The 71,151-nt window shown below is 49.7% G+C and overlaps 1 protein-coding gene and 1 pseudogene across 4 annotated transcripts; both read right to left on the minus strand.

Moving 5' to 3' along the window:
* Positions 1-46,556: 46,556 nt before the first annotated feature.
* Positions 46,557-46,734, minus strand: LOC136315766 (small nucleolar RNA U3; annotated as a pseudogene).
* A 1,355-nt stretch (positions 46,735-48,089) lies between these two features.
* RWDD3 (RWD domain containing 3) lies at positions 48,090-59,730 on the minus strand. Of its 4 annotated transcripts, none has more exons than XM_066247211.1 (4): positions 59,379-59,730; positions 51,217-51,660; positions 49,337-49,452; positions 48,090-49,227 (listed from the first exon to the last, which is right to left on the minus strand). In XM_066247211.1, exons 1-4 carry the CDS (start codon positions 59,461-59,463, stop codon positions 49,168-49,170), a joined length of 705 nt encoding a protein of 234 aa, XP_066103308.1. In that variant the 5' UTR covers positions 59,464-59,730; the 3' UTR covers positions 48,090-49,167. The 4 variants fall into 4 exon arrangements, with proteins under 4 accessions (XP_066103308.1, XP_066103306.1, XP_066103305.1 ...); XM_066247209.1 differs by having other exon boundaries at positions 51,212-51,660; XM_066247208.1 differs by having other exon boundaries at positions 51,170-51,660; positions 59,379-59,728.
* Between the last annotated feature and the right edge of the window lie 11,421 nt (positions 59,731-71,151).

Raw genomic sequence — 71,151 nt, forward strand, 5'->3', positions numbered from 1 at the left:
CATCCCAACCAGAGAAGCAGGAACTGAGCCTTTATGAAAAGGGCTGAGTCTAGCCTGACCAGACGATGGCACAGTGGATAGAGCGTCGGACTGGGACGCGGAGGACCCAGGTTCGAAACCCCGAGGTCACGGGCTTGAGCATGGGCTCATCTGGCTTGAGCCCAAGGTCGCTGGCTTGAGCAAGGGGTCACTCAGTCTGCTGTAGCCCCCCGATCAAGGAACATATGAGAAAGCAATCAATGAACAACCTCCTGTGTTATTACCTCCTGTGTGCCGCAACGAAGAATTAATTGATGCTTCTCATCTCTCTCCCTTCCTGTCTGTCCGTCCCGATCTGTCCCTCTCTCTGTCTCTTCACACACACAGAAAAGGGTTGAGTCTGGGGCCACATCCCGCCCAGTGATGGTACCAGACTGGGACCAGGGCTGCTCACCAGGGTGATGGACAGTTGTAAGCAGCTTTATTCAGCTGTGAAGAGACTGTCCCTTCTCCCCCACCCCATTCACAGCCCTCACTCTGCAGGAGAGAGTTCACTCAAAACAGATGTCTACTCAATAAAAAAACACCTGAGGAACTCCAGCATTTTTCTTATTCCATTTCACTAAGGGGCAAACCAAGATAGAGAGAAAAACGATCGGTTAAAAAAAAAAAAAGACTCACACACACAAAAACAAAAGGTAAGTCTGTGGTCAGTTAGATAACTCTAAGAAATATTAAGGTGATGAAAACTGTACAAAGCAAAAGTCAATGTTTTCCAAAATTTTAATATAATAACCTTCTCCTCATGGTTATTACCTCCTGTGTGCATCAACTCAGGGCAACGTGAAAAAACACCACAACAATTAGAGTTCATCTTCTCTGGAGTACCAGATTTGCTTTGGTGTTTGGGGATAAAAAAGTAAACAAACTAATTTAACCAGTTATTTTAAATATCTATATTCATATACGAATGGAAACATTTCAGGGTAGAATGTCAACTCTTAGGACATTTAAAGAGAAACATGGACATCCAAGGGTAAGCTTCCTGCCTGCAGGGGGCAGCGCTGAGCAAAGCCCCGTGGCCCTCCGTCCATCCATCCTCCTTCCTGCTGCAGAGGAGGGACATTTGACAGGAGCTCTGAGTGGCCCTGCCCAGCGCTGAGCCCTGTGCCGAAAGGAAGCAAGGAGAGAAAAAAAAAAACGTGGGGATCAAACATGATTACCGAGTCAAATATATTTTACTATCTTATTATTTTCACACTCGGAGAAACCATCCGATAATGTGATTGTTTTGTAAAAGAGTAAAACCCTTCAGATAAGACCAAAGATTTTCTAGCTATCGCACAGATTTAATAAGCAAAAGATTTGCTGGCATGAACTCAGTTCAAGCCAAACCGCTGTACGATTTAATTCAACACAGCTTCCCTCTGTTTAAAGTGCATGTAATTGCCAATTTATATAGTTACCAAGACCAAAGGTTTGTTAAATAGAGTTCTGCAAACAAAAACAGTACAGAGAGCTTTATCCCCAAGCACCATACAGGGAGAATGAATGAAACTAATCATTAATCAAGCATGTATCTAATTCATTCCGAGGGCTTCTTGCAACTGTAGAATCTTATCGATGAATAAAATTGAACCCACCTATGCTAGTATTTCTCTAGATCTTATCAACGCAGAGTTTGCAAAAATCCTTACACACTCAAGAAGACGTGTAAAATGGAACTGACATTATCTTAAGCAGCCTGAGGTCATTATTCTCACCTCTATTACAAAGATTTTCTTTATGGAGAGTTATTCTTAAAGAGTACTGATTCTTTCTGAAACTTTCGCCAAGGGCTCTCTTCTCCTTAGAGAACTTTTTTTTTTTAATGGATGAACAATAAGTCGCACTGCCTGGTGGATATGTATTTCCACTGAAGACATGATACTCTAAGTATGTATTCTGCAACTGTAAGAATGCATTCTGCAACTTTCTTGAGATGCACGTTGCTACGCAGAGATAGATTTATTTCTACCGAGGAAGAAAACATACCTGAAATGGATTTTCCTGGGGAACTGGGGAGGGGATGGAGGAGGGGATGACAGACAAAATGCAGGTGAACTTTGTAACGTTTTGTTTAGTGTATTAAATACTAAAGTAAATCTGACAAAATGCTAACAAGTGTTCATTGTATGTGGGGGGGGGGGTGCGTCTGGGTGGTCTCCCTGAGCATTTCTGCAATTTCTAAATTTCTCGAAATTAAATAAATATATTAAGGGCTAGAAAATATCATTTTATTTTCTCACTTAAGTAAATAAACAAAGACACAGTTTTCTCTTTTTGAGGGGTTTACGGAATGGCAGAGCCCGTGACTCCACTGCCTCCTTTTCTCCCTTCCTTCAAGGGCTAGTTTGGGGGGGGGGGGGGGGGAGGAGTCATAGGCGCTGTCCCAGGTGCTGAGGATATAGCAGAGGAAATATACAAAGATCCATCCTCAGAATCTGCAGTCTTACTAGGAAGTGGTTAGGCCGACAGTGAACAAATTAAGTAAGTATTGTAGTTACCTGATATATTCCAAAGTGATCAACACTGTGGAAACTAACAGAGACCTCTGTATCTAGGGGTGGACGTGATCGAGATAGTGTTCCTGCCAAGGTGACATCAGAGAGGGTTGAAGGAAGACATAGGAACCAGGTGGCTCTCTAAGGATAAAAACATTCCAGACAGAAGGAACAGAATGTGCAAAGGCCCTGAGGTGAGATTGTGCACTGAGTGTGTTAAAAGCCACGAGGAGGCTGGTATAGCCAGAATGGAGTAAGCACGATGTGCGGGCAGGAAGTGGGCCGAGGGGGAGGCTGAGGATGGGGGTGTGGCTGGAGGGAAGCCCCACCGCTCAGGAAACTGTGCAGTGTCCGTGACCTGCTCAACGAGCAGTCTGTGGACCAGCAGGGCTAGCGTCCCCTGGACTTTGTTAGAGATGTAGATTTTCCGACGTCGCTGCAGCCCTGCTGAGTCAGGATCTCTGGGCGTCTCTGAACTCTCCGTGTGACTCTTATTGATGTCAGACTTGGAGAAACACTCGAAAACAAGAAGAACACCCCAACCCCCAATTTCAACTTCAAAATCCCCGAGCTGAAACTCCAGTCCCGTCCCTTCTGGACAGTCTGACGTGGGGGCTATCACGCAATCTATGTGGCCCTCACCCGGAGACTGGGCAACTCCTGTCTGCCCCCCTTTTAACCAACGGGATGACTTTAAAAAATATATATTAATGCCTGACCTGTGGTGGCGCAGTGGATAAAGCGTCGACCTGGAAATGCTGAGGTCGCCAGTTCGAAATCCTGGGCTTGCCTGGTCAAGGCACATATGGGAGTTGATGCTTCCAGCTCCTCCCCCCTTCTCTCTCTGTCTCTCCTCTCTCTCTTTCTCTCTCTCTCTCTCTGTCTCTCCCTTTCCTCTCTAAAAATGAATAAATAAAATAAATAAATAAATTTAAAAAAGAAATCAGTGTTTAGCAACATATGTCAAGGCACAAATTAAAAAAAAAATATATATATATATATATTAAGTCAAATTGGAGGGTAAAGATTAAAGAAAGGTGATGATGGGATATCTCTTGACAAATGTAAGTTTTTATTGTTATGGACGTGAGCCCCAATCCACTCCCCCTCAGGGGGTGTTGTTCCCTGTGGGACCCCCACACACACACACACACCCAGTGCTAGGGAGCTGGTTAGAGACTCCACATGAAAGGTTCACAGCGAGCCTTGTCTGGTTCTGTTACATTTGGCCCAAGGCCTGGCATTTCGAGACGACAGCTGCTGTGGTGTGGCCGTGATCCATGGAGCACCCATTCTCACTTTGGCGGGCGGGACCCTCTCTGTCACGCACTCCTGACTCCGATAAGGGGCCCACAGAGGTGCCGTGCCGTGGGACACATCCATCACTCTTTCTACCCCCAGGTATTCGTGAGGTTTTGTTTTTTTTCTCACAAACAGCCCTCGTTCGCTGTGATTTGATATACACAGCGGGGATTTGGGGACACTGGATTTGGAGTCAGACGAGAAGGGCTCCCACCCCCAGGTGTCCCCTGTCCATGGATGACCAGAGGGCCCCCAGCCAGCCCCGCCCGCCCGCCCACCCCCGGGGTGGAGGGAGGTGAAGCAGCTGATGTTCAGGAAGGCTGTCTGTGGAAATGGAACCGCGTCCGAGAAGACAGGACAAGGTAATCACACAGTCAGTCAGTGAGCGGTCGACGGCGCGCAGTGAGTCCACAGCCCGCCTGGCTCTGCGCGAGGCTCTGGGACACAGCCACGAGTGAGAGCGTCACACCTTGTGTCACAGGGCGACTTCACCTCCCATCGGACGCGTTCTGCTTCTGCTGCGCTGTGCGTCAGAGGGAGTCAAGTGGGTGCAGACACGTGGGCCCCACGGGTGTCACCCTGCACATGGGCTGGCGACAAGCGGACTCCCTCGGTACTCCAGCCATGCCATCCACGCTCCAGCGCGCTCCCTCGATGGACGGGCGCCGTGACCCCGATTCTGGAGGAGTGCGTCCAGGCTTTGGCCGTGAGAGACTTCCTCAAGGGAAGAGGAGAAGCTGCTGGTAGCAACGGGGCAGCCCCCCGACCCCCACCCCACTGAGGCCAGCTGAGTCACTCTTAGCCACCAAATAAAAGCACCAGATCTTACAGAAACTAATGGCTACTCTTCTCAGAGAACATCTGTTCTTGTTCGTGGAAGCGTCCTCATCTAACATTTGTACACACACACTAAGGAAGTCAGTGGGAGGAGGAGAAAAATAGATGTTTGTGTGTTTGTTTCCCCCGCAGAACTGTTGCTGACCATCGACACATTCCTCCGCTGTGGTCGTGAGCCCCAAGCTCCTCCCACGCCATGGGGGCACTTTGCGCGCGGATTGCTTTTCCTTCAGTTCCAGTTGACGGAGAGGTCCGATCCCCTCCTCCGACCGTTCTCCGCGGGAGCTGCCTCGTGGAAAACGCAGGTAGCCCTGGGGAGGCTGACAGAGTTCCTGTCCCCACGGCCACCTTCTGTCATCGCACAGAGCCCTACGGGAAAGTCAGTCTCTTCCCCAAAGTTCCAAAGATGATCTCAGGGTTCCGTTGCCGCGACAGCTGGACGGCGTGCCCCCAGGCAGCTGACGGGGGAGGTCGGAGACGGAACCGCACACACCGTGAACTGCGCAGAAACGCTCCCAGATGAAATCAAGCTGTTGTGAGCGGAAGAGTATGAACTGGAGATGAACACAGGAGGACAATCTGCCCCCCGACAGACACGCGCTCATGTCCAGCTGGCCCTAGCCTGTCTCCAGTGCCCACGCCCAGTGCTTTAGAGCTGTGGTCCCCAACCTTTTTTGGGCCATGGACCAGTTGAATGTCAGAAAATATTTTCACAGACCGGCCTTTAGGGTGGGACGGATAAATGTATCATGTGACCGAGACAAGCGTCAAGAGTGAGTCTTAGATGGATATAACAGAGGGAATCTGGTCATTTTTTAAAAATAAAACATCGTGGCCCTGGCCAGTTGGCTCAGTGGTAGAGCATCGGCCTGGCATGCAGGAGTCCCGGGTTCGATTCCCAGCCAGGGCACACAGGAGAAGCACCCATCTGCTTCTCCACCCCTCCCCCTCTCCTTCCTCTCTGTCTCTCTCTTCCCCACCCGCAGCCAAGGCTCCATTGGAGCAAAGTTTGCCCGGGTGCTGAGGATGGCTCTATGGCCTCTGCCTCAGGTGCTAGAATGGCCCCGGCCACAGCGAGCAATGCCCCAGATGGGCAGAGCATCGCCCCCTGATGGGCATGCCGGGTGGATCCCGGTCAGGCGCATGCAGGAGTCTGTCTCTCTGCCTCCCCGCTTCTCACTTCAGAAAAATACAAAAACAAACAAACAAAAGCAACATGTCACAGGGACCTGTCATGGGTCCTGGGAAGATCTCACCAGGTCCTAATGTAAGCAGTAGAGAAACGGAACAGCAGGGGTGTTCTGTGAAAACCGCACGCACACACACATACACAGAGTTTCAAATCCCACATCTGAACAGCACGGCCGAGCCAGGTGTGCTCACAATGCCACACGCTGACAGCCTGACCCTTGTCCACAGGGCACTCGCCTGGGGACCACCTGCCCACAATACGCTGCTGGTTTCCTCAAAACTCCACTCCCTCCCCGGGCGAGCCCGGAAGGCTCCATCCACACTGGCCTGGACCCCAAATCCGATCAGCTGGGCCCTTCTCTCTCCTGCCTTCCACTTCTTCATCCCCTTGGCCTTCCCTTCCACCTGGAAATGCAACCCTGAGGCTGGGCGGCAACCCACACTTTTCACCTCCGGAGGGATCACAACAATCCGTCCGTGGGCCCCTCCCTGGGTTAGCCTTCTCCCCAAAACAATAGACTTTTTTTCCCACAGTTCTGAAGTCCGGAAAGTCAGCCAGCCAGGTCAGTTCCCGGTGAGGACCCCTGTCCTGCTCTGCAGATGTCCACTTCCTCACCACGTCCTCACGTGGAGGAGGACAAGCTCTGGTCTCCTCCTCTCCTTCGGCGGAGGGCGCTCATCCCATGACGATGGCCCCACCCTCATGACCTCCTCTATCCCCGATTACGTTCCACGGGCCCCCACCTCCAAACACCATCACACCAGAGGTTAGGGCTGCAACCACTGCATGACGGGGACACAGCACGGGTCACGCAGCCGCACCTCCTGTGCTGGGTGTACGTCCTCGTGGGGGTCTGCGCTTCTTTAACACGTTCTTGTCACCTCCCCTCTCTTAAACGGCACACAAAGCCAAACAACTGCCCTGGTCATAGCTGCGTTTGTCTCAGAACATCAGAACTAGTGCTCCTGTAGGAAAGGACAGAAAAACCAAAGCTGACATATTAAAAAGCCCGCATTGCAGGCCCCTTTCATGACCCCAAAAGCCCCGTTCACACCGCTCCTGAAGTTCTAAAACTTCTCCTCTAGTTAGAACTGTTTTTCCCAACATCGAGCAATTCTTATAATTACCTATTGTTTTCTTTTTCAGTCTTCCTCTCTTTAGTCACATTTGCTATTTTCGTGACGTGTTTCTCTGTACTTTTTGGTGTGCTGCGTTAATAAACGCGAACTAGCCTGACCTGTGGTGGCGCAGTGGATAAAGTGTCGACCTGGAAATGCTGAGGTTGCCGGTTCAAAACCCTGGGCTTGCCTGGTCAAGGCACATATGGGAGTTGATGCTTCCAGCTCCTCCCCCTTCTCTCTCTCTTTCTCTCTCTCTCTCTCTGTCTTTCCCTGTCCTCTCTAAAATGAATAAATAAAAAAATAAATAAATAAATAAACGTGAACTGTTTCAGGTGCGTTAAGGATGAGGAGACTTGTTTAGGAAAGTACGGCCATCCTATTCCTCTGTGAACGGTTCTTTTCTGAGTTTTAAGTAAGTTGTTTCTTTACAGGAAAAAACAGCCTGTGAGTTGGGGACTGACCAGTGGGCACATCACACTTGCTATTGCATACGATATGAGGCGATACAATTACACTTAGAAAACATATTTTCAAATTTAATAAAAGAAAGACTTCTGCAAGACCAGACGACAGCTTTTCTATGAAAGCGGAAACCTTTGTGGTAATACCAGGGTTTCCAAGCACGGATTGAAGAATGAATGGGTTCCACTTTTGGAAGAGTTGAAATTAATTAAATAAGGCTAGTTGTCAGACACTTAGTTGCTCAGTTTGTGATGCCTTCTTTCAACTCCAACCATGAGACTTATTCAAAGAAACTTTTTAAAGGGTGTCCCTAAGAACAGACACTGTTCCTGTCGCGTTTATGACCGAGAAAGACCATCGACCAAAACAAAGCCATAAGGAAACAACCGGAGAGATCTGGAGGTGACCATCATTTCCAGAGAAGATGTGGTTTGTTTGAAGACCCTCCGCTCTGACCCTGACACTGTAGTGCAGTTCTCAGGATGCCCACTCCCTCACAGACCCAGACCCGGAGCAGACCTCCCCCTGCCCGGAGCTGGCCCAGGGTGGCATGGACCCACCTGACACAAACACTGAAGGACGCATCAGGTCCTGCTGAAGACGATGTCCCAATCCCACCTTCTGGTTCCAAAACACCGCTAAGCAGAGCTACAGGCATCTTGGCGGGGGGGGGGGGGGGGGGGGGGGGCGGAGATCCAGTACTGGCCAACACCTGCTGCGTGACCATGACCCATCATCCGCTGTTTCTGCAAATGTCACCTCCGACCCCTGGAGAGAGGCAAGCACCAGGGTGAGGGTCCCAGGAACCGAGACCTTCCAGGACCAGGATGGATATTGTTTCTGCCGGGTTGAACTCATCTTGCCCCAGAGCCTCCTGTGGGTACTCCACAAACTCACTGCTCTGGGAGGGAGGGCAGTTGAGAGGACAAGCCCAAGATGCTCCGTGGAGGTCCCTCTGGGCTGGCTACACTCCTCCCGTTCCTGGGCATTTAACTGTGGTAGACGGCAAGTGGCAAAAAGCCTTTGTAGATTCGAGGCTTAGCAAAAGGCTAAGTTCGCCCTGGCCAGATGGCTCAGTGGTAGAGCGTCGGCCTGGCGTGCGGAAGTCCCAGGTTCGATTCCCGGCCAGGGCACACAGGAGAGGCGCCCATCTGCTTCTCCACCCCTCCCCTTTCCTTCCTCTCTGTCTCTCTCTTCCCCTCCCACAGCCGAGGCTCCATTGGAGCAAAAGATGGCCCGGGCGCTGGGGATGGCTCCTTGGCCTCTGCCCCAGGCGCTAGAGTGGCTCTGATGGCGACAGAGCGACGCCCCGGAGGGGCAGAGCATCGCCCCCTGGTGGATGTGCTGGGTGGATCCCGGTTGGGCACACGCGGGAGTCTGTCTGACTGCCTCCCGGTTTCCAGCTTCAGAAAAATACAAAAAATTAAAATTAAAAAAAAAGGCTAAGTTCTCCCCCCTCCACCTTTATATTGGCTGTGATGCTGAGTATTTGCACCCACTTCACTTGCTTCCTTAAGTTGCTGGAAGCAATTTACATACCCTTCCTCTCACCCTTCCTTTGTTCAGATGTTGGTTGATTTCGCTTATGCATGGTGGAGGGATTCCTGGTTATGCCTTGGGAGAGTCCCTGTTTTAGCTGCAGATGTGTAACTTTGTATCAAGGACTTCCTTGATTTGCATATGGCTATATAATAAAGCAAACTGGGGCTGTGGGGCACTGGGATACTGCCATCAGTATTGAAGAGGCCTCCTGATCCCATCCCTTTATTCTTAATGAGTCTGTTTTCTTAATTCCACGCTGCTCTCACTCAAGACCCAGAATTACGAGCTGTGCTGGTCCGCAGCATTTGACCATTCTTTAAGAGGGTGAGAACCGCTGAGCAGGGGGTCAGCAGGCCCGTGACACTAGGAGAGATTCTTTCGCCACTTGAGTCTGACGCCTTCCAGGATGCTACTGCAACAAGTCATAGGATTGTCCAGTTTTTAAGTCATTGACTGTATCCACTTTGTGGATTTTGGTTTTTGTTGTTGTTCTGTTTTGTTTTGTTTAATTCAAAGGTGAGCTATAATGCTACGCACTAAAAATAGACCCTACAGATTATGTGAAATGATTACGGGAAATATCTGTGCTGGGAGGGAAGATTTGTTCTCAAGGAAATGAGAGCCCGAAACTTCGTAGGGACTCGACAAATACCTGAGCATTGTTTTCTGCTGACGCGATCCGCGTGGGTTAGACGCTGCTCTGGTTTCCAGATGAGGCCAGAGAGACTGGCCCAAGGTCGCAGAGTGAGTACATCGTAACCTGGGGAGACACTGTCTCGGGGTGTTGGGAAGTCAACGCAGGACCAGCATCTGGAACCCCAAGTTCTAACCCTGGCCGCGCCACCAACTTTCTGTGACTCGAGTATGAGTCTTAAGTCTTCTCGTCCTGATTCCTCCTACCAGGTTCTCTCCCAGTTCTAAAACCCGACGGTGCCACAAATGCACATATTTCGATCAAAGATCCTCACAGACATGAGGTTAATGAAACTCTCCCTGATGCGACAGAAAGACCACGGCCCTCCCAGCATGTGGCAAATGCTCTCCAACCACGCTGGTCACACTGAGTACACGGCCTCCACGTGCTGATCCGAGCGGGTGCAGGGCCCGTGGTGTATAATCTGTTCCCTTTCAAGTTAATGCTCCTGCATTATAAAAATCAATGAACACACACTGGAAATAATTACAGCGATATGAACCTCTGACTCTGCAAAGCGGCGTGGGGATGCACGCCCTTTTCTGCTCCGCACCGTTCGCTCGCTCTGGGTGAAAAGGGCGCTCTCCACGGCCGAGGCCGAAGAAGAGGCTTCCGAGGGGAATTCTGGACATCCACGCAGGGGAGAGAGAGGACACACCATCAACACCGCCATCTCCAGACGGCTGCACGTTCCTCTCACTCGGGGTGCGTGGAAAACCGGGCTCATCCACCGGAGGCTCTCTTAGCGACAGTACACCGTCTCACCTGCGAATCCGGCGTGGAAATAGCGGGAAAGAGAAGCCCAGAGGATGCACCGTGCCTCCGCCCTGCCCGTCCAAGCCGTCACCAGAGTGTCAACCGTCTCTGGACGCCCTGCCAGCCGCCACACAGGGTCCTGCTCTGACACCGCCCAGTGACGGGGCGGACGTGTCCTCCCTCCTGCGGTGACAGCGGCGTCCCCCACAGTCAGCACAAGCTCAGAAGCAGCGGGACGCATCGCTGCAACAGGCCTTCGCGGAGTGCCACTCGCGGGGGACATGGTGGGTACGGTGTTGTCATTTTGCATTTGTTCCTGTAGGGAAGAGCGTTGAGATACACTCGAATACATTAGCGGGAGATCCTGGGGATCCCTAAATAATGAATGGCATCCTGGGTGTCTCCCACAGCAACGACGTGGCAGCGCTCGCTGTGGGCTCGGGACTCACACGTGGACACGGAGGCGTCGGCTCTGCCCCGCCGGATAGGAACCACCCACGTCGGACTCCAGCGTCCATGCTGTGAACTGCAGTGTGACGGCGGAGGACGCTCGGCCCTCTGAGGGGCACGGGAGGGAGAGCTGCCGTTCGGGTTAGACGCACAGGAGGACGCTCTGCCCTCTGAGGGGCACGGGAGGGACAGCTGCCGTTCGGGTTAGACGCGCAGGAGGACGCTCGGCCCTCTGAGGGGCACGGGAGTGACAGCTGCCGTTTGGGTTAGATGCGCAGGAGGATGAGCCCACACCTGGGCGCCTGCCCTCGGTGTGGCTGAATGAGAGAGGCCGAGAGGCCTGGGCACACTAACCCCCCGGGGGGCGGAGGAGGGGGCAGCGCGGCTGGCTCTCTGCATGAGGACCGAGACCAGAACCCCTGGTTCCGTCAGACTGGAACGTACATGCAGATGATAGATACTCATTAAATAAATTATTTAATTCTGAATATCTGTGAACCTGTGTGCCTGGTATTTGGTTCCACGTTGGCTGACACACGGTAAGTGCCCGATCGATACATGACAATAGAGTCGGTGAACGAACAGGTGAACGAAGGAATCCATTGACAAAGAAAGAAGCATCCCATGCACACCCCCAGGAAATAATGGCTCATAGACCAACACCAGCCCCACTATCACCAAGCCTTCCTGCCAGACGCTGGCCCCAGGCTTCCGCACAAGTAAAGGGGGCACAGCCGTTGTCATAGCTGCGTACAAAGTGGGCGGGGCCAAGAGCAGGGACACATGATCCCCTGGCTGATGACTCGCCCAGCACGAGGGTCACTGAGTACGACCATTTTTTTTTTCTAAGCATTTCCTTGCATTGTTTTTACTACAAGAATCCATCTGGGCTTTTAATCATTTGCTCCTTGACCTAAATCATATGAATGTACAGCATCCTCTTCGGGGCTATGGGAACTTGACCTCACTTTTCCCATTGTTTAAAGATCAATCTTAACCAACTGGAACTCATTAGAGATCCCATCTCTACCTGGGACCTATGGACGTGTGTAAAAACCCATACAGCTTTCCCAGCGAGCCCAAGGTCACGTCACAGGCAAGCAGAGGAAGGGCCCGCCCTGCGCACACAGGGTCTGCAGGCGAGCGGCCTTCCATTGGCAGGTGCCTAACGATGGACAAAGCAAAGGGGAGGAGTTAGACCTCCCAGGTGTGAGGCAGGCTTGCATCACGCTTCGTGTGTGCCTGTGAACAAATCCCTGAGTCACACACGCTTTGTGTGTGCCCGTGAACAAATCCCTGAGTCACACACACTTTGTGTGTGCCCGTGAACAAATCCCTGAGTCACACACGATCCGTGTGTGCCTGCGAACAAATCCCTGAGTCACACACGCTTTGTGTGTGCCCGTGAACAAGTCCCTGAGTCACACACACTTTGTGTGTACCCGTGAACAAATCCCTGAGTCACACACGATCCGTGTGTGCCTGCGAACAAATCCCTGAGTCACACACGGTCCGTGTGCCCCCCTGGAAAGTGGAGCGTGGTGCTCTCTGCTTGACCTCCACACATACGTGTGCCATCTCAGAACGCCCCGTGTCAGTCCATCAGGGAGTCATTCTAAATAATTAGAGAAATGGGTATGGAATACTAGGCATAGACTAAGAATTCAAGAGGCTGTGAATTACATGCCTGACGACGCGGCCTTCACTTTCACCTCTTCCCCTGCTTCCAGAACCCTGTCAGACGCAAAAAAAAGTGGATCAGCAGTCAGCTGGATGGAAGTGAAGCCAGACTCCCCACATTTCCCTCGCGGGGATATGAAAACCTCCCCAGATTTACGAAAAGAAGGCACTTCCGTAGCCAGAACAATAGCCTGCATTTGGGGTGCGGGTGTTTCTTCTCCGTTTTCCTTTTCCCACGCGTGTGATCCCGTGTGTGTGTGCTCCCGTGTGTGTGTGTGTGTGTGTGTGTGTGTTTAAAACAATTCATGCTTTCATCACTCTGAGTCAAACACTTTCATGGTTTTTCACAGGATTTCACCAAGTGCACTGTCCATCGAAAATGAAAAAACACACAATTTCTGCTTGCACTGTGTGGTTTAAGCTGCATGACAATTAACCAGTGGGTCCCAAGCAGCCTCTTCCTGTAACTAATGCCCTGCAGGGTAATGTACCCATAATGAGCAAGGCTGAGATGTCCACTTCCCCCAACGTCCACGTGTCTCAGACTCCGTGCCTTTGACTGTCTGGCTGCGTTCCCAGCCTCTGCGTGTTCCGTTCGGGCATCCTCCCTAGCACATCACCACGGAGGTGGTCCCCATCTCGGCCACCGCTCTGCAAGCCCTGCTCGCCTGCGGGGGTGACAGCCCAGGCAGCCAGGACTCACCGCCCAGCCCCAGGTTGGAAAGAAGACTCCGGCCTCCGGTTTGGCACGTGCCGGAGGAAACGTGGATGCCGTCCGTCTGAGGCGCGAACACAAGAGTGTGCATCTGGACTGTGACATTTCGTGTAAGGTGCAGTTAAAAGGGGAAATACAATTACAAATTTTCAACTGAATTTGAATGGTTTCTGAAATGCGCGTTTGGTGCAGGCAACAGCCTGCTGGCAAAAAGGACACACCACCAGCGCCCTCCCCGCCAGACTTTGAGTCAGAGTTGTGAACCCACACCCGGATCCCTGCAGCCCCCAGCACGGAGCACCCAAGGTCCAAGGCACTGTTTGTTTTCAAAACAGCATCACAACATACACGGCAATTCATCAATACTTTCATCTTTTAATTTTTTCTAAAACTGAAATAGTGTCAAATAGTCATGATATTTCTCCCGGGGAGCGTGTGAGCCTGTGAGCACTGGGATTCGAACAAGTGTCTTCCCCTTTCCGCTCCCAGGTCTGCGGTCTTTGGTTACATCTCTCGTATCATCTTTTCCTCGCATCACGGTCTCTTTAATGGCCCCCATTTTGGATTCTTTTTCCCCTCCTTAATTACACATCTTATTCTTGTAGCTACTTCCTGCTGAGGGTACGTCACTCCTCCCAGACTCCAGTTCGGAGAGGTATCCACACACCTGGTCCATTGGTTTGCTTGTTTGGGGAACTTTTTTTCTAAGAAGCAAAGGAATCCTTTTTTTTTTTTTCATTCCTCAAACATGAGAATAAAATTTTCCTAGGACACTTTGTACAGCGTGTTTACGTGACACTCTGCTTCCCTGGGTCCTAGCAACTGTGATTACTGTGCAACATGCTTTGTGTCATCTCCATGAGTGTTGAGAACGAGAGAAAAGAGAGAAGATTATGTCATTCAACCTTTCTCAGGAAAAAAATAAATGCATCTGAAAAGACATATAAATGGGGAAAAAATGGTTATTATCCTGAATTACACAATTAACTGTCTTTCTGTTGTCCCGAGCTTTCTTTTCATAGACATCTCCCTGAATAACAAGACATCAGAATGTACTTTTGGGAAAACTGGGTTATAGAAACTGATCCTTTGTTCCACTTGTCTTAGAACTTGAAAAGGAAATTCTACAGCAAATGGAAAAACATGACCTTAATAATATGACCTCATTTTATCTTTTTCCTGAGAAACCACAAAGGTGCTCAATTGATATGAGAGTATTATTCCATCGTGTGAATTTTTCTAATCCCAGAAACCCTGTTTATTTATGAAATGACAGAGACGGAACCAACACACCACCGTGGGAGAACGCACCACTGCTTAGACTGACCTGCTGGGACCAACAAGGAAATGACTGAAACGGCGTCCTGGTGAAAACCATGTTTGTGCAACAGACTTAGTGTAACTCCACTCAAAACTGGGATGTAGCCCTGGCTGATTGGCTCAGTGGTAGAGCATCGGCCCAGTGTGTGAAAATCCTGGGTTTGATTCCCAGCCAGGGCACACAGTAGAAGCGCCCATCTGCTTCTCCACCCTTCCCCCTCTCCTTCCTCTCTGTCTCTCTCTTACCCTCCCACAGCCAAGGCTCCATTGGAGCAAAGTTGGCCCTGGGCACTGAGGACAGCTCTATGGCCTCCGCCTCAGGTGCTAGAATGGCTCCTGTTACAATGGAGCAACAGCCCAGATGGGCAGAGCATCGCCCCCTGGTGGGCATGCTGAGTGAATCCCAGTTGGGTGCATGCGGGAGTCTGTCTATTCTGCCTTTCTGCTTCTCACTTCGGAAAAATACAAAAAAAAAAAAAAACTGGGATGCAAATTGAATGCGTAATTACATGTACACTTAATTTATATCGAAAAACTCCAAGATGTTACTAAATTTTTATCCTGGTCCACCAGCTTTCCCATTTTCTTTGGTGCATCGTGAGTAATTGTATCAAACCCTCAGTTTAGATTCAAAGTCAAGAGACTCACAGCAGACTGTTTCCTAGAGTGGATGGTGTTTCCCAAACAATGGAAACACCATGGGCGAAATCATCTTAGTTTCCACACACTCCGATATTTTCAGTGTTATTTATGTATTCATTTTTTAAAATGTAACATCACATCAAACATGTGATTTTACCAATTTTATTGTTGAGAATTATGCCCTTTTGAGTTGAATGAAGTAAAAATATTGAGAAAGACATCACAGATGGCAGTCAGGCAGGGCAGAGTCATGAAAGAGGTACAGAGCTGACTAATGTTTCAGAAACAGTATCCTGGAAAATCACTTCTCCATCCGGGGCTGAGTTTCTCATTCTCATTTTTTTTTTTTTTTAAGAAAAAGCATTTCTCAAAAAAAATTTTTTTGGAAGAAAATTAAAACTCCGAGGAAGAGCAAAATTGTTTTTATTTTCACTTTTTCTCCTTGATGCCATAGAAAAACATCTCTCAAAAAGAGTGAAAGCACCCCCACGGCACAGTGACCTTTCCTGAGTGCAGAGAGTGACTTCGAGCAGGCACACACCGGAAGATACAAAACTGTCACTAGAAGGAACCTCACCACAAGCCAGGACAGGATGGGACACAGGGGAGCCTCAGCCAAGCTGCGGACATGGTTCCCTGTGACAGACAGCCACCAGGGGGGGCCACACAGAGGGACACATGACCTGACTTACATTCAGCATTCGGAGAGGCAGGTGGAGATGGACCCCCTGCTGCAGAACCCAGTGACAGACAAAAAAGGACGTCAGTGAGGATGGTGGCCGTGCCCATGGGGACACGTCGTCAAGATGTATCATGTCAGGTATGACAGGCAGGAGGTTTCCGACACGGCCGTCTAACCTTAGGCCAGGTATTCCAATTCTTCAAGCTTTCGTGTCTCATCAGTAAAAATCCACCTAGCACGGTCGTGTGGATTAAATTACTAAGTGCACCTGAGCAGGGACCTGTGGAGAAGGAAGTGTTCCACAAATGTAGGTCTTACTGTTGCTGCTACAGTTGTGGACTGATGAGGCTAATGGAAAACTGGGTCAAAACGCAGCCTTCACAGAGTGGGTGGGTGTGTGCCTCACTCCCGGCCGGAGCTGAGAGACAGGGAGGCTCTGTTCATCTTTATATCCCCAAAACTGTGCCTGGCACATGATCGATGCTTAATAAACATTTATTGATTAAATATTAAGCTTTTTTTTTTCTTTTGAGGAAAAGAAAGGTATTATTCATTCTGCCATTTTCCACCAGAAGCATTCTGTTTTTAGGGTTGACACAACATGTTTGTTCATAACACAGACTGTTCTGAAGATACTAAAGCAATTGTCCCCAAGGAGCGCTGGTACCCAGCACCCGCTGGGTACAAAGGGAAACTCCCATCCCGCTCCCAGGAAACCTCTAACCAAAGGTGTCCACGGTTGCAGTTCTATTTTAGATCCCGACTAAGGCAGTGTGGACGGGAATTGCAACCACGTCAGACGCGTGAACTCGTCAAATATCTCTGCCCCCACGTGGACCCAGCAAGAGTCACACACCATGTTTTGGGAGAGTGTTAACCTGCTTTGAGACTCATTTCAAACGGATGGCATAGTCTGACCCCCTCCTTGTCCAGCCACATGGCAGGCTCCCCCGTTTCCTATCAGCACTTCAATTCTGCTAGTGACACACTATTCTGCCCATAAGCTAAAAGGAGCTTTACTTCCATAGAGAGTTCAGAATTGTTGGTCAACTTCATCATCCTCTGACACTACTATTTAATCCAAAAAAAAAAAGACTGGAAACCTCTCTTGTAAATAGTTAAAATTTCTCATCATACAATGGTTAGTATCAGCTAAACAATTACTTCAAACAAACAAACATGATGGACAGATTTTCAACTGAAGTATAATGTCCATAACATAGGTCTGTACATACAGAGTTATAAAACCCTAGGAGGGGCCCTGGCCGGTTGGCTCAGTGGTAGAGTATCGGCCCCTTGTGTGGAAGTCCCAGGTTCGATTCCCAGCCAGGGCACACAGGAGAAGCAACCATCTGCTTCTCCACTCTTCCCCTTCTCCTTCCTCTCTGTCTCTCTTTTCTCCTCCTGCAGCCAAGGCTCCATTGGAGTAAAGTTGGCCCAGGCGCTGAGGATGGCTCCATGGCCTCCACCTCAGGTGCTAGAATGGCTCTGGCCGCAATAGAACAACAGCCCTGATGGGTAGAGCATCACCCCTTAGTGGGCATGCTGAGTGGATCCTAGTCGGGGGCATGCGGGACTCTGTCTCTCTGCCTCCCGCTTCTCACTTCAGAAAAATACAAAAAAAAAAAAAAAAAAAACCTAGGAAGACCAGCTTGGATAAAATGTGACAAGGTACATTACCTGTTGTGATCACAGTGCCTACAATTGTCCTCACTGCACACAAGTTGCTACATCTAAAGAAAAAAAACCCAAAAAATTAGAATTGTTTTACAATCAACAAGATAACACAAGGCGAGAAAACATCACCAAGTCATGGCAGTACTTAGGCAAACTTACCAATTTAGCAGACAAACTGCAAGTGTAGGGAAATGGAAAATTAAAAATATATATTTAGAATAACAGCACATCAAAGAGAATACCTTATAATAGTAAAGAAAAGGTAGAAATCCTTGAAACAGCAGACAGCAGTCATGAGGAGGAAGTTTGTGTTGTTGTTGGGGTCTTGTTTTGGGGTGTTTTTTTTTTACATGAAGCCTAGCATCTTGCAAATAACATATGTTCCATATTATGTGACAGTTGCTATGGTAACAACCTTTATTTCCTGAAACAGTACACAGATGTGTATCACATACTAACTTGCTGGTTATAAATTACAGCTTTCCCCCATAGTTCCATAACTTAAGGAGGCTGCGTTTCTTTAAAATCTTGGAAGTTCTGTTGTTTTTAAATTTCTCTTATTATAATTTTCCATGTACTTTCAAGATGAGAGTGTCCCCAAAACAGGCCAAGAGAAAGGTGGGGTGAGGTCACGGGCATCTCGGACTAGCAGCGGACAACCCGCTACAGAATCTGGATGAGACCCACTGAACTGAGGTGACAGTGATTGTCATGAATCAGGTGTCACGCACAATAGCGATGAGAAGTACGTTGCTAGCCAAATGCTGTCACAAATGAAGCTATACATGGACTTCTTGTTACAAGGGGCCATCTCTGCAGTCTTGAAAGAAATGTAAGATTATTTCTTAGAAACGTCACAAGCACCAATACAATTTTACCAGCTGAGCTGCAACAGGCGGGGGGAGAGAGGTAGCCTGGTGACTTGACTTCGAATAACCTTTCTTAACTCTCAAGAGGGCCCGAGTCTAAGAGAACACTGATCGTATTTCTCGCTCCATAAAACGCACCTGACCATAAGACGCACCTAGGGTTTTAAGGAGGAAAGTAAGAAAAAAAAAAATTCTGAACCAAGTGATGTGTTAAAATATTTAATAAAACATACCACCATACTACTTCAACAACTGTAAACTCAACAACAGTGTTAACAACCATTAACACTTCCATTAACCCATGAGAAGAAACTTTAATGTTCAAATGCTCTTCCAGTTGTCCGGGAACTCACAGCAGCTAAAAAAAAAAAAAGAGCATTCGCTCCATAAGACGCACAAGCATTTCCCCCTCCACTTTTGGGGGGGGGAAAAAAGTGCGTCTTATGGAGCGAAAAGTATGGTATATTGCTACATTGAATAAAGAGGTAGCACCGTCAAATCAGGCTACAAAACAAAAGACAGATGTTTACTGATGAGGATATTTTTATTTTCTTATACTTTATCCCGAATCAACAGATATTTGTCAAGTGCCTTCTCTGTGCAGGAGCTGATTCTCCATGCCTGGATGGATGTAGTTGTGCACAAAAACGTAAGTTATAAGGAAAAAAAACGGACGTTTTCCCCCATCCTGAAATTTACATCATGTCTTCTGTGTGCTGGATCTATTTTCCTTAAATAGATGCTTCGTGTTGTAGATTTTTACACCTTGTCATAAAGAGTCCTCACCGCAGCATTTATCAGCCCAAAGTTTATTACCTGGGAAAGACGTCGCAAAATAAGGTTATATATTTAGCACTTGCTGTTAAAAACCATCTTTCTAACCCAAGCCATATATATATTTCTAATTATAGGGAAGTCTCCTTAGATGAAACGTAACCCACCAAGTACCCTGATTTAGAAAGCCCAGACATCCCACAGCTCGTAGATTTTCCTAACAAGCACACAACCCTGGGACACGCTGTTTCAAGTCACACGCACAGTGATTTTCAAGTTCCAGATCGTCTTAGAGAAGCAACAACAGGATGAGAAACCACTGAATCCCAGGCCGCTAAGAACAAATCTTTGTCGCAAAGCTTGTGGCCCTGGCCGGTTGGCTCATTATGATAGAGCGTCAGCCCGGCGTATGAACTGAACGTCCTGGGTTCGATCCCCGGTCAGGGCACACATGGGAAGCGACCATCTGCTTTTCCCCTCCCTCTTCCCCTTCTCTCTTCTCATTCTGCAGCCTGTAGCTCATTTGGTTTGAGTGCTGCCCCGAGTTGCTGGGTGGATCCCGATTGGGGTGCATGAGGGAGGGAGTCTGTCTCTTTATCTCCCCTCCTCTCGTAGAATAAGAAGGAGGAGGAGAAGAAGAAGAGGAAGAGGAGGAGGAGGAGGAGGAGGAGGAGGAGGAGGAGGAGGAAGAGAAAAGCTTGCAAAGTTAAGGGGTGGTAACAATTTTTTGCTAATACTTTCCCCCCACAGACTCCCGTATTTCTCAGAGACGTATTAAAAATGGACTTATCCACTGGGGCCCCTCCCTGAGCACAGAGGAAGGGTGCAGGTGGCCCCTGCGGGGGGGGGGGAGGGTGTCTCACGGCCACGACTCAGCACCCAGTGGAAAGAGAGTCCACGCGTTTTAGAGGTATTACTTAAATTACATCGAAGTCATCGGGTAATTACGAGCTTTCTTCTCTTTCATATGTATACGGCGTATTTATTGAATCACACAGTGTGCTTTTACAATAAAGTGCTTCTTCCATTGCCGCCTTTGTTCATCCAAAATAAAACTGACAGTTATCCTTTTATAAGCTATTCCGAGAACATTTTCTCTTCTTTGAAGCTGATTGATGCCCCACTTTAAATGTTCCTGCAGATATCTTTTCCATTCGAGTTTCTGCATAATGTAATAAGACGATAAAAGAATTCTATACTTCAACAAGAGACATTACAAAGCAAGTGGAGACATAATCTGGAGCATTAACATGCTCCTAATAGCAATGAAACCTTTTAACTGTCTGATGAAGAACAAACCCCCACAAACCACCACCTATTATGGTAATTGGCTCCGGTTTCCCCATCCGACATGTGGTGAAGGTACCGGGAGCCGGGAAGGACTTGAAGAACCAGCCCGGGACGCTCCGCTCCTCGGCGCGCACCTGACTGACCAAAGGTCGGCTTTCCAGCGCGAGGGAGGGCTGGCCTGCTCTGTTGCGCCTCTCTTCCCTGCACCCCGTCTCCTTTTTATTCCTACTACCCCACACACACACACACTCAAATAACCCTTTTCTAACTCCAAAGCACCCCAGTAGCATAAGCAACATCTTCCCCAGAGCTTCCGTGTTGCACACAGGTTCCCTGGGCACCTCCTTCGCTGTGCGCATTGGGCCTTCCCTGGGAAAATACAACAGGGACCAGGGGTCCCCAAACTTTATACACAGGGGGCCAGTTCACTGTCCCACTGTTGGGAGGGCCAAACTATTAAAAAAAAACTATGAACAAATCCCTATGCACACTGCACATTTTATTTTAAAGTAAAAAAACAAAACGGGAACAAATACAGTATTTAAAATAAAGAACAAGTAAATTTAAATCAACAGACTGACCAGTATTTCAATGGGAACTAAAAAATAAGACAGCCCCCGTCTTTTGGGGGGTAAAATTAATATAAGACAGGGTCTTATAATAGGGGACACATGGTGTGTAGTACTGTGGGGGGAGACTTTTGGGCAAAGGGAGGTTATAGGGGCCATGATGTTGTTGAACATTTGGGGGAGTATGGGGGCCACAGTACTGTGTAGTAATGATTATAGTGCTTTGCCTTTCTTCCTACTTCTGCTGTTATTTCACACTGCTTCCGGTGATCTCGGGCAACGCAGCCGCAGACCGGATGTGCGTCATATGATGCGCTTCCGGAGCCGTGATGCCTGCGGCAGGCGTCACCGGAAGTAGTACTGTCCGTGAGCGACCCTGCACTTTGCGGCGCCGCCACATAGAGTGCGGAGTACAGGATGCGGATGCGGGTGCTCCTGTGCTCCTCTCACCGACCAGCAATGAAAGAGGTGCCCCTTCCGGAAGTGTGGTGGGGGCGGATAAATGGCCTCAGGGGGCCGCATGCGGGCCGTAGTTTGGGGACCCCTGACAGGGACTAACAGCCATGAGGACGCCCTGCCTCAGGTGCACGGGTCACCTCCCTCCCCATCCTGGGCCGAGAGGAAATAGGACCTCAAACCAAAGCCAAGCCGGGAGCCTATCCAATCAAACAGCGAAGAAAGCATCTGTCTTCGGGCTGTTCCTCTCAGGCGGGAAGCAGGGCAGCAGGAACAGCCACCATCCTGCCCGGTGACTAGCCCGCAGGTGGCCGTGATGCAGGTGACGGGTCCCCCACATGCCCCCCCCCCGAGGCTGAGCCCGGCCTGTCGGCTTCCAGAAGAGCCCATCTCTCAGGACCCAGACTCGTTCTCCGAAAACGCTGTCACATCCCGTCACTAAAACAGCCTCTAAGCCCCTGTCCGACGGAGATGTCAAGAAGTCGGGGACAATGAAACAGAAGCCAGAAAGGAGAGCTGTTTCCATTAAGACGCATTTCTATACCAAGGCTTGGAAATCACAGAAAAATAAAACCTGTCAGGATTCATCCGGGTGGAAGAGGTGGATGTTTGTGAAGCTCGTGTACAACTGGGAAGACAGGGGAAAAAGAAAAACATACAAGTGGCTCCCTGAGCAACGGAGCCTTAAAAATTCCTTTCTCAGTCGGTAGATATGCAGTTATGGAACTTTACACGTGGACCTAGAAAAAAGAGCGTTCAACTGCTGGGTTCTGGGTTTGGAGAACAAAAAAAAAAAAAAAAAAGAAAGCCTCACGTAGCAAAAGAGTCACACGTTAGCTCTAGTCCTATAAGATGCCCTATAAGAAGAAGGAGTTTCATGCATTTCCAGTAGTTTAACATCTGATCGCCAATAATTAAAAGCCTCCTAGAAGACTCTCAGAATTTACCTTTTATTGCCATGACTTCCAAATGATGTTTGAAATGTCCTTTCCAGAGAAAGACAAATAGTTCTTCCAACGACTGCCCTATTGCCCCCAGTAATCAAATATTCTAAAGGTGAATCGAGGGGGGAAATAAATCTTTATGAAATTTGAGGGGACCTTTTAGCTAAACCTATAACAGTGGTAAGTAAAAATATAACCATTGTCTAGAATGAATAGAATTCTTCCAAAGGTGACTTCTTCTTATAGGAGACATGACTTTTTCATTTTCATCTATTGTTAAAATCTGGTATTTTAAAAACATACATTGTAACTCCAACTCACTCCTGGCCTTAGACTTTTTTTTTTTTAATGACAGTATGCTTTTTATTCCACATTCTTTTTTATTAAGAAGGATATTGACAGGGAAAGAAAAGATGAACTCGTTTTGCTGTCCCTAATTGATTTGTACATTTCAGGGATGTGCCCCTTTCCATGGTCTGTTTTAGGTTCCTTTATTAGGAGAAAAAAAAGAAAGAAAGAAAGAAAAACAGCATGTTTCTGTGAAGGGGAACACTTTAGAGAAGAAAATTCACTTCACCCACCAAACAAGAAGTTTTGAAGCAAGTCTTCCACGCGCAATTAGAGAAACAGCCAAAGAACTGCCTCCAATCAAACAAACAATAACAACAAAAATCAGCTCATGATTTCCTTAATAGACTTAAACGAGATGCCTTTAAAAATAAAGATGGAGGAAAGGGCAACTTGATCGATGTCTCAAAACCAGCGAATGTGTTGCTTCTTGATAGCACAAAACACCATCCAAACCTTTTGTGATTTTTCAGCCAGAAGTCTGCCTCCGAATGAAGGTTGAAATCATCATATTAATATATTAGGGGCTGGGGGGGCAGGGGGACCACCATGGGAGACCCTTGATAATTAATTAAAAACGCTGTCCTCCGCATGTTTGGGAGAGAAGATAAATATCACACGTGGGGAGAGATGCCTGACAGTCGCCATGGTTTTCAGATCCAAAATTAGACCCTGACGGCTAATTGGAAGACTCTCCTTGGGGTCTGATGCACAGAGACAGAAGAGTATGAAGATTTCGGGTACAGGTGTTTATTATTGACACTTTCCGGTACCTTCCATGCACGATACCAGCCAGGCAGATGCTCCGCCTCAGACAGAAATGTCAGGTTTTCTTCCAAGGTTTTTTTTTTTCCCTATTCCTCTTCTCCCATGCCCATCCCTTCTTCGCCGTCCACCCCCTTCTCCTCCAAAATACGAATTTGATTTTCAGTAGTTCAACAGCAGCCCCTGGTGGAACTACACAGTTGTTTCAGCCTGAATACAATGGTCCAAGAAAGCCCGTCCGTCCTGTCAATAAAAAGAGGGCTATGTCCCTGTGTGGCTTCCCACACCTGCGGGCTCTTCCTGTCGCTGGGAGAGCAGAATGCAACACCCCATGGAGAAAATGCTGGGCTTTTGTGATGGTCATTTTGGTCAGTCTCCGTGGCTGGAGTTTTGAGAAACATATATATATATATATATATATATCCCAAACAATAATCACCTGTCTCCACAGTCACAATCGTTTGATGCACAGACACCAGTAATTAACTGTTCATGAATGACACTTGACCACGGAGCGCGTCGAAACGCACCCACGCCAGCGATCACCGCTCCGGTGGTCTCCCGTTGTGACAGATTCGGCTCTGTCACTTAGCAAAATGAGCTGCTCTCCAGAGTGACAATTCTGGGCAAAGAAGGCAGACTGCCGCCACCTGGCCCGTCGAAATGGCCATGTGCGAGGCAGCATGTGAAAGCCCGGGCCACGTGCTCTTCCCGGAGAGCGGGCTTGCCCCCTTCCTGCTTAGCGGGCAGCCACGGATGAGCGCAGGGGCGAGAGGGGCTGGTTGGCACTTTGCATCAGGCAGGGGCATGTTTCCATTGCCAAGCCCTGAGCCTCTGGAGCTGAGCCACTGCAGGACAGGTGGCATTGTCACATACAGGCCGGAGGTGGCCTTGGTGCTAGAGGCCAGGGAGAATTCGATACTGAAGAAGCATGCTTTCCTGACCGAGATTCTCCAGGGTGCCAGTGCGGGGGGCGGGGGGTCACGGTGGCATTCTCCTGCTGTGAGGCTCACGTTAGGGCAAAGCCACAACTGGAAATTGACTCAGAGGACCCAACGGCGTACTTGAGTAGATTTGTTGAACATCCCTGACTTGCAGGTTTTAACTTTCCTCTTCCTGAATGATGCGGTTCCTCAGAAGGGAAAGCAGACAGGACCTTGAATGCTGACAATCACTTTAGGATAAATACTGGAGTGGAATAAATAGGGATGCCTACGAAAAAAGTGGTTTTCGGGTGTTAACAGTACTTCAGTTCCCTTTCAGCCTTTGCCCACCCCGGACCTGGGTCCTGGAGGGAGGGGGTAGAGAGGGGGTTGGGGAGGGAATGGCCAGGTCCAGACCGTCAGGGGTAAACACTGAGAGGACTTGGTGACTTACTGCATCTGGGCAGAGAGGGGGATCTTGGTCAGGTGTAGGAGACAGTGTAGGTTGTGAGCCACCAGCTGAGTTAGAGAGTCCAGGGGCCAGAGGAGGTCCGAAAGGAGAGGATGCCCATAAGAAGCATGTCCCACAACGCCACCTGCAGTGCCCTCCCCTGGCCTCCAGACAGCCGCCCGGACCACCGGTCATTAACACTGCCTGACACATCATGGCTGGAGAGGACCTCACAGGCCGTCACGTCCCCTCGCTTGCTCTCAGACTGTGTGCCATGGGGTCCAGGCTCTGAGCTGCCTCCTCCCCACTGCGACCCAGGGCTCAGCTCTCACCTCCGGGGTGTGTTAGAATTCCCCAGAAGTCTTCGTCTGAGCAAAGAAAACCCGTGACAACCTCGTCCTTTCACAAAGGGGACAGGAAGCCCACAGAGGCGACTTTGCTGTCCACAGACACAGCCGAGCAGTGCAGGCGGGAGAGGGCCGGTCTCACCGGCCGCTGGGCCCTGGTTTCCCGTGACAGTGGCTGTTTGCCAGGCTACATCAGAGACCTCCGCACCCCACACGCTCTTCGGGCTCTCTCCAGGTTTCTTGTTTCAGTGTTTACCGAGTATCTTCTGCGTGCCAACACCTCTCTCACTGAGGGCACCTGAGCATGTCTGTGCGGACCTGGATGCAGTTTCTGTTCTCCAGTGGGGCTCTCACGGTGTTCCTGCTGGGATTCAACCGTGACCAATGTGACCCAAGAGGCAGGTTGGGACTCTGGGGGTTGCTTTAGACTCTGGTAAACAGCAATGCTGTCCAATGCACGCATTTCCTAGTTCACGGGAGGACAGAGCAAATTTATATTTTTGTCTTTTTTTTTTTAATCTAAGAAGCTCCTAGGAAGGTGCTATTCATCGTTTTCTAAAGAGTTACTTTTCCGACGCTACATTAATTTTTCCTCACACATTCCAGGGTTCACCGGACATGACTGTCCCCAAACTCAATAAGTGGGACTTGATGAAACTTGGAATGGACTTCCAAAGTTCATTGCAGGATGGATTGCTTTCAAAAAGTGAGGCTCTAAGCCAGGGGTTGGGAACCTATGGCTCCTGAGCCAGATGTGGCTCTTTTGATGGCTGCATCTGGCTCACAGACAAATCTTTCATAAAAATAATAATGTTAAAAACATAAAACATTCTTAGCCTGACCTGTGGTGGCGCAGTAGATAAAGTGTCAACCTGGAAATGCTGAGGTCGCCAGTTCAAAACCCTGAGCTTGCCTGGTAAAGGCACATATGGGAGTTGATGCTTCCTGCTCTTCCCCCCTTCTCTCTGTCTCTCTCTCCTCTCTAAAAATAAATAAATAAAATTTAAAAAAAAACAACATTCTCATGTATTACAATTTATCTATTTCCTACCACTCATGTTCATGGGTGCGGATGGCTGGAGCCAATCACAGCTGTCCTCCGGAACAACACCAAATTTTTATTGGATAATGCATAACGTGCACGGATCATTGTGAGGTCAGGAAGTAAACTTCCCTCCTTTTAATCAAGTAGTCAGCTAGCTAATTGCAGAAACCCTTTTGACGAAGAAGATGGCTAAAAGAAAAAAAGATGAGGAGTATCGTACTTTTCAGCAGGAATGGACAGAGGAATTTGCCTTTGTGGAGAGAGCAGGTTCTGCAGTATGTCTAATATACAATGATACAATTGCATCAATGAAATGGTCAAATATAAAGTGGCACTTTGACACATGCCATACTACATCTGCATTGAAATATCCAGCGGGGGACAGCAGGAAGAAAGCACGTCAAGAGCTACTGTGCAGAGTGCAAGCTAGTCAGCAGCAACTCTGTGTTTGGACCCAACAAGGTGACTGGAATTTGGCTAGCTTTGCTGGTGCTTTAGCAATTCTGAGAAACAGAAAGCCATTCTCAGATGGGGAGTATGCCAAAACATTCATGCTTGATGTTGCCAATGAACTTTTTGACAACTCTTCGGATAAAGACAAGATAATCAAACGAATAAAAGACATGCCTCTGTCAGCAAGAACTGTTCAGATCGTACCATCATGATGGCAAATCAAATTGAGGCAACACAAGTGAAGGACAGAAATCAGCACCATTCTTTTCTCTCGCTTTGGATGAGTCAACAGACGTAAGCCATTTATCCCAGTTCAGCGTGATTGCAAGGTCTGCTGTCGGTGACACACTATGTGAGGAAAGTCTTGCTGTTTTGCCTATGAAAGAGACAACAAGAGGGGAGGACTTATTCAAGTCTTTCACTGAGTTCACTAAAGAAAAAATCTACCGATGGATAAACTTATTTCGGTGTGTACTGATGGTGCTCCATGCATGGTGGGGGAAAACAGAGGATTCATAGCGCTTCTTTGTGAACATAAAAAGAGACTCATCCTAAGTTTTCACTGCATCCTACATCAGGAGATGCTTTGTGTTCAGATGTGTGGCGAGCAGCTTGGTGAGGTGATGTCACTGGTCATTTGGGTGGTCAACTTTATTGTTGCCCAAGCTTTAGATGATCACCAGTTTAAACACTGCTGGATGAAGTTGGGAATAATTATCCTGGTCTGCTTCTGCACAGCAATGTGCGTTGGTTGTCAAGAGGGAAGGTGCTCAGCTTGTCTGAGCAAAATCAAGACTTTTCTTAAAATGAAAAAAATCGAGCATCCTGAATTAGCTAACACTGAGTGGCTCCTGAAGATCTACTATCTCGTGGACATGACTGAACATCTGAACCAGCTCAATGTGAAAATGCAAGCTCAATGTTGGAAATACAGTCTTATCCCTTCAACAAGCAGTGTTTGCATTTTAAAACAAGCTGTAACTCTTCATCACTGACATTGAAACAGGTTGTTTACTACACTTTGAAAAACTGGGAGAGTTTAAAGAGGCATGCACAGCAAGTGACCCTGGTCAACATCTTGATCTCCATCAGCTAGCAGGCTTCACATCTAATCTCCTGCAGTCATTCAAAGCGCGCTTTGGAGAATTTTGTGAGCTCACTCGTCTTTTTAAGTTCATCACCCATCCACACGAGTGTGCAGTGGACAGTGCTGACCTGAGTTACATCCCCAGTGTCTCCGTCAGAGATTTTGAGCTACAAGCTGCTGACCTGAAGGCCTCAGACATGTGGGTGAATAAGTTCAAGTCACTGAATGAAGATTTGGAAAGACTTCCATGACAGCAAGCAGAGTTGGCGAGCAAACACAAGTTGGGAGAAATGAAAAAACTTCAACCTGCGGACCAGCTGATGGTCAAAACTTGGAACGCGCTTCCCGTCACATACCACACACTGCAGTGTGTGAGTATTGTTGTACTGACAATGTTTGGCTCTACGTATGCATGTGAGCAGTCTTTCTCACATCTAAAGAACGTTAAGACCAACCGATGATCACGTTTAATGGATGGAAGTCTCCGCCTGCATGAAGCTTAAACTTACCACATATCAACCAGACTACAAAGCCATCAGCAAAACCATGCAGCACCAGAAGTCGCATTAATGGTAAGAAGTACTTTATTCATCACTGGTTAGCAACAGCATAACAACGTTATTAAAAAGAATTCAGAGACGTATTGTACTTTAAAAGGGTTGGTCTTACCTAAAATGCACACATTCACTTGTATTTAGTGTTAAACATTTTGTATGGCTCTCACAGAATTACATTTTAAAATATGTGGCGTTCATGGCTCTCTCAGCCAAAGAGGTTCCCGACCCCTGCTCTAAGCCAACGAACTTGGTCACAGCTGGGCCTGGCTGGGGAGCGTGATGATGGCAGGGCCGCTCAGTGGCTGCTTATACCAAGAGGGCCATTCCTAGACCTGGGAAAAGCATGTCCTTGTTCATTCAACAACCTACAGAAACAAACACACACATGGACATATGTTGGCCGAGAGGCAATGGCAGCCTACAGGTCCCTTTCTTCAAGAGCATCTGTCTTGAGAATCTCGTCCCAGGACACCCCGAGGGGGGCAGTGGGTGCCATCCTGCCAAGGGTGTGAGTCAGGGTAGGGACGGGAGCCAGCTAGGGGAGGCGGTCCTGCCCGGGACTGCCAGAGACGAGGTCCCACGAGCCTGTGCGGAAACATTACGGATCCTCTCAACGGCAGGAGGAAATCATTGCTGTGTCTCCTATCGGGGAATCCCTTCTTCGTCTGAGTAAACACCTTAAAATAGAGACCAAGGAATCAGTCTTACTCCAATTGCCTCATTATACTGCTCCCCACCATCACGCTCTCATTTTCTTTCGTATTCTTCCCATCTGCATCTAAGTTGTTAAATCAGGAACTCTGTAGACAGCAGCAGATGAAAAACCCAGTTTCAGAGGTGGGTTGCCAGCAACAGGAAAGGGGGGAAGAAGGGAGAAAACGCAGGATCACAGCTCAAATCAACCGCAAGGCACACCTGTTACAACCCCTTTCTTTGTAGATGAGAAATGCAGGGTAGGTGACCCGTCTCAAACCACACACACACACACACACACACACACACACGCCCCTGGCTGTCCTCACACAGAGGTGTTCTTGACTGTAGGAGGCAAGGAAGCCAACAAAAACGTTTCAAAGATCAAAAAAGCCACATCGGTCCCCGCTGACACCAGCCTCCTTCGGACTAGAAAGTATACTAGCGAACGGACACACGGACCCTGAGAGAAAGCATGCATGCGGTGACCCCGTGTCCCCAGAGCCCCTGGCACTGCGCTCCCCAGTCACACGAGGACACCCAGGGTGAATGTTCTTTCGAGAAGATCGCGTTTGGGGTATTTTGATCTAATGTCCTGAAAAACTTCCCTTCACGGCAGTGTTGTCCATTCACTCAACACAAGTTCGCTGGACACTGACCCTGCACCAGCCCCGAGAACGGTCAGAAAGCGCACTTTTTCCTGCCTGGTTAGCCACTCACGACTTTGTCACCCACCGTGAGGTCATGATGCAGGAGACAGTTCCTTTCCCAAATCCAGTAGAGTTCTCCACCAGCTTGTTCACACAAAGTGGTTCAAGATGGTTGAGAAGCCCCCACCAGCTCAACCCCTGTCCCCTGTGTGGTGAGTGAGTCCCAATACCGGTTGTCCCTGTGACGGCTCACGCATAGTGTTTAACCAAGCTCAGCACCCTGGCCAGCTCTTCAGAGCCCTCAGGGCGCACATCTAAGAAGTGGAGAACCAGCCCGGCTGGGAAGCAGGAGGTCAGGGGGCCAGAATTTCCTGGCAGGTTTTTGGCCGCATCTGATGAAACACTGCTAAGAGGTGCCACCCCGGAGATGTGTATGAAAACCAACATATCCCCTCGTCCCCAGGACTGGAAGCAATGAGCTGGGCCTGCAATACAGTCAGTCACCCCATGATAAAGCAGATTGTTGAAGGAAGAAAAAAAAAATGAGGAGCAGAACCCAGCTCTGGAAGGCAATGTACCTAGAGGTGAAGACTATGTCTCGCTTAAGGGTTCAATAAATATTAGCCAGCATCGCGATCTCCCTTCTGAGCATTTCAACTGACAGCGTATTCCTCTGATTAAAAATATGACACCTGTAAGTCTGTTAAAATTTGCTGTATAATGTTAGATATGATTTTCTCTTTGGAAATAATAATGCACTGTGTATATGTATATATTTTTAAAATGTTCTTAATCTTATTCCTGCCTTTCCTGCTTCCTGGCCCTTTTATTAAATTTAGTGAGTTCAAGGTCAAAAGCCAAAGCAAACATCCTGTCACCCTGAAAGGAGGGAGGATGTACCGTCCACGTCCCTGACCTCAAGGAGCAAGCTGTCATAAAGAGAAGCCCATTTCTTCTGGAGGTCAGTCTCCCAGACTATTCTGAATAAAGATGAGGGGAGCCAGAACCTTTCGGATACGTCAGGAACCCTTTCCTCGGCTGAGTTGCTGTGTCCTGTCCTAGAGCTTAACGACCATATTTTCCTTCGTGCATTTTGATTTTTGAGAAGATGAACGGAAGAAATGATTGGGAAGCGTCGTGCTGCCGTTGAGCACCTAGAGCAGGGGTCCCCAAACTACAGCCCGTGGGCTGCATGCGGCCCCCTGAGGCCATTTATCCGGCCCTCACCGCACTTCTGGAAGGGACACCTCTTTCATTGGTGGTCAGTGAGAGGAGCATAGTTCCCATTGAAATACTGGTCAGTTTGTTGGTTTAAATTTACTTGTTCTTTATTTTAAATATTGTATTTGTTCCCGTTTTGTTTTGTTTTTTTACTTTAAAATAAGATATGTGCAGTGTGCATAGGGATTTGTTCATAATTTTTTTTATAGCCTGGCCCTCCAACGGTCTGAGGGACAGTGAACTGGCCCCCTGTGTAAAAAGTCTGGGGACCCCTGACCTAGAGAAACAGCACAAAATCCCTTCCACGTTCCTGCCGGGGGTAGGTGTGGACTGGGGCGCAGACGGATGCCTTCCCAAACTTCCCGCTGGCATGCTAATCAGTTAAGACCTCTCCCAGCCATTGGCAAGCTGCTTCATTTAAATACAGGAAGTGTTTCCTTGGGCTAATACTGGGGCAGAGCTGATCCTACTTCCTGAGATTAAATAGAAGAAAACTCTTTCCTTGGGAGACAGAACCGCCCACACAATACCATCGTTCCTGGGAATGGATATTCATATGAATTCAGAATGTACCATAGTGGGGGGCGGGGGGAGTCAGCATTTCCCTCCCTAAACGTCGCACCCCAGAAGTGCCGCGGAAAGCAGGAGTGGGTCTACGCTCGAGCTTTGATCTTTGCGGAATACAAGTTCTCCGGGAAGAATCGCTGAGGTGGTAACTCAGTGACTTTTCACAATGAAACCCAGGGCAAGTTAACTAAAAAAAAAAAAAAATTTTAATAAAAATTTTTTTAAATTAAATGCTGTTTTTAAATAAAAAATTTTAAGAAAAAAAACACATCTGCTGATAGTACACTGCTCACAGAAATGAGGGGATCAGGGGCCGTGCAGAGGCTCCAGGACTCTCCGCCTTTGGTATATAGGTGGTGCGTTTCCACCAATGAGATCAAAGTTGGTTTTGCATCTCATTTGCATAATCCAACAACTTTCTTTGACACGGTGTTTGCTTTCCGGATGTTCTTGTTTGATAAAAAAAAAAAAATCAAAGGCTTCTTCTTTTTATCATTTCATATTCGTTTTTGGAATATCCCCTCATTTTTGTGAGCAGTCTATTGGTTTCTTCAAGATCTTGCTTTTTCTGTTCATGAACCTGAAGCGGTGCCTTCTGCGAGTTCTGATTCCACAGTGACTTTATTCCACGTAAGACTTGGCAACATAGCCGGGTCTCAGAAGCTCTCGGACCGGGAGGTGCTCGCCCCAGTGCCCGACTGCTGCCGGGAAGTGGGCGGGGACACGCTTTCAAGCTGTTCCATTGTCCGGGGACACAGAGGGGAGCAGCTCCGGTCCCTGGCCGTCCCTCCGTGGACATCCGTCACCCTGCTCAATGTGATGATGATGGCTGAGCGGTGTTCTTGTTCTGGCGAGTATTGTTGAGACACGCGTGTCCGGTTTAGAAGCCGCGTCTTCCTGGAGGCACTTGGACGGCGAGATATCAGAAACCGACTTCCCTGCGAAACGAACGTGTTAGGGAGTAACGGGCGGCTAGCAGAGATCCACGGGTTACCACGGGCGACCGAAGAGCTGGCCTGTGCTATCTGCCGCGTGGACGGCCGACTTAATTAAGGTTTGACGATAGTAACTGCCTCCCCGCGGCCTGGCTTAGCCCGCGAGGTGATGATCAATTTATCACCCGTCGGGACACAGATGGCTGCGTGTACAGTGTCTGTGGCGTAATCACGTACCTCGAATCCCAGCACACGGAAATGATCCGACTAAGAGTGACTCCGATCGAGGGGGAGGAAGAAGCCTTCGTTGGGAAGTTCTCTAATGACATCGCGGTTTGATGGGACATTGTTCCTGGAGCCTCGATCTGGAAGGAAGGAAAAGGCAGAGCCCGAGGGGGAGGATGGAGAGAATGTCAGAGACCAGTCTGTCCCTCTTCCCGAGGCCGTCTTCCTCTGACCGCCCCTCCCTCCCGCTCCGGAGGCTGCAGGTGAGACGTTAGCCGGTCCCAGAAATCGCCACCACGGTGCAAGCCTTGCACTATGAAATGCCTCTGAGCATGACCGGACTCGACTGGGTCACATGCAGGAAGTGGTCTGGGATAACTGTGGACCAGCACTGAGATGCTCACATTACCTCTCACAGTCCGTTATCAATACAGTATCTACCCAAGAGCTTCTCAGTGTGAACAACCCCACCTACTCCCTGACCCCAGGCCTCTAGCAAGGTCTCCTCTTTCTCCTCTCGTGTTCCACCAGTAGCCACTCCAATTAATATAGGTTAAAGGCAGGGACGCAGGGAGGAAAGTTTGGCCTTTAGGTTTTGTCCAATTGGAGCAAATATTAATGGCTACCCTAGCAAACACTTACTGACCCCTTAGTACATGTCAGGTATTAGGGAGCCTAAATACTTTTCACGTGGTAGTAATTCGTATAATCTTCTTAACCACCTGTGAGGAAAGCACCGTTATTTTCCCTGGGTTATTCACGAGAAAACTGAGGAACAGAAATCTTAAGTAACTTGCCAAGTTAGACCCGGGACAATGACTCTAGAACTTGACGAATTTGGTACCTCAGACTCCTTTCTGTCCTACATGGATTGAACTCTGCCCACATTCTGGCTGCCTACCCTTGTATAAGGGGAACCCTCATTAGAGAAAAGCAGAGTCAGGCAGTGGCTCTACCCTTTTTCACACCAAATGTCTCACAGTCAATTAAAAATTGCCAGGTAGACCAAGAAATCAGACAGAAAATAGGCACGAGGAACAGGGACACAGATAATGCAGTTATTAGAGTTATCGAACAAGAATTAACGTGATCAAAAAAATATATATGTGACAAGATAGCTTTACCAGGAGAATACATCTACCGGGAGAATGGTAATCCATTAAAAAAAAAAAAAGAAGAAGAACCAAGTAGAAATTCTATAACTGGAAAAATACAATAATTATAATTAAAAACTCAACAGCTGAGTTCAACAGCAAATTCAGCACAGGTACAAAGAGGGTTGGTGCTGTGAGATAAAGGCAGCAGAGACAGTGTGACTGGAGGACGAAGAACAAAGAGGAGGGAATACAGAAGAGTGTGCGAGAGGGACCAGCAATCGTATGATTCCAGCGTCCGTGTAACAAGGAGCTTCAGAAGTGAATTCGAGAGGAGCCGGGGCGGCAGCCGTGTGAGGAAGAGACAGACGCCATCTGAGAAGTTTCCAGAACCGGTGAGAGAGAACACACTCCAAGCAGAACAAACACATGGCCCGTCAGTCACGTCCTTGTAGAACTGCTGCGGAGCAAATCAGTTTGTAAAATCTGTGTTATTTGATTTTGCTCGCGTTTATGGTTAAAAATGGCTGCTGCCCACGTGGGGCGGCTGATTACCTTCCTGCTTGGGAAGGGGCTTGGTTATGCTAATGTGTGCTAGAGGAGGGGGTTGTCCCGCCGAAAAGCTTTAAAAGAAGGAAGGAGGAGGAGCTAGGAGGCCATTTTTGCAGAGACCAGGTTGTTGCAGAAGAGGCGGCCAAAATGGCGGAGTGCTGAAGGAGAAGCCAGTTTGCGCAGAGAGAAGGAGATAGGAACCAGAAGGGCTTGAGCTCGTGGGGCCTTTGATTCTAGGGAAAACTGGGAGAAAGTCAGTGGCTTTGGGAACCCTGAATTGAAAAGGAAGTGTTGTCCCGCTGTGTGTATGTACTCGCCCGCCGGGTGCGAGCTGGGATTAAAGGGAACGCATGGCCCACCATGTCTTGGCTCCACAGTTTCATTACCGTCTATCCGAATCCAACGCGAACCTGCCTGTGCGTGGCCGTGACGATGGCCGCGACCACTGGCCGTACAACCACCAAATGACAAAGTCTAAGGCCCAAGAAGAGCCAGACAGAGAAGCGCGTGACCTGCGAAGGCAGGCGCGGTGACAGCTACGTCCCCCAGCAGAAACCCCGGGAGCCAGGAGGACACGGGATGATGGCATGAAGTGCTCGAAGACATCGTCGGCAACTTAGTGGTCTGTACACGGGGCAAATACCCGTCCAGCATAAAGGCATCAAAAATGCAAACAAACAAAAAGGCAGCATTTGTTACCAGCAGACCAGCACTAAAATAAATACCAAAGGGTGTCCTTTGAAGAGGTTCCCAGATGGAAAGACTGAAATGCAGGAACAAATGAAGAACAGCGAAAAGATAAATGTGAGTGCTAATATCAATATAACAACATCAATAATAACAATAGGTTGTGGAGTTTAAATACACGTATAATCTAAACATGACAGCAATCCCTCCAGCGGTCAAAGGGGATAAACGAACTTCATGTGTCCTTAAAACCCGAACACTGTCTGGGAAGCGGTAGACAACTAATTTAATTAGACTCTTGTTAAGTAAGGATGCATGCTGTTGTAGCCAGTAAATTGAATTCCAAATATATCAAGAAGCACATTAAATGTAAATGGACTAAATATGCCCATTGAAAGAGTTCGTACCAATAGATGAAGAAGAAGAAAAAAAAAAGTCAACCCTATGTTGCCAAAGTCAGCACATCTGAAATATAAGCATTCAGGAAGGTTGACAGGAAAAAAAACGGAGAGATATTATGTAAATACTACTATTAAACATAAAAAGAGACATTTCATAATGATGTTTAAAAGTTCATCTGCCAGCAGCCCTGGCCAGTTGGCTTAGTGGTACAGCATTGGCCTGGCATGTGGAAGTTCCGGGTTCAATTCCCGGTCAGAGCACACAGGAGAAGCGCCCATCTGCTTCTCCACCCCTCCCCTTCTCCTTTTTCTCTGTCTCTCTGTTCCCCTCCCACAGCTGAGTCTCCATTGGAGCAAAGTTGGCCCAGGTGCTGAGGACGGCTCCATAGCCTCCGCCTCAGGCACTAGAATGGCTCCAGTTGCAATGGAGCAACACCCCAGATGGGCAGAGCATCGCCCCCTGGTGGGCATGCCAGGTGGATCCCGGTCAGGCGCATGCGGGAGTCTGTCTTTCCACCTCCCCGCTTCTAACTTCAGAAAACTACAAAAAACAGGGGTAGGGGCTTTTTAATACTTTTCCTCTAACTAGATATTAATGCTGTAAACAACTAAAAAGAAAAGTTGCTACCCCTACCCCCAAGTAGAGAACACATCATTTATCTATCAATGCTGCTTGTCACTCACTATTTAGAGTGTGGTTGGGGTAGGCCTCTGTGGCTTGCTTTTTTTTTTTAATTGAATTTATTGGGGTGACATTGGTTGATAAAATTACACAGGTTCCAGGTGCACAATTCTATTGATATAACACTTCATCTGTCTGGGTAGTGTGTCCACCACCCCAAGTCCCATCTCCCCATCACCATCTATCCCCCTCTGCCCTCTCCTCCCTCCGCCCCACCCCCATCCCCCACCCTCCGGCCTCCTTTCTGAATCATCGACAGAACAGATGTCTTCGGAGTTATGTTGTGCATGCTAAAACACTCCTTAAACACGGAAGCCATCGCTCAAGATGTAAGAAGGAAGAAAAGAAATTAAGAACACCTCAGTGACAATTCATTTCGTTACGTCTTTATTCAATCTGAACTTTTGCACAGGGTTCTGCGCAGCTGAGAACGAGGCCAAGGTTTAATCACAAAGCAGGCTTTTTCCTAGTTGTACGAACATTATATAATTTTCGTGTTCCGTGCATTCCTTCACAACAGAAAACTCTGCAAAGAATCACATCCTTGAAATGCACTAGGCGAAGGCTCTTAATTTATGACAAATTGCTCCTTAAACACAAGTATTAAATCTCTATTAGGCTGGTTGGGGCAATGCACTCGTATGCATGGCTCGGGTTGTAAGTCGAAGGGAGTAACGCTGGCTCTTTGCAAATAAGGGTTCCCTTAATTAAAATACCCCATCCCCAGCCTCTCAGCAGATTTCAGCTCCGTCTTCAGAGGGGACAGGTTCATTATCTACCTCAAGTTAATAAAAGTATGACCGACTGGGCTATTTCTTTTAAATTTTAATTTTAATTGCTATTCTGTTGAATGGAAATAAAGCACTGAAGAATGGTGAAGACGACCCAAAAGCAATTCTGAAAACTTAATTAAAACACCTTTTGAACGCTTAAGAAGGAATGTAGCCTTTACAGACTTTGATCGCTGATGGTCTCGCACATACAGCATTCGATGCTGACTTTGAGGAAAAAAAAGGCATGGACTGAAACACACTTGAGAACTAGAGCGTGCCCTCCGTCCGAATCACGAACAATGAGGCCCTGCTTCACAGGTGTCAACATGAAACTTTCAACTCAAAATTTTAACCCAAGATGAAGGTTCTGAACACAGATATGAGGCGCCCCCCCCCCACACACACACACACCACCACCAACCTCCCCATGCGTTCATGACGCAGAAGCCCCAAAGGCATTCCGAGTGTCTGCATACACCACAGCGGTTTAATCCAGAGGGCTGAAGAGATGGTGTTTGTCTTCTGGTCCCTGGGGGACTGGAATAGAAAATTCAAAGGCTGGGGAAATGGATAAAATTCAGCACCACCGGCCTTGCATTTGTCAGCTTCCCCTCCGATCTAAATTTCAAAAGTTTGACCCAGGGAGTGTTGATCTTATCTGTGAAAATACTGGTTCGGGAGGTCGCCCTTCCACGGCACACACACCCGGTAGATTTTCCTGAGATTCAGCGCTCACGGGAAAGATAAGAATGTGAGAGGCAGGATGTAACAAAGGGTGTGAAACGCGGTCCTCGTGACATTCAAAACACAGCGGCTCTTCCGCTGGAATCCTTGCCACGTGTTGGCTCATGATGCAATGTGCGTTTTTCGTCCCAGACTCCCTGACTACTTCCAGAAAGTCAAGTCCTTGGACTCACGAGCAATGATGATGTTTTTATTATTCTTATGGATGCTTCAGGGAAAAGGCCTTGTGCCAGACATCACCTCCTTCCTCGTTCAAAAAAATAAATAAAATTAAAAAAAAATCAGGATGTCATTACATTTAGCATCAAGTCATGGGGTCTTGTCTCTTAAAAATATTGGGGGGGTCTAACTTCAGAAATGAAAGCCATCTCATGAAAAATGAAAAGATACAGGACTGAAAGGATGGCTAGCTATTTCTGTAACTCTGTATGAACCTAGGAACATGACTTAAATTTGTACCCACACCTCTGGCTTAACTGAGCTAACAAAACAAATGCCGTAAAAATAGGAGACTTTGTCTTTTGTCTTTTGTTTTTTAATTCGCCACATAAGTCATTACCAATTTGTGAATTATTTTCTAAGAGTTTATTTGCAATCCTTTCTTTTGTGTATGTGTGTGTGATTTAAAATGAATATTACCCTAGCAGCCATAAATGGGGATTAATTTTCATCTTTTAAACAAAGTCGATCAACACTCACGCAGCCTTATAGCCTCGCTGAAAGACATGCAGTTCCATGTGTAGTAATTAAAGAAAATGCAAAGAGAAGTTGAAGAAACGAGACAGATGACTCTTCTTCAACGCTCCAGGGATAACGGATTTGATCGGAAAGGAAAGCGAAGGCCCGGTGGGACGCGGGCGAGTGCCGAGGGGGACATCTGAGCGTCCCCAAGGCCGGCGGGGTCTCGGGGCTCCCCTTCACGTGCACGAGCACATGACCGCACACGTTCCCAGCGCAGCCATGTGTAAAACCGGGTCCCTCCCTCTCCTATTAGAGGTCACAGGTGTCCTCTAATACGAACCTGGTTTCTATCAACAAATAAGCATCGCTTCTAACGGGTCACCGGAATGGGAGAAGAGCAGTCATCGCGGAAGGTTTTCCTGGAGACCAGTGTCCCCGGGAAGAAAGGGAAGGAGAGAGGGAAACACAGGGACAAGGGAGCAGGAGCGGGAAAGAAAACGGCTCACTCGAGGTCTGTGTTTCCTGGAATGTCTTGTTTATTTGTCTGTGTGTGTGTGTGTGTGTGTGTGTGTGTGTGTCTAACTGTGCATGTCTGTGTGGGTGTGTATGTGTGTGTCGATATGTGTCTATGTGTGTGTTTATGTCTGGGTCTGTGTGTGTGACTGTGTCTATGTTTGTGTGTGTGTCTGTGTATCTGTGTGTGTGTGTGTGTCTGTGTGTGTCTGTGTGTGTCTGTGTGTCTGTGTGTGTCTATGTGTGTGTTTATGTCAGGGTCTGTGTGTGTCTGTGTCTGTGTGTCTGTCTCTGTGCATCTCTGTGTCTGTGTGAGTCTGTGTATGTGTGAGTCTCTATGTGTCTCTGTGTGTGTTTATGTCTGGGTCTGTGTGTGTGTCTGTGTCTGTGTGTCTGTGAGTGTCTGTGTGTGTCTATGTGTCTATATGTGTGTTTATGTCAGGGTCTGTGTGTGTCTGTGTCTGTGTGTCTGTGTCTGTGCATCTCTGTGTCTGTGTCTGTGTGTCTGTGTCTGTGCATCTCTGTGTCTGTGTGTGTCTATATGTGTGTTTATGTCTGGGTCTGTGTGTGTGTCTGTCTCTGTGCATCTCTGTGTCTGTGTGTGTCTGTGTGTGTGTGTCTGTCTGTCTGTCTCTGTGCATCTCTGTGTCTGTGTGTGTGTGTCTGTGTGTCTGTCTCTGTGCATCTCTGTGTCTGTGTGTGTGTGTGTCTGTGTGTCTGTCTCTGTGCATCTCTGTGTCTGTGTGTGTCTGTGTCTGTGCATCCTCATGCACGCACACACATTAAACAGAGGAGAAAGGAGAAAAGAATGGTATGGTTTCCTGACACCCACCCTTCCACCAGAGTGAGTTTTTTAACCTCAGTCGTTTCTTCTGAGAGCAAAGTGTGCCACGGTGGCAGATGAGCCCGACAGGCCCTTCCACGCGAGACACAGTGGCTTGTGTTTGTACCCTAGTAAGCCTCGAGGAGGGGCCCCCTAAGTGAGCCTTCCACTAACTCGGGGTTTCTGCCTAAAACCACAGTGGTCCAGCTCTCTTGTTACAAAGCAGCTCTGTCTCTGGGCCCTGCTGGACCCACGCAAGCTACCCAGCGGATGACGTACGACACAAGATTCAGGACCAGAGCTACGCCACGCAGGGACTGAGAAGACAGCCACCTCAGAGCCCTGACACGCGCCTGGGCCCTGGGACCCGGGCCCCTCCTGCCTCCCACAGGAGTCCGCGCTTTACCCAAGGGCTGTCTCCGGGCGTCGGCGTGAAACACTCTGGGAAAAGCAGAGTGAGCGTCAGAAACAAGACTGAGCGTCCACGAACACCCCTACCGTCCGACAGCTTTGGAAGAGCCAGCCAGCGTGGTGAGTCAGGCTGGAGCCGAGGTTGGCAAACTCATTAGTCAACAGAGCCAAGTATCAACCGTACAACGACTGAAATTTCTTCTGAGAGCCAAATTTTTTTAAACTTATATAGGTAGGTACATTCCTTATGGAGGTAGCACCCGCACGTGGTATTTTGTGGAAGAGCCACACTCAAGGGGCTCACGAGCCGCGGTTTGCCGACCAGGGGTCTAGAGAAACATGGCACAAAAATAAAAAAGAGGAAGAGAAAGCACTGTCGTTCTGATTTCTGGTGCAGGTCACACTAGTGAGACGAGTCTGAGACCCCACTGCAGTCCATGGAAACTCACAAAATGGTCCAGAAGAAGGAGCAAAATGTGAAAGCAGCAATCTTCACAGATACCAATACCAATCCGCTGGAAAATGTTATAAGGGGGAAAAAATCATCCACTCTTAATAGGAATTTAAAAGAGAGAGAGAGAGAGAAATCACCCAAAAGAAAAATGGGCAAAGAATATTAACAAGCAATTAAGAGAAATATGCAAATAGCCAATTAACATATGAACAGATGTTCAAACTCAATAATAATCAAAAAAATATAAATTCAAACAAGAGACCATTTTCCCCTCCGGAGCCGGTAGGTGATTAAAAACGCGGGTAATACCCTATGTCGACGTGAAATGTGGGGGGATGACTCTCTCGCGCCAGCAGTGTTACAAGTAGTATTTCTCGGGGTTCAGACAGAAAATAGAGGGCACGGGGGAAAATGGGTGGTTTGCAGAGCATTTAATAAAAGGGCGATTCATCAGGGCCAGCAGGGGGTAGGAACCAGGGGACAGTCCTTGGGCTAGACCATGAGCAGCGAGAGAGCTCGACACAGAGAGGTGCACCTGCCTGAGCCGGGACCTGGGGTCTGAGCGGTGGAAGGCAGTCAGCCCTCCGAACCCCACCGGGGGTCGCCAGGAGAAGCAGCTCCCCCCCCCCCCGCCCCACCCCACCCCGGGCTCAATCCCTTTCTTCTCAGCTGCCTGGGCGTCCATCAACCCAGCCCAACCCCGAGCCCAGAGGCAAGGGACTCACCCTGAAGGTGAGCCTCCCGGACAGAGCACAAGGCAGGGCGGGAAAGGGCAGGGAGGGACTCTCAGGGGACCACAGAGGATACCCAGCAAGTGCCAGGGCAAGTACAAGTTAGTGATACATGTGCTGGCCATATAGATTTCAAAACATTATATCTATACATTATTATATATATATATAATATCGTATCCAATATAACGTAATATAACATAGCACCGCCTAGCAAAATAGAAATTGGCCGTCTATGTTACACACTTAAAGAGTCATACATACCATGGCATTTTTTTTAAATTACTTTTCAAATAATAATAATAATAAATAATAATAAAACTAGGGAGAAACTATCAAGCCTGAGCAAGGCCGCCCCTGAGGAGGCCGGGAAGGAGGCTCCGGGCTGTGGGCTCAGCCAGGCCCCCGGGCTGTCTGGAGTCCCACCAGACTCATGACCCAGAGCCACGTTCTCACCATCCTGGGAGAAGAATTATCATATTTCCCCACCTATGAGACACACTTTTCCCAAAAAATTTGGGGTCTATAAACTGGGTGCGTCTTACACAGGGGTTGTGGCATTTCAAACGCCATCGATGGAACTGAGGACGAGGCAGTAAAGACAGTGATTTGTCCTCAGACACAGGGGAGCACAAGCTAGCAGAGGGGAGTTTTGACAGTGATGAGGAGTTGTACGACTGTTATGATGAATAATAGTCGAGTTCAATCACTTTACATTTCTTTTCCAAATGTTGGGCCCCCAAATTAAGGTGTGTCTCATACACGGGAATGTCTTACACACGGGGAAAAACAGTATTGCTACTTGCTCAGAAATCTCTGAAGACGGTACAAGTGCGGGCTCACACAATCTTTTCTCATCACCTTGACATTTACGCAGGGCGTCTGATATCATCAAAACGTCAGCATCAGGAACGGATTTTAAATCAGAGAGACGGACTAGTAAATCCAAGACTTCCTTTTATTTCGCCCAATTGACTGTGTCGCGTAGACACGTGCGACTCTTCCCGGGGCTCCAGGCTCTTTCTTTGTGAAGCTAAGCTCACGCGGACGGTTTTAAGAATTGGGCTTAGAGGAGCCTGCCCTGAGGTTGCTCAGTGCTTAGAACACCAACCTGGAATGCTGAGGTCGCCGGTTGGAAACCCTGAGCTTGCCCAGGTCTGCCGAAAGGAGTATAGAGTGAGCACACTGAAATAAGATAAAAGTGCAACGCCTTACCCAATATTGCCAGGCGTCTGGTTTTACAACAGTCTGTCCCATACCATGTCAGTGCTCTCCCTGTGGGCATCTTTGTGGGGAGACAGGGTCAGCACACTGTGTGGCTGTCTCTCTCGTTGGGTTACATGAGGGAGTATTAGCCCAGTGATAGGCTATCAGCCATTCTTATTTGGAAGTTATTTTAGTTCTAGAGGGTGATCTGCTTGGCGTGTTCAAAAATTCAGCTCCGGGATGAGACTCTCTCCATTTCTGTGAACTACAAAATTAAATAAGAGGAAGCAATTTTTAAAAGAGAAAAATTGCTTTTAGCCTAAAACCCGAAGTGTTGAGTTTTTGCCTGCAGTGGATTCTTTTCAATTAAATTACAAACCGTGGGTAATAGAGATTGATAATGGGCGCGTCGATATCATCTAACTATCAGGAAGCCATCCGACATTCTCTGTGCCGTATAGGGACGGATGAGCTGCCTTGAATTATCTCCAGGAAATGCAAACAAAACAAAATGTAAAGCTTGTTGCATTATTAGCATAAAATTAAAGTCCTTGAATGCATAATTGTTCCATACCCAAAGCATCAACACATTTTATTCTTCAAGTTCAAAGATCTCCTAATTAATATACAAAACAGTCTCATTTTCTAAGCCTGGTGTGTTTTTTTTGTTTGTTTGCTTTTTGTTTTATTTCTCAGAAAAGAGACAGTTCTTTGCTGGAAGAAAATCCTATAAAGTTTAGAAAACACTAACTAAGGTTGACATAAAAGCCAACACACCCAAAGAGCCAAAAACAGGAACAACTGGATGTTGTGAGAATATTTCTATTTCTTGAGTCAGTATACAACTATAATGTCTGCATTTAACCCAATAATGCCTCACTTAGGAAGATCAAGTTTACAAAATGTAAAAAGAAAGCACACACAGTCTTCCTCTAGAAAGATTTATCAACTTGTATAATAATCTCTTTTAACTGTTAAGAAAGAGAAAGTCTGGACCCAATAGTATAAATTTAAATCATGGGACTCAAAACCTAACGTCAAAAAGAAGGTTCCTTCCCAGGAACGTGGCCCAAGTCACCAAGTTCTGTTGCAAGAATAATGATGATCAGGTTGAAATTTAACAATTAAAAACAACATGCATCAACAAAGGAATGAATAGCCAGGATTCTAATTTTTCTTATTATTCTTACAAAATATCAGAATAGTCTAGTCTAGTCCAGTGTTTTTTTCAACCACCAGTGCCCGGACCGGTGCCAGTTCACCAAAAAAAATCGTGTTGGTCTGCAAAAGAGTTAACCATCTTGGTGTGGTATGAAGGAAGATGAGAGAACCTATAATCATTGAGTCTATAATAATAAACACTGTTCTAATCCTTGGAAGTGATTTCCTGGATTTTTTTTTAAATTATTTTTATTTATTCATTTTAGAGGAGAGAGCAAGAGAGAGAGAGAGACAGAGAGAGAGAGAGAACGAAGGGGGGAGGAGCAGGAAGCTTCAACTCCCATATGTGCCTTGACCGGGCAAGCCCAGGGTTTTGAACCGGCAACCTCAGCATTCCAGGTCAAGGCTTTATCCACTGCGCCACCACAGGTCAGGCTGGATTTTATTTTTTAATAAGCTTCTTCCCAGTGTGAACAGTTCAGAATAACTTGGGTTTTTTTCCTGAATACTTACGTATTTTTAGATCCTGGATGTTCTTGAGAGTATCTGACACATCGCAAATCAAACTATAGCCACCACGATATCGCCATGCTGCAGAAAAGGTAGTAATTCTTTTGAGCAAGAGATAATGTTCCTAGAGGAGGGACGAGGTCTCACACCACAGTGCTGCCCAGCCTGTGTCTCTCGCTGGAGCAGTGGACAGGGACCAGCAGAACCCAGCCTTAGCCGCGACACACCGGGCCCCAGAGCACCCAGTCCCTCCCGACGCACAGCACCCACGCGGCGAACAGCGATGGAGAGTCCACCACGCGCCAGGCGGCGTGGGGGCTCCTCACCGTGCCCATCGCGCCGCCTGAGCTTCCTGTTCATATCCTGCATTTACGTGTATGCAGAATTTCACATTTGCTGTGGATAAGCGGCCGCAGCTGGTTATGAGCGTATCCCTCCGCCAAGGACGTTCAGGGTACGAGCCCGGGACCACGCACAGAGGACAAAAGGATGCCCTTTTCAAATACTCTTCGGGGGTCAGAAGCAAGAAGGGCAAACAATTCTGGTGTCACCCCGTCATCGCCACTCAACAGGCAATTGAGAATGAGCAGCTGGGGGACGATGTTGAATCATATTCCCATTCCATTCAAAATGCATTAAAATCAGGGATTTTTTTTTTAAGAAATAGACTTTAAAATGGAAGAAACACAGATTGCCTTATTTAAAATTCTACTTCGAACAGGAAAATGGCTCTACTCATTAAAATGTCTTGTCGCTATTAGATTCTGCTGTTCTTTTATTGAATAAGTATGCACAGCTAAGATGGCATTTATGATACGCATCTAACAAAAAAAAAAAAAAGAAAGAAAGAAAGAAAAGCACATTCCCAAATGACTAGATTATTTATAACGTTTTCAACTCAGAAAGGACCCCGGACCCCAACGTAACGGCTGAAATTTAAGGTGGTCTTTATACTTCGGCTGAGAAATAAACTAGAAGGCTTTTTTGCTAAAATCCATGCACGTTGCCAACACAGTGGTTGAAACCAGCACTGTTATTGATAAAGAAAGAAAGAAAGAAAGAAAGAAAGAAAGAAAGAAAGAAAGAAAGAAAGAAAGAAAGAAAGAAAAGAAAATTCTCTGATCGTTTTTTTATAGGTTTAAAATCTTAACACAGAATATGACTACGTATTTCTTTCATAAAGTAATTTCTAGTTTCCCACAAGTTCCCTGAGAAAGTGCTGCCCACGGTGACCCCGTGACCGCCCCATTCACGGTCTTCCCACTCATTACCGCGCGTCTCCAGCCCGGAATCCCACCTGGCTGCCACGCCTTAAGCGGGGGCGTGGACCAGAGTGGGATGAAAGGGAAATAGATGTCCAGGTGAGGAGGACGAGCTATAATTTTTGATAAATTAATTATTCAAGCCACCTGGGAAGCGAGGAGCAGAGCCCGTCCTGAGCGCGTCCCCACGCTTGAAGGGCCGTCACGGAGAAGTGTGGGCTGGGCCACCACCCCCGTGGGCCACCGATCCCAACTCACCTGGCACTCAAGTTTAACACAAAAAATACGAGACTGTTTATACTGTCTTACTTTATGTGACCGGTCATCCATGTCACTGCAACATAGCAATGTCTGATTACAGGATGCTGCCTGCCTCCCCGTGGGGGGGGGGGGGGGATAGAAGCGTTCTCTCTATATTAAATACCTTTTTAAAACTCCAAGAATTCAAAAAAATAAATGCATTCTAAAACACATCTGGCCCCAAGAGTTTTGACTGGGAGATTATTAACTGTAGCCACGTATCGGATGGGACGGATGGGGGAGGGGCAGAGGTGAGAAGACCAGTTTGGAGACTTCCAATAGTCCTGCCCAGAAAACAGTAAGACCTCAAGGTACATACAGTGTGGCAGCCCTGAAAATGGTGGGGGGTGGGGGGGAGGAGATGCGTGATTATAAGACTCACAGGGAATCAGACGTGGCAGCTACTGGCAGGCAGGGGAGTGGAGAACAAGTCCGAGGAAAATCCAGGGTTACTCCTGGGGGCCCAGGAAGAGCTGCGGTAACAACGCCAACAGCGGCACAGCTGGGATACGGCCACCAAGTCGGCTCTCGTCACCCCAGACGCGAGGTGTGGGCCAATCCGAGGCTGTGGTCTCGGGCGGAGAGTAAGAACAGGTGTGTCGAGCTGGGGGTGAGGCCAGCGCCTGAGCTATGGACCCAAGGCCTGGCTACGTACAGAGGGGACGATGGAAGCCGCAGAGATGGGGGTTCCAAGGGACGGGGAAGGGCAGGCGCACACACATGTATCCGGGGACATCACGGGCTCTTTCCAAGAGAGCTTCTCACCTGCACACACGGTCCAGAGCCAATATTCACAGAGGCCAGTGATCCCTCCCTGATGGAGAGGCAGGTGGGCAGACACCTCAAAACACACCCGACGGGGTTCACCCAGGAGGGAGCCCGTTTCCAGAATCCTCTCCTAACATCACTCCAGGGCGCCCGCTGCCGACAAGGAACTCATCTTTCTAGTAACAAACTATAGAAATGACCCCTGAAAGTATAGTCTTAAGCTCACCTTTCTAAAACTCCAGTTCAGAGCTCTGGAAAGATGTCCCACAGCATGTGAGGTCACTTTAAAAAAAAAAAAATCAGGCGTCGGCCTAGCGTGCGGAGGACCCAGGTTCGATTCCGGCCAGGGCACACAGGAGAAGCGCCCATTTGCTTCTCCACCCCTCTGCCGCGCTTTCCTCTCTGTCTCTCTCTTCCCCTCCCGCAGCGAAGGCTCCATTGGAGCAAAGATGGCCCGGGCGCTGGGGATGGCTCTGTGGCCTCTGCCTCAGGAGCTAGAGTGGCTCTGGTTGCAACATGGCGACGCCCAGGATGGGCAGAGCATCGCCCCCTGGTGGGCAGAGCGTCACCCCTGGTGGGCGTGCCGGGTGGATCCCGGTCGGGCACATGCGGGAGTCTGTCTGACTGTCTCTCCCCGTTTCCAGCTTCAGAAAAATGAAGAAAAAGAAAAAAAAAATCAGTATCTGTCCTCAAGTCTACATTTGTCACACGCTGACACCAGTGGCCAGCAGCCGCTTGTGCGGTCCATCATGGCGGCCGGCTCTGACTCCAGAGAAGCCGTTCAGACCAAAGTGCACTCCAGTTTGTCCAGCTGCTGACTTGCTTTGTCACCGGTATCTTACTCACCGATGCCGTCAGCCCCCGTGTCAGTGTGTGATGTCCTACAGCAGTGAGAGCGTGGCAGGAAGAGGCTGCAGGTGTTAAGCAGGTATGAACCAAAAGCCACCTGCCTCACCTCTGACGGTGACTCTACAGATGGGATCTCTGTGGATGGCATGATGGCTAATTGTATGTGTCACATTGTCCAGATTAGGTGGTCACACATTGTTCCGAATGCTCCTGTGAGAGTGTTCTGGAGTGAGATGTGCATTTACATGTAGTGGGCTTTGAGAAAAGCAGACGGCCCGCCCGGTGTGGGTGGGCCTCGTCCAATCAGTTGAAGACGTGAATAGCACCAAATACTGACCTCCCACAAGCAAGAGGAATTCTACCAATGCACGGTCTTCAGACGTCAGCTGAGCTCAAAAGCTCTTCCCCGTCTTGGTCTCCCAGCCCACTCTGCAAACCTGGGACTTACCAGCCTTCATACCCACTAACGCCCGTTCCTTAATGTAAACAAACATACATCCGGCCGGCTGTTTCCCTGGAGGGCCATGAGTAACCCCCGGGGGACAGAAGGGACAAAGCAGCGTCACTTCGGGTGACCTAAAGAAATGGAAGAAACGGAAGCCCAGGATCCCGGTTGTTTGGGGGGAAAAGCACGTCAGTCACAAACCGAACGGTGGAAAGCAAACCGATGGAGGCTGTAGACGGAGGGACATACCAAACTGATCGATAATAAGGACTCTAGCCCTCGACTTTTTAAATTTTGTTTCTTGAAAACTGGTATACATCCATTAGCAGTCCTGCGACCTTTAGACGTTTTCGTCTGCTTTTTCACAATAGGGGGAAACGGCTCCTATTTTTTTTATATATCCATTTATTTCCCATCTCCATCTCACCCACACAACCACTCCTCTTTACTCAGCTGAGTGTTAATTATGAGACGAAGAACAAAATTAAGAACATGTAACTCTCTCTCTCTCTCTCTGGAAGACGAAAGTTGAAGGGAAATCTTCTGGGGTTGGGGGAGGCAGATGTTCAAGCAGTAGTCTGGTGTGCCCTTTATCTGGGTAAAGAAATACCCTCAGCGGTAGATCTGGAGTACTCCTCCAGCCCCGTAACGAGTTAAGCAAGTGCCGTGCTATTCTGAGACACCAGCGGGAGCAACCGTCAATCAAATTCCATAGACTGTCTTCGGCCGCTACGTCATCGGACCAACGGTTTAGGCCACGCTACCGAGAAACCCGTATTAACGTTTTCCTCAGCCTGCCACTTAAAACGCCAGACCGTAATAAGATACATGGGAGGAACTCATGACCCAATGCTAAAAATGTAAACGTGAAAAAAAAAAGTAAACATGGAAACAAACCCCTTTAAAAAACAAACAAACAAAAAAACATTTTATGGTAAGAAAATCAGCCAGAAAATTGCACACAGTTCCGAACAAACCCTCTCTGTGAACACAAGGGCTCCTTTCCCGTCGTCTTTTTATAGCTGTCTTTCAAAGAACGTTCCATCCGCTCAGCCGCACTTTCGCTGCCAAAAATTAGAGCACGTGGGTGTTATCACTGTCTGATACTTCCCCAAATAGAATCAGCCTCTGTTCCCGATGCTGGGGGGGGCATCTTCCGTTTCGCTTCGCGGAAACATTTAAAATCATTCCTTGTTGACTCGTTTCGGTTGTCTGCCCGCAAAGCCCAATGCAAACCATCAGACAGACAGACAGACAGACACACACACACACAATAAGAAATCCTGTCCGCCGTGTCCTAGCTCATTTCACCAGCCCAGGGACAAACTCGTGGAACAGCCTCTCCAGTCCCGCGGTTTCAAACTCCTTCTGTAACGCGTCCAGCGAGGAGAACTCCTTGACCTCGAATGCCGGAAACCTGCACGGGCACAAAGGACCCTCGTGAACACGTCGGACGCGTCGGTGTGGAGTGACCGCCCGCCTGACCGACCACCCGCCCTCCCGCCCGCTGTGGAGCTCGACCGCACCTCGTGTCTCCAGGCTGCACCTTCCCTTCGAAAAGCACGCTGACCATTCTCTCTTTGCACTTCTGTCCACTCGAGTCCACGTCGACCTTGGAGGTTTTCTGAAGCACCAGGTACTCCTACACGACAAAGCGAGACAGTCAGTGCGCCCCGCACCCTGAGTCCCGAGTCCTACCTGCCTCGGAGCCGCCATGACCCCTATGGGCTGACCCTCCCGCGTCAAGGGCGCTCGCTCTGTTCCTGAATCACACAGGGAGGGAGGGAGTCAGCGTGGCTTCACGCACGCGGGGGTGGGGCGAGCCTGGGGACACAGAAGTGAGGAGTGAGGCCGTCAGCCAGCTCAGGTTTAACACCAGACTGGACAGCTTACCAGCTGTGACCCCGGGCTGGTCACCTCTGCCCTCTGTGCCTCGGAGACCTACTCCACACCTTGACGGGGAAAGTTCCGTGAGTCCGTGAGTCAGTACGGGCAAAACCCTGAGAGCGCCAGCTACGGTTACTACTGTCATTACGCCTGTGGTGTCAGAGTGACAGGCACACAGGTGTACAGCACCTGCCTTCCCAAACGCACCGGTAATTCTCAGTCCTTATCTGCAACCTTATAAAAACTTAACAGAAGCATTCCCAGTGGATGGCATTTGAGGGACAGTGAATAGGAAAAAATAAATAAAAAAGAAAGAACTCCTTACTTATCAAGTGCCATTTCCCTACATTAGCCAAGTCCTAGCCATATGAATAAATGCTTGTTAATTAACTGACGGAGTCGGTCTAACATCTACAGAGCCAAGCAGCTGTGTCGAGCCAAGATGCGTGGGCTGCCTTGAAGAAAAACCGCAGTCTCTGGGGCACACGGGAGCAAGGAAAAGGTTGTGCATCCATTTTGCCAGCCCATTACCTTCCCCAAAAGGATCAAGACGTATAGATATAAGTCACCATAGAATGAATGGTCCCTGGGTCAGACCCCAGCCCAGGATCTATAATAACAAACTTGCACCACTCGTTGTAGCTACACACCTCACTCATCAGGTGAATTCACAGACGCCACACAGGCTTTGTGGTAAGAAAAAGCTCGGTGGTTTATTCCACAAACCCTGAAGATGACAGGCGAGATTTTGAGTGCGAGCTCTCAGTCCCTCTAAAATTAATTCAACTGTAACGATTCTCGACTATCTTTTCTTCTGAAAACATAAAACTTAACCGGTGACGTGTGGCTCTGTGGAGGTGTGAGACTTCACAAGTCCTCCCCTCGTCTGGTCCCACATAACGCAGGTGACACGAGCTCGGATGAGAACTCGGAAAACCCAAAGACGGGCCGTGATAGCCGAGGCTGAGACGAGTCGGCGGAAAGCGAGGGTGCGCGGGAGGTGGCAGCCCCAACGATCGCCCCCCCACCCCGCACTCCCGTGACACCGCGGGGCGGGGGGCGGGCTCCCCTCCTCCAGGTGTCACAGGGAGCTGACGACAGTGTCAGACGGCACCTGTCAGGGACACGAGGTGATGCTTCTGCAGACCACCCACACTCGGACGCCTGGCACACTCAGGACCCCGCTCTGGCTGCCCGCGTCCAAAGCTGAGGCTCGTTACAGAAACAAACCCTCGTCTCCCCGAGAGACTCCTCATGACCTCTCGCTGGCCTTCTGCTTAGCCTTCAAGGTTTTCAAGTTTGTGGTCGTCGTGAGACGTTAAAGAGACTCCGCAAAACCAGAGGCCCGTGGGCGCGGTCACGGAGAAGGCAGAGGGAACCGGTCAACCCGCCCCACTGTCGCTACAGGCATGCACCAACACGCCCTCTTAGAAAAGGGCCGAACTCACGCCCCACCCCCAGCCCGTGGGCACCTTGATGCTGTCCCTGAGGCCCTGCAGCAGAATCAGGATGACCTTGCCCGCGAACAGGAGTCGTCCGGTCAGCCCCAAGGCGGAGGCCCACTGCCGCACGGCCCTCACGTATCTGGTCTTCGCCCGCATGTGGTCCAGGTGCAGGAGGGCTAGCCACGGCCCCTCGTCCCCGGTGCCGCTGGGGGCCTCAGAAGGACCCTCTCCGGGGCCGCCTCCCGATCCTGGCTGGGCGAGGATGTGCCTGAGGTTCTGCTGAGCCCAGAGAACCAGCTGGTGGACCATTGGTTCCGACAGAAGGCTCCGCGCTTGCTCGAGCAACGCCTCCCGCACGGCCGCACGCTGGGCCCGGGTCAGGCGCTCGGAGCGGACCGAGATGCCAGGCAGACACGAGGGGTAGCCGACCGGTAAGTGGAACACCAGCTCTAAGGGGACGTCCGCCTCCGCCGGGCCTCGGGCTTCCGTGAGAATTCTGAACACGGTGCCGTCTGTCTCTGGAAGGCATCCAACAAGGATCGTTAGCCGCACAGCCCTCAGTTTGGATCGACACCAACCAGTGAAAAGTTTTGATACCCGGGTCAATGTATTTTTCATGGGGAAACTGAGTTATGTTTGGGGGAGACCCATACTAGCAAGAAGGCTCTGGTTTACAGGTTATGTCCTTCGACGTACAGACACAGATCATATGTGGCTCCAGCACACGGGCACCCAGGACCTCACTGGCCTTTACACTGGCTCTTCCCCCATTATTTTTATTTATTTACTTTTTTTGTATTTTTCTGAAGTGAGAGGCTGGGAGGCAGAGAGACAGACTCCCACATGCGCCCGACCGGGATCCACCAGCATGCCCACCAGGGGGTGATGCTCTGCCCATCTGGGACATTGCTCTGTTGTAACCGGAGCCATTCTAGCGCCTGAGGAAGAGGCCATGGAGCCATCCTCAGCGCCCGGGCCAACTTTGTTCCAATGGAGCCTCAGCTGCGGGAGGGGAAGAGAGAGACAGAGAGGAAGGAGAGGGGGAGGGGTGGAAAAGCAGATGGGCGCTTCTCCTGTGTGCCCTGGCCAGGAATCGAACCCGGGACTTTCACACACTGGGCCGATGCTCTACCACTTAGCCAACTGGTCTTTCCCCATTCTTATTCCGGTTTCTCTGTATAACATTTTCTTCCTACCCACACTTCAACTGATCATTCTGGAATCCACACCCTAATAACCTCATGTGAACCTGCCAAGAAATGGTAGGTGCACCCATAAAATCAGTGCTACCTGCAAAGCACTGGTCTGAGACCCACCCACACAGGCAGTGCCCATCATGGAGACCCGACCAAAACGAGAGGACTGAAATCTGTTTTCCGTCAGGACAATGCATACTGCATCAAGACAGGAAAAAAATCCCAAGCCTCACAGTACATTCCTCTACAACCCTCTCCAATTTCTCAAAGCCCTTCCATCCAGTTGTGTGTCCCTAACAAGATCTTACTATGAGGCCCTGGCCGGTTGGCTCAGTAGTAGAGCGTTGGCCTGGCGTGCAAGGGGTCCTGGGTTCGATTCCCGGCCAGGGCACACAGGAGAAGCGCCCATCTGCTTCTCCACCCCTCCCCTTCTCCTTCCTCTCTGTCTTTCTCTTCCCCTCCCGTACTCAAGGCTCCATTGGAGCAAAGTTGGCCCGGGCACTGAGAATGGCTCCATGGCCTCTATCTCAGGCGCTAGAATGGCTCTGGTTGCAACAGAGCAACGTCCCAGGTCGGCAGAGCATCACCCCCTGGTGGGCATGCCGGGTGGATCCCGGTCGGGTGCATGTGGGAGTCTGTCTGTCTGCCTCCCCACCCCTTCTCACTTCAGAACAAAAAAAAATTAAATTAAAAATAAATAAAGTAAAGTAAAGATCTTACTATGAAAAGGGACTCCCTGTGTATCAGCAAGCTCAGCGCATTTCTACCTGTGAAACGGGCGTTATAAATAGACCTACAGACAGCACCTGGCCATCAGACTGCACAAGCAATCCAGACGTCACGTAGGGGACCCCACTTTCTCACGAAGGCGGCATAGCTTCTGCAGATCTTCATGCAACACTCTCTGAGCACCTCCCAGGCCCAAGGCACCCCATTCCCGGCTCTGAGGGGTTACAGTGGGGGAGACATGCTGACTCCGCCCAGTGTTTCTGAGCCTGTGAGTCCTTCTAGCAAGTCGTCAAGCCCCAGTGTGGCTTGGGGACCCTGACACAGTCACGTCCAGTGGCCTCTGTCCAGCCCTCCCCGTCCCCGGCATCCACACTGGGCGAGCCAACGTCCTTCTGCACACCTCTTCCCACGCCTCGTAGACACCACTGCAGGTGTCTCATTTCTCCCACATCTCGAAAACTAGGAAGTTATTAGCCAGATGTGTAAAAATAAAACTGCTTTAATTCTTTCAAGAACTGGGAAAAGTTAATGCTCTTCCTGATTAGCCTTTTTGGTGACTCCCAGCCTCGCCACACACACACACACACACACACACACACACGTACATGCACGCACACACACTGCAAAGTAAAATTACACACACAAAAAATGCTATCTCCAGAAGAAAATGAAAGGCCCAATACCACACGCCATTCCACTGATACTGAACATGGTAATAAATTTACATATTCTTTTGAAAGCTCATTTTCTCCCTAAAGGTCCAGGGCATGTAGATTACCCTTCCAATTCTCATCTGCCTAAACTCTTGAAGCAATTAAATATCCTTTTTAGGCCTGAAAATTTTTGATGCCTGTCTGATATGGGTTGTTGTTTGTGTTTTTTATTTTAATTAAAAAGAATGAAAGCAATGTTGCCTTCATTTACTTTAAGATTATCAGTTTAGAAACAGAGTGACAAACAGAAAAATAACTCTTTTAAATCTAACGCTAATCCCCCCCCAACACCCGAGAACCCTAGTTAATAAGTTTAACTCACAAAGTCCTCATTCTCAATAAACATCTATGACCCAGAAAAGGCCTGCCCTAAAAAAAAAACAAAAAAAAAAAAAACCACCTAACATTTTCATAAATCGCCAGATGATTTCTATCTATGTTAAAGACCTTACCGCCCTGGCTGGGTGGCTCAGTGGGTGGAGTGTTTACCAAGTGCACCAGAGGTCACAGGTTTGACCCCCTAGTCAGGGCAGATATGAGAAGCCAGCAAGAAGTTGTCAACTAAACAGAACAACTTAGTGGAACAAACCGTTCATGCTTCTCTTCCCCTGCCCCCTACCACCTGCTCTCAAATCAGTGGAACACTTTTTTAAAAATAAGTAAACAGCCTGACCTGTGGTGGCGTAGTGGATAAAGCATCGATCTGGAAACACTGAGGTCACCGGTTCAAAACCCTGGCCTTGCCTGGTCAAGGCACCTATGAGAGTCGATGATGCTTCCTGCTTCGCCCTTCTCTCTCCTTTCTCTCTCTCTCTCTCTCTCTCTCTCTCTCTCTCTCTCTCTCTCCCCCTCTCTCCTCACTCTCTAAAAATGAATAAATAAAATCTCATAAATAAATACAAACCCTACCAGAATATGTAGTTCTTCTCTCTGGTTGAAGTTCACATACATATTCCTCAGTTGTTTTGGGGGGTCCTTTTCTAATAGGTCACTCCACCTCATACTGAGTGTACCCACATAATAACTAAAACAGGGCTCCAGCCTCCTTCTCCCCCACAAGTCCCTGAAAGAAACGCCGCTGCTAACCACACCCCCAACAACAGAGACTGGAACTGGCGAAAGTGAGTGAAGCCCAGAGTCCACAGGGAGGTTGTTTGTGCGGATGCAGCTGGCTTCAGAAACCCGACACACGCTGCCCGCTCACAGAAGACCCCAGGACAGCGTAAGCGAAACAAATGTAAGAGGGTGGGTTCTTCCGGGTTCCCGCAGAGCCCGTTCAGAAGTCCTTCCTACAGCACAAGCCACTGACGTCTCCACACCCGCCTGGCCTTTGCCTTACCTGTCCATCCTCAGATGAGCCCCAAGAAGCCCACTCCCTCCTCCACGGCCCCGCCCAGGACTCTCTTCCCTCTCACTCCCCCCGCCGGGCCACCACCCTGGGCGGCCACCACGGCTGGCCTCTGCGTCACAGCTGGATTTTTATATACACGTTTAAAATGTGGTCACCGCTGCCTGACCAGGCGGCGGCGCAGTGGATAGAGCATCAGACTGGGATGCAGAGGACTCAGGTTCGAGACCCCGAGGTCACCAGCTTGAGCACGGGCTCATCTGGTTTGAGAAAGGCTCACCAGCTTGAGCCCAAGGTCACTGGCTCAAGCAAGGGGTCACTCAGTCTGCTGTAGCCCCCCGAGCAAGGCACATATGAGAAATAAATCAATAAACAACTAAGGAGCCGCAACGAAGAATTGATGTTTCTCCTCTCTCTCCTTTCCTGTCTGTCCCTATCTGCTCTCTCTCTGACTCTCTCTGTCTCTTACACACACACACACACACAAAATGTGGTCACCACAAAGAAAAAATAAATAACTAAAAGGAAGTGAAGCTCAAAGTGGCCATCCCTCCCTTCAGAAGTGAAGTTCGGGAGGACCCGGGTTTGATTCCTGGCCAGGGCACACAGGAGAAGCGCCCATTTGCTTCTCCACCCCTCTGCCGCGCTTTCCTCTCTGTCTCTCTCTTCCCCTCCCGCAGCCAAGGCTCCATTGGAGCAGAGATGGCCCGGGCGCTGGGGATGGCTCCTTGGCCTCTGCCCCAGGCGCTAGAGTGGCTCTGGTCGCAATATGGCGACGCCCAGAATGGGCAGAGCATCGCCCCCTGGTGGGCAGAGCGTCGCCCCCTGGTGGGCGTGCCGGGTAGATCCCGGTCGGGCACATGCGGGAGTCTGTCTGACTGTCTCTCCCTGTTTCCAGCTTCAGAAAAATGAAAAAAAAAAAAAGAAATGAAGTTCGCAGCCTAATCGGTTTCACAGAGCCAAGCGCTGTGCCGGCCACCCACAGGACAGAGCAGAGGGGATGTGGGTGTACACAGGAGTGTGAGCACGGTGCACACTCCACTGCTGGGAGCCACTGCTGGGCACACACATCGTGGCCGACTGGGTCTTACACACTTCCTCCCAAGGACGGCCTTTTCCTCCGGAAAATAATTTCCAGAAATGCCAGCTACACCTATAACGAGCACGGACCACGGCAGTGTCCCCTCTGTGACCCTCAGTGCCCTCATCAGGGAAATGATTTTCAGAGATACCAACCTCGCCTATCTCACAGGTGCACGCACGTCCCTTGTGCCCCATCTCTCAGGGAGCGCTATTTTCTCTGTAAAATAAAGCTAAGAAACCCCGACCAGGTAAGATGCATCTCAAGCCTCAGGCACACAGTTAGTGACCCCGTGAAACCCGGCACCTGGCCCGACCACACGGCACAAGGAGGAACAGGGACCCCTGACTCGATCTACCCACAGACCTCCCTAGGAGAGTGTGGGGATTATGCCCCATGTATGCCCCTAAGAGGTAGTTACTATCCGCTTACTGCAGCCATTGTACAGAGGCCAGATGGACGGAAGTCCCCAGAAATTCTCAGCATGAATCAGCCCAGCTGAACTGAATCCGATTACTCAGCCCCTTCAATCAGGGCGGCCTTCACAGTTCACCCTTGAGTGGCGGCAGCCTGAGCCTGCCTGGGCCACCTCGTACCTCAAGTGCCATCGTCACACAGTGTTCTCCTGACTCCAGCAGCAGCAAGGAGACGCCTGACTGGGGGGGGGGGGGGGGGGGCAGGAAAAACCTGGCGGCATCAGAATGTTCTGGTAGCAAGCCTATATCCTCCAGCCCACGGCTGAGGGGGACCGCGGGCGTGATAGCCAGCAGCCCCGGTAAAGAAGCCCTCACCTTCCCCAGCACGCACGCGCATGATGGTCACCTGCATTCCCGAGCTGTTTCCTTCTCCAGTGAATCTCTCCGCAACAAAATGTTCTAAGCTGTTACACTGAATTCCTTTATCATTCAATTACTTACTGATGCCAGAACACTGAATTAAATTAATTAGGAGGCATGGCTGGAAAGTCATGCTTAATTGAACAGCAGATAAAAGGGCCCCCACAGTGTTCTGAGAGTGACAAGCGGCTCTCTCTCTTTCCGCACCGACTTTTCTGGGGTTTTCTCAGTCCTGTCAGCAGTGCCTCACGCCCGGCCGTGCAGTCACGACCCAGGGTCACAACCACTCAAGCCTCTTTCAGCAGTGGGTGGGGAATCACAGGGCCGTTTTCCCAGGATATTCCCAGCGGAGCCATAACAAAGGAATTTGGGGAGTCCGGTGACCGGCACACAGCAAGGGAGCTGGTCTTCAGGTCGGGATTTCAAACAGCTGTGTGAGAAAGAGAGGAGACAGGCTAGGCGCTAAAAAGAAAGCAGGTCCATTGCACTGACTGGTTCACGGTGCCTGGAACGTAAAAGTGCTCAGTGACTGTGTAGAGGGGGTAAGGAAAAAAAAACAGTCCGTGACATGAGCCCACCACACGCCACATGGAGCCAGGAAACCATATAACTCCTAGATGACCTTCCCACAACATGCAGCACATTATAGACTACCTTTTGTGTGTGTGTGTGTGTGTGTGTGTGTGCGCACGCGCACGTGAGCACATGTGTGTGTGACAGGGACAGAGAGAGGGACAGACAGACAGGAAGGGAGAGAGATGAGAAGCATCAATTCTTCATTGTGGCACCTTAGTTGTTCATTGACTGCTCTCTCATATGTGCCTTGACCAGGGGGCTACAGCAGACCAAGTGACTCCTTGCTCGAGCCAGTGACCCTTGGGCTCAAGCTGATGAGCCTTGCTCAAACCAGATGAGCCCACGCTCAAGCCAGCAACCTCGGGGTTTCAAACCTGGGTCCTCTGCGTCCCAGTCCGACGCTCTATCCACTGCGCCACCACCTGGTCAGGCTAGACTACCTTCTTAAAGGGCAGCCGAGGTATGGTCAGAAAGCCAACTTTAATAGGAGCCGATGAGCCTGCCTGCTGGTGGCAGCGTGGTGGATAGAGCGCCAACCTGGAACACTAGGGTCACTGGTTCAAAACCCTGGGCTTGCCCAAGGCAAGCCACATAGGACAAGCAAGCAACGAACAGCTAGTGTGAGGCAATTACACGCTTCTCGTTCCCTGCCATCTCTTCTCTGTAAAATCAATAAATAAAATCTTTAAAAATAAAATAGTAGCGAACACACAAAAGCAGGCTAAATCCCATGCCAAAACATTTCCATCAGTATCTGAAAGCCCAGCGGAAACGGAAAATGATGGGCGCCCTAATGATCTTCAACTGAAGTTTGGGTTTGTGCCTAATAGAGGCCACGGCCAGGGACAGAGTAAGTTCTAGCTATCACCAAAAATACACGAAAGAACGTTTCTAGACTCCAAGCTCCTAGAAGACACGATGGTGCCTTTGAGACTGTATGTGCCCAGGAAATAAATGAGCATGGGCTGAACAATTAAGGCACACCCCCAGGAGCCTCTAGCTGACACTTAGTACTTTTCAGGGGGCTAGGAAAAGCCTAAGAAAAGCAACTAACTTGCAAACATAACGAGGAAAAGTTAAGAAGGAGCGCTGCGTGCCTGTCCTGTCCTAGGTGCTTGGCACTGTCCTTGGTACTTGGAGTGTTGTGATTACAGAGAACACAGAGTCCCTGCTCTCAGGCTGTATCTGAGAAACCAAATACCATACACAGGACACAGCGCCAAGTAACACACTGTCACGCAATTTAGGGAGGCTGGATTTATCCAGGGGTCAGGAGAGGCCTCTTTTACAGGTGAGAGCTGAAGAGCAAGTCAGGGGCAGCCAAAGAAAGCGCAGGGGAGCGCGTTCCAGGGGGGGTGGTTCGCGCGCACACAGGCCTGGGTGCTCTGCGAGTTTGGGGAGCGGTATGAGCCAGGGGCGCGTGGGGCACAGGGGTGCGTGGGGAGCCTGACGGACACATGGGGCCTGGGGCGGAGAGGCGCGTGGGAAGCCGGACGGGCACATTGGGCAGGTGGAAAGCCCGACGGACACATGGAGCACGGGCCGGAGGGGCGCGTGGGGATCCCGACCAGCACTTCGGACGCGGGTGGCCAGGACCCACCGCAGGGGGGCGCCCGAGCCGCAGCCTCAGGTTCCGGGTTCCCAGAAGAGGCGCGAGCAGGGGCGCGGCACCGGTCACCCTTAGGGGGTGGCCGCCCCACTCCTGCCTGTCCCCACACAGCTCATCCTTAGCGGGTCCCCCGGCGCCCGACGGTCACCTGAGCAGCTGAGCACCTCCCACTCGCCGGGCCCGCAGAAGATCGCCGCCAGGGCCGACAGCTCCTCCCGCGCCGACCCAGCCATTCGCGCGCCCGGGCTCCGCACCGCCCCTTCCGCCGCCTCCGCGCAGCCCGCCGGTGGCCACCGGGGGGCGCCCGCGTCTCCGCAGCGCGCGGCGGGCTGGGCGGGCCGCGATGAATCGAGAGGTCCGCCCTCGGCTCCTGCTTCCTAGCTGCCCTGGGAGGCTGCGTCTCTGGGGGCCTTCCCTGGAGGCCAGAGGCCCGATAACCCTGGGCAGAGTCGCGCCCGGGGCTTTCCTGCCAGAGGGCGGCCGCCCAGCATAGCCCTTCCCCGCTCAGCCCTGACCTTGGACGCGCGATAGCCGGCCGGATTCCGCCCGCGTGCAGACAGAAGGGCCCCTGGGCACGGAGAACTTGGTTGGGAAGAAAAACAAGCGGGGAAGTGACCGGAGGTCGCGGTTAGCCCTTGTCAGGCGCACAATTAAGCTAGGTGTCAACTGTGGGGGGGGGGGGCGGGGGGACCCTGCATTCTCCTGGGCAACCACCCCCGGAGGCTGAGCCTTCCCCGGAGCAAACTAGGCGCAAGCACCTCGTCCCCTTACCCGGGGGCGGGCCACAAGTAGGTTGGAACTGCCAGGCCTGCCATCTCAGGATGTCACTGCGATGGCCCCAGACTTTGTGGACAGTTCTGCACCAAGGTGTCCATTTGTCCCCTCCCTTTACAGGGGACAGCCCCGCTGACATCCCCGGTGGAACTCCTTGGCCCTTGGGGTCACGATCAAGTGTGTAAACGCAGCCAAGCCTGGCTTTTCAGTATTGTTTGATTTGTGAAATCCGAGGGTACAGAACAGTGAAAACTCCTGACGCTTAATGTATGAAATGAGGGTCCCGGAACCCAGCCAGCACTTAAGTTTAAGAACTTGAGACAGAGCGACAGGGCAACTATTATCAATTCATCTGTTTCCGCTTTGAATTCCTGGACAAGGTTGCAGTGATCCTCTTCGGTATTTCTGTCTGTCCACCTGTTTGGCTTGACCAAAAACTTTTTGGTTTTGTGAGTAACAACACCTCTAAAGTTTTGCAAAACACCCCCTCCCCTCCCCCCGGGGCGGGGGAGGAGCTGGCTTAGCTCAGGGAGGCCCCACCGGTTTTGTTTGTATCGGAAATAACATTTTGAGAGATAAGTCAGGGGCGTTGGATGACCGCCCAGTGACTCCTGTCATTGCCCTCCAGAAGTTAGAGCCTGCTGGGCCGATTCTAAGACTGAATTCATGCTACCACCACCCGAGTCTTCCCACTGTGGCTAAAGAGGGTTGTTGTTGTTTTTTTAAGGGAGATAGCAGCTTCCAGAACAGAACGGAATCTAAGCCCAGATAGGCTGCTCCAGACATGTTCTCCGGGGACGCCTGGGATTCCAGTGACCCCAAGTAGATCAGAGCTCCCTTGTGTACATAACTGGAAAGACAAAGGTTTATTTAAACACATAGTTATCTCTGATGTGGCCACTTGGTTTAACAATAAAAAAACAAACAAACATAAAAAAAACTCCTTTGAGTTATTTCCTAAACAGCAGCCATGAAAGAGGTTCTTAATTAGCTGCTGCTAAAAAGTTTGGCAAACAAAAGGATACATTTTGGTTGGAAGTCCACGGTTAGCATTAAAATGGGTAGGAAACTATGAATTTAGTTATCCGACTTACTTATGAAAGATAATGTATTAAAGAAAAATCAGAGAGTTTACACCTTACTTTTGATTTCCCAAAGTCAAGTATGAGGGGTAGGAGAGAAGTAATATGAACAGCAAGAACATCTGTTGGGCAGATAAAATGTATTATGCTCACTTTGTTAAAGATAACACAAGGAGGCCGTCAACCAGGTGATATTAATGTGTGTTGGGGTGGGCTAAAGGCAGGCAGAATCCTTGTAGCCTGGGGCTTGGTTTTGGGATTAAGCCTTTCCTACCCTTTTTGATGTGGGGTGGTACAATCCAATTATGCCTTGGATAAGTGACTTTGTATCAGAGACTTCCTTGTTTGTATATTGGATTAAGGGATTTTGGATTTCTACACTATAAAATGGGGATGGAGCGGGATCTTGCGCTCTTGGTTCCTGAGATTATCATTAGAAGAGAGAGCAGAGGAGAGCAGAGAAAGGCCACATGGAGGAGGCCAGGAGAAGCAGCCAAGATGGCGGAGTGCTGAGTGAGATACCAGTTTGTGTAGAGTTTGTATCTGGGATAAGGAAGGAGATGGGGAACAGAGGTGAATAAGGCTGGTGAGCTAGAAACCTTTGATTCTAGGAAACTTGGATAATTCAGTGGCTTTGTGAGCACTGAATGTGAGTGGATTTTGGAGCCCAGTGTGTATTTTTACTTGCCCGCCGGGTGCAAGCTAGAATTAAAGACTATGGCCCACCAGTTTGTGGCTCTGTTGTTTCTTTACCGACTGTTCGAATCGAATGCGAACCTGCATGAGCTGGGCTGCTGTGATAGTGGCCCTGGCCCTGGCTTCTGGCTTTACAACATCACTGTCAGAAGTGTCAGGAGGCCGTCGCGAAGGCCGCGCTGTCAGCAAAGCGTCCGGGGGGAATGGGTAGAAAGAAGACCCATCCACCCATTTAAAATGTTCTCTCTCATCAATAGGTTTCTTCTTTGCGCTTCCTTCCTCCGTGACTTCACCACCTGCTTTCCGTACTCCCCTAGCACGTTCACGGGAGTCCGTGTGGGTGTCTTTTACGCCGAGGCTGTCCTAAGGCCCTTGAAATCCTCTCCACGAGCTTTTGCTCCCTGACATTTGGAAGTGATCACCGCGGAGTCAGCCTAATGTCAGCTTGATATTTCTCCCACTGTGAAAATACCAACCACATGTCAGCTCTCGAGAGCCCACCTTAGTGTAAGAAATCTTCTCATGTCCACGGGCTACTGAAAATTCTGAGTGTTCAGATGTGGCGTGAATTTCTAGACATGGTAGGTATTCTACATGGGTGAGTTCCATGTAGAACAAAATCTCTCCCCTCCCCCCATCTCCCCACCTGGAACCGTGTGTGATTCGCTAGAACGATATTATTTATCCATGCAGCTTTTCTAAATAGCGGCTTCCCCAAGACCATAAGGAGGAGACGTTTTCATTCTATTATCTCCAGGAAAAACCATTTGCTCAGCAATCAGTTCTTTTACCATTTCTGGGAAGACACTTTTACTCCCTGTCTCAGGAGAAGGATGGAGAATTAAATTTTCAACTCAATTCTGAGATGTTAAGTCCAGCTCCACTTGGGCGTAGACTCGAGAACACACAATTTGAAGAGTATCTGAGAGAGGTTCAAGTGGTAGCAGCCTGTCCACTAGGAGCCAAGACTCCCAATGCTGAAGTCAGGGGGGTGTGATAAGGAGGGAGAATTATATAAAGACCCTGAGAAAAGGGGAAAAACCGCCTCCAAGAGCCACTAAAATAAAGAACAGATGAGGCATTAAATGTCAAGTGGCTCAATGAACCTGATGGACTCCTGTTTTGTCCTAAAGGGTTTCTGTATTGACTCAGGTCATAAACCGATCTTGGGCGCATTGCCGGTTGGTGCAGCTCTCAGAGCTCAGATCTAACAATGACAGCATGGCTTCCCTCTCGAAGACTCCGGTCTTCAGTCCAAACAAGTGCACACAACGTGCAACAGCTCCGGAGGCTCCCGGCGCCCGGGCGACAGCTCCGGAGGCTCCCGGCGCCCATGCGACAGCTCCGGAGGCTCCCGGCGCCCGGGCAGCAGTTCCGGAGGCTCCCGGCAGCCAGGCGACAGCTCCGGAGGCTCCCGGCGCCCGGGCGACAGCTCCGAAGGCTCCCGGCGCCCATGCGACAGCTCCGGAGGCTCCCGGCGCCCAGGCAGCAGTTCCGGAGGCTCCCGGCGCCCATGCGACAGCTCCGGAGGCTCCCGGCGCCCAGGCAGCAGTTCCGGAGGCTCCCGGCGCCCGGGCGACAGTTCCGGAGGCTCTCGGCACCCGGGCGCACAGGAGCTGCCCCATGACCTCAGTGAGGTGAGGCTCACTGTCCAGGCACAGGGAAAAGCAGTGGAATCAGGGGCAGCATGGACCCCCCACCACGTCCCAGAGGAGACCGACGTTTGCTATGCTGGGAACAGAGGTGTCCAAAGCACGTGAAGTCAGCGGTGTGGACAGGTCAGCGTTCTTCCTGCTCTGTTTCAGCGTGCAATCACGGATTTATTTTGCACCAAGATAACAAAATAAGAACAAGTTAAAATCTCTAAGCATGAGATGCTGACTCTGTACTTGTACCATTTTGTAGAGAGATCTGCCTCCCCCGTGAGCAAGTCATCTGTGCTTCCTCAGAAAGAGTGGCTCTTCCACCTCTGAGAAAGCTGTTTGATTCTTATGCGCAGGGGATGTCGAAGCCAGCTCCAGCCTGTTTTGTGGGGAGACAGCCACACAGCCCAGGCCCACTGTTGTAGAAGTTCAATGCCTTATCTGTGTTACAAAAACCAGTCTTCAGTGCCATTAAGGTTTTCAAGTTTGTCTAGTTAAAATAACACGGGGTCCTCGATGCTGGTTATTACTTTAAATGGATTCTTATTCCTTCTGTGTTCACTGATCACATCCTTCTGGGTGTTATCAGTGTAGCCAATAGGGGAGATTGGAAACTGTAACTTTTTAAAAAATTATTTTCTCCCCCTGGCTGGTTGGCTCAGTGGTAGAGTGTGGCCCAGTGTGTGGAAGTCCCAGATTCAATTCCTGGCCAGGGCACACAGGAGAAGTGCCCATCTGCTTCTCCACCCCCCCTTCCTTCCTCTCTGTCTCTCTCTTCCCCTCCCACAGCCAAGGCTCCATTGGAGCAAAGTTGGCCCAGGCATGAGAACGGCTCCATGGCCTCTGCCTCAGGCGCTAGAATGGCTCTGGTTGCAATGGAGCAACAGCCCCAGATGGGCAGAGCACTGCCCCCTGGTGGGCGTGCCGGGTAGATCTCGGTCGGGCGCATGGCATGCGGGGGTCTGTCTGCCTCCCCACTTCTCACTTCAGAAGAATAACAGCAACAACAAAAAAATTATTTTCTCCAAACTCATAAAGGAACTACAACTGAGTGAGCTCTGCCATTTTAGCAAAATCGATTCTCAGTGACTGGAAAGAAAGAGAAAGGGAGGGAGGGAGGGAGGGAGGGGAGGGGGGAGGGAGGGAAAGAAAGAAAGAAGGCAGGAAGGCAGGAAAGAAAGAGAGAGAGAGAGAAAGGGAGAAAGAAAGAAAGAAAGAAAGAAAGAAAGAAAGAAAGAAAGAAAGAGAAAGAAGAGAAAAGAGAAGAGAGAGGTATATCAGAGAAACACAAAGCTATGATTGGAAAAATTAGACCTGATTTCATTTATTAAAAAATGGGGGGGGCTACAGGCAAAATATATATTAGATTTGGGGACAGGGAGGAAAAGAAGAGACAAAGGGAGAAAAAGAGGAAGGAGGGGGAGGGAAAGGGAGAAGAAAAAGGAGGATGAACACTTCAGAAGACAACAGGAAAAGGATGATTTCTATGAAGTGAAGTGGAAGCAAGAATTCGGCGTTGTTTCTGGCAGACGAGGCTTGATTTCTCTGCCTTTGAGGCAACAATGAGATCCGAAACTCCACTCAGTAACAACGTGAGGTCTGAGGTTTGCTGCAGAAGAATGTAGGGAGGGGTGGGGCCCGGTCGGGATAGGGTGGGTTGGCCCAGGTTAATGGTTGGTGGGGCAGAGCTGTGGGAACAGAGAGCCTGGTGTTGTATTCTGTCTGCGCCTGTGTGTCTTATAGTCTCTATAATGAAAATTAATTTTCAACACATATGTGAGGGATCGTACTTCAAGATCACTTGAGTTTGCATTCAGCTCAATGAAGGGGAGTAAAAAAAAAAAAAAAAAAAAAAAAGCCGAAACCAAGGGAGAAATAGAAGGAAAGAGGGAACAACCAGAGTTAAGCAGAGAGAACAGAGTCCTTGGAAGATACTAGATGCAGAAGACACTGGGTCCTGCGGGGGCGTGTCCCGCAAACGCAGGGCTTGGCCTCCGTTCAGGTGAACCAGGTGAACGAAGCAGAGCCTAAAACTTCTGGGGCTTTGACATGACCCCAGGGCTCTCAGACGGTCAAGTCGAGGCCAGCAGGCAGCACCTTGGGGCCCGCAGCGGAAGGACCTGGGCTCCTCTTCTGGTTCCCACACGGCTGGGATCCCTACGGTCACTCCGAGGTCCAGGGTGGGCATGGGAGCTCCGGTCACCCGGTCCCCATCTGCTCGGGAGAGCGGGACCCCGGTCCATCCCAGGGGCTGGAATGGAGTCCTCCCGTGACTGCTCCCAGCTGAGAAATATCATTTTCATTCTGAGAGGCCGTGGACATAGCTAAAAGCAGAGGAAGGAAGACAGTCATTATTATTATTATTCATTTATTTATTTCTCACCGTGCCGATAGAGGAAACTCCCTGGGAGATGACAGGCAGATGGCAGTCCTGCCACGTGGAACAGTTTTGCTAGAGATCACCTGGCCACAGAAGGGACTTCCACAGAGCTCCCCCTCCCCCAGCCCTCCACCCCCACCCCCCAGCTCTGTCTCATTGTCCTGCTCTGTTTTTCTCGCAGTGTTTACTTGTTGATGTGTTTGTGGTTGGCCCGGAGAGCAGGGTCACCTCCCCACCAGCAGTGCAAATTGGTGCCGCCATCCGCCACCGGGGTGATGAGGGCACAGCAGTCTGGGAAAAGGAGTGAGGGGGAATGAAGGCGGGGCCGCGGCTCTGGTGTGCATCGTGATGGGGGGAGGGGGTGGGCCAGGTTCGGAGTTCTTCTGTGCCTCGCTGGGGCTCCTGTGGTCTGAATGTGGTGGGGGGGCTGCCTAGACTTTGTGTCCCTCTTGCCCAGAGGCGGGGCAGAGGGGCAGGGAGGGGTGGAGCTTGGACGAATCTCAGCAGGTGCCCCCCCCCCCCCCACGAAGGAGTCAGGCGTGGGGACTGCTTCTCTCCACTAGGAGTTTCAGCTCCGTGAAGCCGGGGGCCCTATCCGTCTGGCTGGCCTGGGTAACCTCACGCCTAACACAGCCTCTGGCAAATTAGGGACTCAATGCCAGCGTGGGTGTCAACACACACCGGCTCCTTACAAAGTGTACAGCCTTCCTAGGACTGCTGGTTCAACGGTGATGGCGCCTTTATATGCTGGCTTTATTCTGCGAGGTCTGGGCTTTCCATGGCTGAACACGACAGGTGCTACTCCCCCCCCTGGGGAGCCCCAAATCCAGTCTGGGGTAGGTATGAGCCTTTCCCTGGGGCCGGGTGGCGTGCGTCCCACTAGGTGGACGGAGGACCATCACGGAAGGGCAGGAAGCCTGGTCAGGCCGTTGTGTCAGGGGTTCTCCATCTTAGGAGGGAGGAGGGCGGAAGCTGGAGGAAAAGATGACGGGGGGGCGGGGGGGGGAGAGAGAGAGAGAGAGAGAGAGAGAGCCAGAGACCCGTACTCTCATCCTTCAACAAGTGCTACTCAAGCACCTTACTGTGCTGCATGACCCCTGGCGGCTGGTTTACGACACAGACTTCTTGGAAGTTGTGGTGGGGCAGGGAGACGGGTCTTCCCTTGGCAGAGGTCACAGGTGTGGTAATCAGCATGCTGTCGAAACCCCGGGGTGGAGGAGCTAGCTCTCCCGCCCGCCTCTCGAGGGTGTCACAACGCCACGGTCACGTCGTCCCCGGGCAAGGCAGGAGCACACAGGTTTGCCAGCCGCCCTGACACAATCTGGATCAGAACAATAGGCCCTCTGTGGTCATCTTTCTAAGTATTTCCCTGATGTGGGTGTTTTGCTTTTTTTTTTCACTTTTTGTTTCTCTTTTTAGTGAGGAGAAAAAATCAAGCCAAGAAAACTGAAAAAAAAAACAAAAAACATGTTTTTTCCTGTGATGCTATACCATCTGGAATGGGTCTCCCCACCTACCCCCAACCCAGGTGATATGAAAAACTACTATTTCAGAATAAAAAGGCTGGGCTAGCACGCTTCTTCTAGTAGTTGTTTCAGATAAACTAGCTCCAGTTTCTGTGACGCCCGCGGCCCTTTGAAACACTGACTGGCCGGTCCCTTCTTCGGGGAGAGCTCCGTGCCTTTTAAAGACGCCCATCCCCCGAGGTAAAGCAGTGCTGGGCTCTTAGTGCCTGGCTGTCACCTCACACTCTTTCCTCCATTCTTCAGGTCTGCCGCCCAGCCCTCCCGCTCAGTCTGTGTGGGAGACCCCTCCTCCGCCTCTTTCCCCAGCAGACGGCAGTGACATCGCCTGTGCGTCCAGCACCTCAGTCGACTTAGATTTCCACGGGAGGGGGGTTGTCTCTAGCCCATCTTGGGCGTGCCCCTAACACTTCGCCCAGTGACGGGGCAGGTAGACGGCAGGCAGCGTGTGCGGAATCTCCGGAGAGTGTGTGAGCGCAGAGGCCGCCAGTGTCTGCCTACACAGACTGCGGGTTCACTCTGCCCTGGTTCCCAACGGATTTTACTGTCCCTTTAACATGTTGGTGCCGATCAGTATTAAGCAACCCTTGAATCGCATTCAGATTGATGGGGGAAAAAACAATGAATGAACAAAGGGAACAGTGGATTACTCCTCACAAAGCCCCACAGTTTCATACAGGGGAGTCAAAAGGGTAGACTATATCATGTAACCATGATATTATGTATATTATATATCATTGTCACAGGCACGGTCACATTTTTACATTTGAGTAATAACTGCCCACTGTTGCCACTCTACCTGCCTATATTATACAAAGGAAAATAGGTTTTTAAAGTCCATTGTTACAGCTAATGCACAACAACGTTTTAAGACGTTACTGGGCTAAGTCAGGAAGTCATGTGGTAGGGAAATCAATATGGTATTTCTGCCCCAAGCTGAACTGAGACACCAGACCCAACCTGTTTAGAAATATATCCTATTTCCACCCGAATGTGTGGCTAGGGTATTATATTTTACTTATTCAGATTAATAGTAATCATTTTTAAAAAAAATAACAAAAGTTGCTTGCAGAAAGAGTGGCAATATGTAACAATGTAGCCACAGCGATTCAAATGAAAGCTGGAAGGGCTTAGATTTCTCCGTGTGACTGTGTGATTCACAACCTCTTAAGACGTTTATTTTCTTCTTTCTTCTTTTCCTGGAACTTCAATATGTTGGGGACTTAAATTAAAAGGCTTGGATTGGGCCCTGCAGGGGGCCCAGGGGGTTTTTGTCATGAGAGAAATGTTTTTCTTTTTCCTTGATTGCACTGGTGAGTTTATAGGCTTTTTGACTGAAACGTTAAGACCTGTGCATTTTATTTTATGTGTAGTATACTTCAAGTTGTTTGTTGTTGGGGTTTTTTTTTGGAGAGTATAGGGGGGAAAGACAGGTTAGTAAGTTCACACCTTTAAATGATCCCCCCTCCTTTTTTCTGAATTTGAGCTGAGTATGTGCTCAGCTTGAAAACTAAAGACATTTCTTCCTTTTAAAAAGTCTTTCAGCCTGACCTGTGGTGGCGCAGTGGATAAAGCATTGATCTGGAAATGCTGAGGTCGCCGGTTCGAAACCCTGGGGTTGCCTGGTCAAGGCACATATGGGATTTGATGCTTCCAGCTCCTCCCCCCCTCCTCTTTCTCTGTCTCTCCTCTCTCTCTTTCTGTCTCTCCCTCTCCTCTCTAAAATGAATAAAAAATAAATAAATAAATAAAATTAAAAAAAAGTCTTTCAGCCTCGGGACTGTTGGAGATTTACGTCAGGGCCACAAATCTTGGCAAGGAGAAGCTGCAGGTTTCAGGTATGGTCGAATGGCAACCACTTGTCTCTGAGAGGGGTGTTAACAGAACGGAAGGAAGTCACCCAGTCCTACACTTAGGGAGGGTTGTTTTTTAGCCTCAAAGCTCAGCCTACTTGTGTCTGTGGACGTAAAAAATAAAGTGGGGATACACATATACCTCGTGTTACACAGACGAAAGAGTGTTCATTCGATTATTTTTGACGCACAGAATGAGCTCACTAGTTTAAGTAACTTTCTTTCCTAAGTGAGGCACGCGATGGGGCCATCCACCACCGGCAGGTCAATTCCTAGGCCCACATAGTTTTCACGTTTCCATCTCAGAAGTCCAGGTGCTCTCTGCCCTCGGCCACGCAGCAGACAAGGCCGCTGAGACCGCCCCAGGAGGCTTCCTTTGGGATTTTGTCATTTGCAACGAAAGGCGGGCTCCTGCTATCCTCAGGGCTCCCGGGAGCAGGGCCGGAGAGACGGGCTCCTGCCATCCTCGGGGCTCCCGGGAGCAGGGCCGGAGAGACAGGCTCCTGCCATCCTCGGGGCTCTCGGGAGCAGGGCCGGAAAGGCGGGCTCCTGCCACCGTCAGGGCTCTCGGGAGCAGGGCCGGAGAGGCGGGCTCCTGCCATCGTCAGGGCTCCCGGGAGCAGGGCCTGAAAGGCGGGCTCCTGCCATCTTCGGGGCTCTCAGGAGCAGGGCCTGAAAGGCGGGCTCCTGCCATCCTCGGGGCTCTCAGGAGCAGGGCCGGAGAGGCGGGCTCCTGCCACCCTCAGGGCTCTCGGGAGCAGGGCCGGAGAGGCGGGCTCCTGTCACCCTCGGGGTTCTCGGGAGCAGGGCCGGAAAGGCAGGCTCCTGCCACCCTCAGGGCTCTTGGGAGCAGGGCTCTTCCCAGCTTACCGTGCACAGGAAGCCCTGCCCTTGCGTGGGGCGCCCACTGTACCTCCTTCCTGCCCACCACAGCACCCTTGAAAACAGCTGATTTCACCCAAAATCTGTCGCGACGAGCCTGCCGGACAACCCGTGTCACTCCAGGAAGCTCACTGGTTGGGCAGAGCTGGGTTCTTGTTCACTGTCATGGACAAGGCGGTGAAGTCCGGCAGACCCCGGCAGTCCAGCGGGGAGGGACCCCGGCTCCACCAAGGACGCCACCAGCTTCCTGCCTCTGCGCGGAGGGTCTGATGGTGGCAGTGGATGATTCTGCACACAGACACACACACACACACACACACACACACACACACACACACACACACACACACACCAGAGCCGCGCATGGACGCATACATAGGGAGAGGCACGTGTTGAATAATGTATATACAGTGTGTCCGTAAAGTCATGGTGCACTTTTGATCGGTCAGAGGAAAGCAACAAAAGATGATAGAAATGTGAAATCTGCACCAAATAAAAGGAAAACCCTCCCAGTTTCATACCTATTCAGTGCAGTTCGATGTGGGCTCACGCACAGATTTTTTAGGGCTCCTTAGGTAGCTATCCCGTATAGCCTCTACAGACTCGTCACTGACTGATGGCCTACCAGAACGGGGTTTCTCCACCAAACTGCCGGTTTCCTTCAACTGCTTATCCCACCGAGCAATGTTATTCCTATGTGGTGGTGCTTCATTATAAACGCACCGACATTCACGTTGCACTTTGGTCACGAATTCGAATTTAGTGAGCCACAGAACACACTGAACTTTCCTCTGTACCGTCCACATCTCGACTGGCATGGCTGTGGGCTGCTCCGCTGTATACACGGTGTTACATCATCATCTGCGCATGCGCACATGCTGCCACATCATCCTACAGAAACTGGAAGGGTTTTCCTTTTATTTGGTGAAGATTTCACATTTCTATCGTCTTTTGTTGCTTTCCTGTGACCGGTCAGAAGTGCACCATGACTTTAAGGACACACTGTATTGAATTGTAATATAGAAAAGAAAGGTTCCTATACCAGGTGCAGGAGTCTCACTAGGTACATCCCCCACAATGCGATGTGT

This window comes from Saccopteryx bilineata, chromosome 11 (assembly GCF_036850765.1).
Source record: "Saccopteryx bilineata isolate mSacBil1 chromosome 11, mSacBil1_pri_phased_curated, whole genome shotgun sequence".
NCBI classification, from domain to species: Eukaryota; Metazoa; Chordata; class Mammalia; order Chiroptera; family Emballonuridae; genus Saccopteryx; species Saccopteryx bilineata.

Bases quoted from the DNA above. Each gene is read 5' to 3' on its own strand.
- RWDD3 (XM_066247208.1), bottom strand. From the start codon at position 59,463: ATGGCTGGGTCGGCGCGGGAGGAGCTGTCGGCCCTGGCGGCGATCTTC. The intron at 51,661-59,378 runs GTGACCGTCGGG...GATGCCTTCCAG, and splicing joins GGAGGTGCTCAGCTGCTCAG to AGACAGACGGCACCGTGTTC. The intron at 49,228-49,336 runs GTGCGGTCGAGC...GTGCCCGTGCAG, and splicing joins GTGCAGCCTGGAGACACGAG to GTTTCCGGCATTCGAGGTCA.